The following is a 72,089-nucleotide window of genomic DNA, read 5'->3' as shown; positions in this document are numbered from 1 at the left end:
ATTAATCAGGGATAGTCAGCATGGCTTTGTCAGGGGGAGATCATGGGTGACAAATTTGATTGAATTTTTTGAGGAAATAGCTAGTTGTGTAGATGTGGGTAGTGTAGTTGATGTAGTCTACATAGACTTCAGTAACGTTTTGACAAGGTCCCGCATGGGAGAATGGTCAAGAGGTTAAGAGCCCATAATATCCAGGGCAATTTGGCAAATTGGATCGAAAATTGGCTTAGTGGCAGGAGGCGGGGGTGATGGTCGAAGGTTGTTTTTGCGATTGGAAGCCTGTGATGAATGGTGTACCGCAGGGATTGGTGTTGGGACCCTTGCTGTTTGTAGTGTACATTAATGATTTAGACGTGAACTTAGGAGATATGATCAGTCATTTCACAGATGACACAAGAATTTGTCGTGTCGTAAATAGTGAGGAGGAAAGCCTTAGATTACAGGACAACATAATTGGGCTGGTAAGATGGGTAGAGCAGTGGCAAATGGAATTTAATCCTGAGAAGTGTGAGTTGATGCATTTTGGGAGGACTAGCCTGACAAGGGAATACACAATGAATGGTAGGACCCTAGTTAAGTACAGGGGATCAGAGGGACCTTGGAGTACATGTCCATAGATCCCTGAAGGCAGCAGCACAGGTAGATAAGGTGGTTAAGTAGGTATATGGGATACTTGCCTTTATTAGCCAAGGCATAGGATATAAGAGCAGGGAGGTTATGTTGGAGTTGTATAAAACACTAGTTAGGCCACAGCTGGAGTACTGTGTGCAGTTCTGGTCACCACACTATAGGAAGGATGTGATTTCACTAGAGAGGGTGCAGAGGAGATTCACCAGGATGTTGCCTGGGCTGGAGCTTTCAACTATGAAGAGAGACTGGGTAGGCAGGGTTGTTTTCCTCAGAGCAGAGAAGGTTGAGTGTGGACTTAATAGAGGTATAAAAAATTATGAGGGGCATAGATAGGGAGATAGGAAGAAACTTTTCCGCTTGGCTGAGTTGTCAATAACTAGGGGGCATAGCTTTAAAATAAGGGGCATGAGGTTGAGAGAGGATTTGAAGAGAAATTTGTTCACCCAGAGGGTGGTTGGAATCTGGAACACGCTGCCTGAGGTGCCAGTAGAGGCAGGAACCCTCACAACATTTAAGAAGTATTTAGATGAGCACTTGAAACGCCATAGCATACAGGGCTATGGGCCAAGTGCTGGAAAATGGGATTAGAATAGATAGGTGCTTGATGGCCGGCATAGACACGATGGGCCAAAGGGCCTGCTTCTGTGTTGTATAACTCTATGATATGCTCTTTTCCCTTTCTTAGTTAGCTTCTGGATCCTTCTTAGCTGGGTTCTAATTTGCTCCCCATCCTCAGGCATACCACTATTACTGGCATCCTTATAAGCCTCTTCCTTTGATCTATTGCAATTTTTAGCTTCTTTCATTAACCACAGCTGATTTACCTTTCCCTTTGCATGTTTGTGCCTTACAGGGATATACATCTGTTGTATACTGTGTAGTATTTCTTTAATTACTAGCCATTGCCTGTCCACGGTCAAATTTTTCCAGTGTATTTTCCCAATCCACCATAGCCAACTTGCCCTTCACAGCTTCATAATTTCCTTTATTCATATTTAAGATCCTAGTTTCAGAATGAACTATATCGCATTCAAACTTAATGCAAAATTCTATCATATTATGGTCACTATTTCCTAAAAGCTGCTTTACAGCAAGGTTATTAATTAGCCCTTTCTCATTACACAACACTAAATCCAAAATAGCCAGATCCCTGTTGGCTCCTTAATGTACTGCTCCAGAAACCTAATTCTTACACACTCCAGGAGTTCCTCCTCCACAGCATTAATGCTGATTAGATTAACCCAGCCTATGCTTAAATTGAAGTTGCCGATTATTACTGTTAAGAAATGCAAATATTTACCTTTGGTTTGAATCAGGAGTCCAGCATTTGGGAAGTACGTTTCCCAGAGATCCTCGGGACTTCTGCGCATGCATCAGCCGGGAAAGGGCCACACATGCGCAGTTCATCCATTTTTATGTTTTGAGGCTGCGAATTGGGCCTGCACATATGCACAGAAAGAGAAAAGAAGAAAAGTGAAATGGCGTGAAACTGGAGATCAGGTGACCAGAAGCGGAGTGCAATTTGAGAGGCCTCCCAGGGATAAGGACATGGGGAGGGGGACAGGGAGAAGGTCCCAAATCAAGAAGAAAGTCCCAAACCAGGCAGTAGGGCAGAGATTCCAGAAGGCAGCCCCAGGTAAGGGACAAGGGCAGAAATTAGAAACAGATCCTATTAAGTAAAGTTGAGAGAGGAACAGAGAAAAAGGCTCCTAGTTAATGAAAGGGCTGCAGGGAGCAGACTTGAAGGGAAGTAGGCTTAAGTAAAGCCCTGAAGATCTGAGGAGCCAGCCAAAGGTTGGTGACTCTGTAATGCAGGCTGTAACGGCAACGGTACTCTTTGGAGCAGTGGTGTTCTGCTTGGCATGGCTGAAGATCTGAAAGCGCACTTGGAAGATGAAGATTGAGTGTATGTGGAGATCCAGAGGAAAGGAATCTCGGAAAGTGAGATTGAGACCCTGTATGAGGATCCTTGTTGAAACCATCCAAGAAGGAGTAACATTTGGAGAGAATTCCAAGGTGAATTCTTCAAATGTGGAGATCAGAAACCCTTGTGAGAAAGTCAGGGGGGTGGAATTTTCCACGCCCGCTGGCGTTCAGTGTGTTTGTCAGCATGAGCAGACAATACGACGAGAAGGCCAAAAATCGATTTCACAATGTCTTGAAACCAGTTTGCAATTGTCTGCTCTGCCTGTCAATGATGGGCCGCATTTCCCACAGATGGACATCGAGAACCTCATTGTAATATATCTGCATATCACTATAAGCCCAGCCCACTGGAATCAACCCCTAGTCTGGATCATCTGAGCACGTCAGCATGCAATCACGCCACCGTGTTTCACAACTGTACATAAATGGCGAGCTGCACTTTGCTCAGGACTTCAAGGTTTGTTTCCATACCTTGCTTTGGGCTGCACTCGCAGTCATCAGCGTCAGGCTTCGCAGACAGCACCACATCACTCTTGGGGGGCTCATGGCCAGGTCTGTACCTACCAGACCAGCCATAAGGTGGGGCTGCAGGGCTAGGACTTGCTCGAGGAAGGGGGAGAAGTGGCATCAGGCAAGGGAAGAAGCTGCTGGGTGAGGGCTGTGCTGGGGAAGAAGGGTATCCCATGATCTACGTAAGTGTCCTCAAGATGGTTAGGGCTGAGGTGGCAGTCTTCAGAGGAGATCAGGCCAGATGGAGATATGAAGGTGTGTGTGAGAGAGTGAGCAGTGATGTCCATTGAGCTGGCAGTGAGTGAGATGCCAGTGAATGTGTGATGGGCTTGAGTGTGTGAGTTTAGAGTTATGAGATGGTTGCCTTGCCCTGGCAGCATGGAGGAGACCATTCATCCTCTATCTGCATTTGATGGCCAATCTCTTCTGTGCAGCATTGGCACTGATCACCAACCAAGCCAGAGAGGTAATGTCGCTGCTCATCCTGCATCCAGAGCGGGGATAGAGGATATCATGGTGGGCCGCCCCAGAGTCCAAAAGGCCCCGAGCAACGCATCACTAAACCGGGAGCTGCAGTCTTCTTGCCTTTTGGGGCCATGTCTTCTTTGCAGCAGTCCTGGGCTGGAAGCACTGAGAGGTGTGCACACGGCTGCACTTTAAATGTGGCGCCCAGCATGAGGATGCGGCGAGATGACAATGTGGCGGGTGTATTGGAGCCCACCTGCCATCAAAATTGTGTGTTTCCCGGGAATGCATGATCAATGAGCTGGGATTGGGATCATACGGCATGAAAAGCCGTCATTGCGGCCAGTGGGTAAAACGTCTTTTTTCCTACCTGCTACCGCACTTAATGCAAATCTAGGACCATTCCGCCCAGAGTTTCAGTGAGACTTGTTGGCTCACAGCGTGACAAGCATCTGGGTGGATTGTTGAGAAATCCATAGACTCTGCTTTGGTCGCATCTGTCATTTACTTTGGAGTGTAGTGTGTCTGACCACAGCTCGCCAGTTGGTTCACATGGATCACATTCTTACCCTGAATATTAGCGTATAAGATAGATATGGTAAATTGTTTTATCTTTCCGAATTTGTACATGTCTGTAAAGATATTGCAGGGGCACTAGAATTGTGTGATTTGAATCATTTTCTTGCATTGGTATTGAGATCTTTCCAATCTTTTTGTCAGTTCCCAAACTTGGTCACCCTATAGAAACATCTCCGTGATAGCTATTAAATCATACCCAATTAGCTTAGTTTGTGCTTGCAAATCATCAGCATTTTTGCAAATGTTATGTGCATTCAGAAAGAGTGCCTTTAATTCTGCTCTTTGAACATTATTCTCTATTCTGATCCTATTTGATGCTTGCCTATGCTTCGTCTGTCCCCTATTTTTGCTTTCTACATTTCTACTTCCTTTTACCAGTTTTGTTTCACTCCAATCTGAGCTCTCTCTCAGGTGCTCATCCTCCTGCCAACCTAGCTTAAACCCTCCCCAACAGAACTAGTGAATCTCTCTGCGAGGATATTAGTCCCAGTCCTGCTAAGATGCAGCCCGCCTATCTTGTACATGTCCCACCTGCCCCAGATCTGGTCCCAATGCTTCATAAACCTGATAAACCAAAGTTAAATGAAGTTAATGTAAATGAAGTTAAGGCATGGCAGGGCAGCTTGGTCGCATGGAATGCATGTCCTGTAGTGTGTGGGAAGTAATGGATGCTGAAAATGCTATGTAGCATCCTGTGCATTCATACAGTAAAGAGGGATAGAGAAAGAAAGGTTTACAAGGCAAAGACCATAGAGAAAAGAATTACTGTTTCATGTGTATCCAGTGCCCAGAATCAAAAGTCCAATGGTGTATTCGTCCACAGAGATTGTCAGGTTGAAATCTGATGCTGTATAATTCACTTTTCCAGTAGAGATGACTTCCACACTGAGATAGGCATGCAGAGATGAATCTGTCTTGTGGACAATGGTACAAAAGGTCTAGTAGCTCCAGTAGAAACAATGTAGATGAGGTTTGGCATTCAAACCTGGACAGAGACCAATATCTGTGCTGCTCTTTGGTAGATGGAAAGATGGCAGACTGAGCTTTGCAGCTCCACAAGGCAATATTACAGGCTCCACCAACTAAATGGGTCATGTCACATCACTTGCCCCTCTCCACTCTGGTTTTGACAAAGGGAGTATATCCCTTGGTCTGGGTTCCTGAGATTGTTAATGTTCCACCATTAAATGTCAACAGATGGTTATGGGTTCCTTTGTCCTAGCAGACAAATTGACTCTGGTTGGCCAGTCCTAGCTTAAGAAATGTAGATGGCCTTTGTATAATTCCCTTTGAATTTGGTATCTGCAGCCCACAGAGGTCTTAGCATCTCTTCAGAGATAATGAGGTATAAGCCTCTGCAATACTGTCCTGGTAGCTCTTCTGGTAGCTTTACGGTCACAGACAGACATTGCTTCAACCATTTTAAAAGGTCATTGTCTAGTTTTCTTAGCTATGAGGATATATATATATATATATATATATAGGCTTTTAAAAAATGTTTTGGGGAATATTGTGGTATTCTGTAAAAAAAAATGGTTGGGTATCTGTGTGTGATTTAATTAAGCTGGGCAAGGGGTTGATCGGAGTCAGGTTGTCTGGGGGTTTGGAAACATGAAAAGGATAAGAGCTGTTAAGTTGAAGCACAAGTGAAAAGGTTTGATCTAACATTTGCATTTTTAGATAAGTTGAGGTTGTCTGAATTTCAAAGGGGAGTTAGGGGTAAGAAGGAAAATGTTTCCATCTTGCAGGCGTCCATAGGTAAATAATAGTGGGGATATTATAATTGCATTGACCCAAAAGCAAAGACGTGATGGAAACATGAAAGGTCTAATATTTGGAAGGGTTTGAGTTTCAAAGCGGTGTGAGAACAATGGGACTGAGATGAAAGGGAAAAAAGGTATATTAGAGTTACTGTGGATAGCTGGTTTAACTATTGAGCTGGAGGAATGGCTGGATAGCTGTTAAGCTGGAGATGGCTGGGGATAGCTGGAGCTGTTTGAGCTGTTGAGAAGTCTTGGGCTGCAGCAAGCAGTTTTATTCTGAAGTGAATTCCACAGCAAAGTGGAAGAGGTAAAGGTCATGTGGTACACCTTTATTTAAGCTACAGCAGTTTGCCTTGTGTAATATCGCTGGATTTCACATTTAAATATCTAAAAGGGAGTGTCGCCTGGAAAGTGCTTACTTCTGGGTTTGACAAAATAGAGAGTCTTGGGGAATGTTTTGTAAGACTAATCGTAATTGTGTAACCGTAATCTTGTGTGCTTAAGTTTTCTTTTTTTGTCAATAAAACATTTACTTTTAATTTTTAAAAATCCAAACGTATTACTGGACCTCTTAGTGCTGAGATTGGTACTTCGTCTTCTCGTTATCAGAAGGCAAAAAAAAAGATTGTGGCCCTTAGGCAAAGTTTCCGTCTGGGATTTGGTTTGTGAAGCAATTAACATCAGCTGTAGTCATAACTATATATATTATATATATACAATATATATTATATATTTACATTATATATATATATCTTATAAAAATATAGAGTGTGAGGTCTTAGTCCCATTATATTCCTCTGAGTGTAGCTCTCAGCAAGTCTAAGTGGGAATTTCTTTTCACAGTTGAGACCTGGCATATCCAGGACCCATTCTAAATTTTGATGCACTCCCACTGGAGATACAGTGGAAGTGCAATGGACAGGTTGCAGGTTTTCAGCCTTATACTTGGAACAGCATGCAGAAGACGTTGTTCTGCAGTGCTTAATGCTGAATGGAAGCTGTTCAACCTCCCAGTATTAACATGGTTCACAGGTTAAGTATTTTTCTCTTGACTAACGCTGGAGCAAAAGCCAATATGAGTATAAATTGTGTTTGCCGTTTTGTAGTCACATTGGCTTTTGCATTAATATTAATGAAAGTAGAGAACCAGCTATTGAGGAAAAATCTTCAAAAAAGGGAGATTTTCAGGTTAATCCCTCAAATAATACGCTTCTGCTTTGAGTATTGTATTTTTAACACTTTGCTCATTTGTTAACTGATACGAACCTGCTCAATATTAACAGATGGCAAATGAAAATGTATCTTTATTGTAAGTTTGTATAATTTGTGCAGATTGACATAAAATATCATGTATTGAGTATGTTTTTGGAAGTAATTAATATATATATATATATTTCACACCTGATGTGGTTTACATGGAACCAATTAATTCCGTTTGACTTGTCATGATCCTGGACCAGACCCTCAAACTTTTGGTATGATCCAGTTAGGGACCAGTAACTTTTTGTTTAAAGTAGACAAAGTTTGAAATCCTGGGTACTTACTAACAGACTAAAACCACAAAATTTCACAGTTTTGAACAAACAAAATAAATTTTAGTGTACAAAATTAGAAAAGTAAAACAAGTTATAACATCTATCTTATGCTCTAACATTCAGAATTAACATGAGGCACATGTGAATTACCACGAAAACTGTGGTCGAACACACAACACTACACAATACATGGTAGATGTGACCAAGACAGATCCCATAGATTTTTTAGCAAGCCATCCAAATGTCAGTATCCACTGTGAGTCACACAATCTTGTTATAATTCTGTCTTCCTTTTGGAGGACTGTAAGTCTTCACTCTTCCCTTTTGAAGATCTAGTCTCAACATTTCCTCCAAAAGTCACTCTGACTCAGACTGCCTCTACAGTTGCTCACCTCCTGAGTTTCAAATGAGTTTCAAACTCATTTCCTGAAATTACGTTCCCCTGGATTCCAGAGTTTGCACTCCAGCACCGACTTACAAGCACAACTCCAGCTCTTCAGCCATGCCAAGCAGAACATTACTGCTCCAAACGGTTACCTATTCCGCAATGGCCCACAGCACCGAGTCACAGACCTTCCACTGTGTTTTCAACTCTCCAGGGCTTATCCTGAGCCCTCACTACTTGGAGCCTATCCACTGCAGCATTTTTACTGCTTACAGCCTGTTTCTTTGCACCTCTCCCCAGTGGTTTCTCTCTTCAGTATTTCCTACTGGTAGTCTCCTCCTTCTGGTGGTTCCTTCTCTATTTCTCTCTAGCTCTTTGGGACCTCTCCCTGCCCCTTTCACTGAGTTCCCTCTCTGCGTTCCCTCTTTGAATCTCCCTGGACCAATCAAGATCAAGCTGCCTGGTTTAAATTTCAAACAATGCGTGGCAGTTAACTATCAATCACCATTAATTGTTGCATTCTCCATGGCAATGCCTCTACCAAATCAGAGTCCACTTGCCAACTAATCAGCACTCTCTTCTCATACAGTATAAATTGTTGTTTTCCCCTCATATTGGTATTCTTACGAAGTGTCCTGCTGAGTGCAAGACAAAAAGCTTTGACATGTCTCTTTTTTCAGCAATACTCAAATTCTGTACCACCAAATGATTATATATTGTATTATAAAGCCATAAAGGCTTAACCAAAATGAAAGCAAGCACATATGACAAGTAGGATTAGCAGGATTTAAACATCATAGAATTTTCATGACTTAGAACTTGCCTTTTCTCTTATACCCTTCCTGTAAAATCTGCACAGAACATCAACAATGACATGCTTTTTCTCCATAACCTTTGCATTGTCAACAAAGATAGTGAAGATACATGAAAATTTACTTTAGAAACACCTTGACCAGCTTGAATTTCTATTCTGTGCCATGGGTTTTCAAGCTTTCTGGTGTAACTGCAAACCAATACTCTGGCAGTTTTTCCCTCTTCACATATGGATACATATTAGTCATGCTATATGATACAAATGACTTTCGCATAGGTTTCTCAACTTTAATACAGAAGAGCTTAGGGTTTCTCTTATTCTCCTCCTCTGTTATTGGAAACATGCCTTCAATGGGACCTTTAAGTTTGCTACGGAAAGCGTGTATGTTTGATTGACAACCAACTTCAAAATGATCTTCCTCACTCTTTTCCTCAATAACAGATTTTTCTGTTTCATTGTTTTGATCAATACCAGACGAATGAATGTGCACAGAAGGAGTTTTTCTCCCTTTACTCAAGTCATTTTCTAGCTTATCCAAGAGATGTGCCATAGCCTTCTGCACATGTTCAAATTCTTCTCGCTGGCACTTGGAAAATGGTGTCTTTCTCTCCAATTCTCCTATAATTTCACCCAAATATTTATTTACTCTTATTTTCCAATCTTTTTCCAAGTTATTAATCTTTTCATTCAGCTCAACAACTGTTCTGGTGAGTTCAGTCCCTTTATTTCACAGTCATCTATAGAACCTTTATACAAACTGAACAACTTTACATGGGCATTCAGTTCATTTTGGAATCGTTCCTCCATGGTTGCTGACTGCTCCTTAGGCTTTTTCAATTCACTCGTTAGATCCTCAAGCTGTTTCTTAAAATTTTCCTCGTCTTATTTTAAAGTCTGGATCTACTCTTCCATACTGCACATCTCCTTTTTGTTCACCTGATTGCATTGGAGTTCAAGAATTTCATTGCACTTTTCACGATGAAGTTCCAGCAGTCCATTAGTCCTGGTTTTTAATTCTGTGTTTAACCAACTGTTCCAATTAATCAGCAATACCTTTCCCCGTTCAAGGAGTTTTTCATGATACTTAATGGAGACTTCTGATACTTGAAGTTTATCAAGTTTTAATAGAAGATCTATCTTTGTTGGATTTGATTCCACAAGTTCTCATTTAGACATTTCAAGTCCTCATTCAAGTGCTCTATTTCCTGTGATGGATGCTCAAAGGTTCTCACCAGTTCTCGTTTTTCATTAGCAAACTAATTTTTCATGCGTGAAAGTTGGCTCTTTACACTGGTCCATTTTTCCTTAGCAGAGCCTAGTTTCTCACGCAGCCTTTGATGTTCTTACATTTCTGATACCAACTTTTCTTGGTCCTGGTATAGTTGTTGGTCCACTTCATCATGTCTAGCCTTACTAGTTTGGGCAGTAGCTACCATGCTATTGCAGAACAATCCAGACTGTTCTTCCTGCAAAATCTCTGTTTCTCTCAACTTAATTGGCTCTCTTGAAACTCTTAGAGATGCTAAGAATTTCAAACTTGCCAAATCTGCTTAAATGCACATAATATTCGGAACAAAATAAATGAATTAAGTGCACAAATAGAGGTTAATGGGTATGATCTTACAGGCATTACGGAGACATGGTTACAAGGACATCAAAACTGAGAACTCAATATTCAGGGGTATGTAACTTTTCAAATGGACAGGCAGGGAGGAAAGGGTAGTGGGGTAGCTTTGTTAGCACGAGATGGAATAAGAACGATAGCAAGAAAGGATCTTGGATCGGAAGATGTAGAATCCATATGGGTGGAGGTAAGAAATGACAAGGAGAAGAAGACCCCCAAACAGTAGCTATACTGTAGGACAGAGAATAAATCAGGAGATAAAGAGGGCATGTAAAAAAGGCAGTACATTAATCATGGGTGACTTCAATACTTCATGTAGATTTGGAAAATCAAATTGGCAGAGGTAGCCACAAGCAAGAATTCATAGACTGTATTCAGGACAGTTTCCTAGAACAATGTGTTGTAGATCCAACCAGGGATCAGGCTATTTTGGATCTGGTAACGTGTAATGAGGAAGGTTCAATAAATGATCTCAGGGTAAAAGATCCCTGAGAAAACAGTGACCATAACATGGTAGAATTTAGCATTCAGTTTTTGAGAGTGAGAAACTTGGGTCGGAAACAACTGTGCTAAAGTTAAATAAGGGTAATTACAAAGGAATGAGGGCAGAGTTGGCTGGAGTGGACTGGGATAGAATTTTAGCAGAAAAAACAGTTGATGAACAATGGCAGATGTTTAAGAAAATAGTTCATGACTCACAAGAAAGATATATCTCAATGAGGAAGAAGGATTCAAGGAAGGGGATAAACCAACCTTAGTTAATCAAGGAAATTAAGGATAGTATCAAATTAAAATAAAAGGCATACAATGTGGCAAAGATTAGTGGTAAACCAGAGGTTTGGGAAAGTTTTAAAAACCAACAAAAGATGACTAAAAAAAAAATAAAGAGGGAGAAAATAAACTTTGAGGGTAAACTAGCAAGTAATATAATAATGGACAGTGAGAGCCTCTTTAAATATATAAAAAGAGAGAGATCAAAGTGAACACAGGCCACTTACAGGATGAGGCTGGAGAAATAATAATGGGGAGCCAGGAAATGGCAGAGGAGTTGAATAAATACTTTGCTTCAGTCTTCATGGTAGAGGACACTAAACGCATTCCAATACTAAATAATCAAGGAGCAAAAGAGGGGGGGAGGGGAAATAAGTACAATAACTAACACTAGAGAAAAAAGTACTAGGGAAACTAATGGGGCTAAAGGCCAATAAGTCCCCTGGACCTGATGGTTTGCATCCTAGGATATTAAATGAAGTAGCTACAGAGATAGTGGATGCACTGATAGTAACCTTCCAAGAATCCTTAAAATTCTGGAAAAATCCCAGAGGATTGGAAAACTGCCAATGTAACACCCTTATCAAAAAGGGAGGGAGACAAGAAACAGGTAACTATAGGCGAGTTAGCTTAACATCTGTCATTGGGAAAATGTTAGAGTTATTATAAAGAATGTAATAGCAGAGCATTTAGAATTACCTAATCTAATCAAGCAGAGTCAGCATGGCTTCATGAAGGGGAAATCATGCCTGACAAATTTATTAGAATTCTTTGAGGAGGTAACTATCAGGATAGATAAAGGGGAACCAGTAGATGTAGTATATTTGGATTTCCAAAAGGCGTTTCATAAGGTACCTCACATAAGGCTACTTAATAAGAGCCCATGGTGTTGGCGACAGTATATTGCATGGATAGAGGATTGGCTAACTAATAGAAGACAGAGAGTTGGGATAAGGGGGGCATTTTTAGGATGGCAACTTATAACTAGTACCACAGGGATCAGTGTTGGGGCCTCAATTATTTACAATATATATGAATGACTTAGATGAGGGACGTGAATGTACTATCACCAAAGTTGCAGATGATACAAAAATAAGTGGGAAGGCAGTAGGTGAGGATGACACAAGGAGTCTACAGAGGGATATAAACAGGTTAAGTGAGTGGGCAAAAAAGTGGCAGAAGGAATATAATGTGGGAAAATGTGAGGTTATGCACTTTGGCAGGAAGAATAGAGGAGCTGAATATTATTTAAATGAAGAAAGACTGCAGAAGACTGCAGCACAGAGGGATTTGGGAGTCCTATTGCATGAATCCCAAAAAGCTAACACACAAGTTCAGCAGGTAATAGGGAAGGCAAATGGAATGTTGGCCTTCATTTCAAAGGGAATAGGGTATAAAAATAGGGAAGTCTTGCTAAAACTATACAAAGCACTAATTAGACCACTCCTAGAATATGGTGAACAGTTTTGGTCCCCTTATCTAAGGAAAGATTTACTGGCATTGGAGGCAGCCCAGAGAAAGTTCACTAGGTTGATTCTGGGTATGGAGGGATTTTTTTATGAGGAGAGGTTGAGTCGTTTGAGCCTGTACTCATTGCAGCTTAGAAGAATGAGAGGCAACCTTATTAAAACATATAAGATTCTTAGGGGGCTTGACAGGGTAGATGCTGAGAGGTTGTTTCCCCTTGTGGGGGAGTCTAGGACCAGAGTACATAATCTCAGAGTAAGGGGTCACCCAGTTAAAACAGAGATGAGGAGGAATTTCTTCTCTTAGAGGGTAGTTAATCTGCGGAATTCTTTACCGCAGAGGGCTGTAGAGGCTGGGTCGTTAAGTACATTCAAGGCGCAGATAGACAGATTTTTAATCAGTGAGGGAACCAAGGATTATGGGGAAAAGGCAGGAAAATGGAGTTGATGATTATCAGAACAGCCATGATCTCATTGAGTGGCGCAGTAGACCCAATGGACGGAATGGTCTACTTCTGCTCCTATGTCTTATGGTCTTATAAATCATTATGCAGTCTAAAATCTATCCCTTTCAAAGGTAAACTAGGAATAATTTCCACCATAAAAATTCTGTTTGCTAAGTCACTTCATAAATTGACTTTACACAAGGGAACAGGTTCATAAGTCCCATAAAGACCCCCCTATTAATACCTTTCATCAAACCATCTGGAACACAAATCATATCATCAGCCAACATCAATGACTGTTCTGCCCCAGTTGCTCTTAAATTATTAATTTGTTTACTTGTTTTGTTGGCGGAATAAGGGAACACCTCTCCCTTAGAGTCAAAACCTCTATAACCTCCAACCTCACTCATTTAGCAGTTTCAAGGAAGAATCCCCTTGACTATCCTGAGCCATATCCCCCATACTAGTAGGTTCTGAGGGAACACATTTCAATTGTAACCCCACCACTGTTTTAACACCCATTTCCTTTTCTGGCACTGTCTTTCCTGAAGACTCTTTAAGCATCCCTATTACTGCCACCAATTTACCGTTCAACTTCCCACAAGTTCCTTTTATATGTCCTATCTTATGGCAATAAAAGCATACTGGTTTCTTTCCATCACTTTTATTCTCTACGCTACCATTTCTATTGACTGTAACTGCTTCTCCTAAACCATGTAACCTAAACTTTTCTTTAGCCATTTAACAATGTTGACTTTCTTCCTCTCTTTTAAGCTCAATCTCAAGCTTTCACATTTCCATTTCTTTTGCTCTTTCTTTTCCTCTTTTTCCGTTCGAGCATATTCATTGCTTTTTCTTTTCTAAGTTCAAGTTTCTGCTTTTCTCTATCTCTTGTTATCTCAATGTGCTTCATCTGCAACTGAATTCTAGCTAATTCAGCTGTGTTATACCTGTGCCTGGTTTATCTTCTTCTAATTCCAAATGCCGTTCTATCACCTCAATTATATTTGCATTCTTAGCTCAACTCTTCTGCTAATGCGATTAATCTAATCTTGATTAATCGTTGCAAATCGCTCAGCGATAAATCTTCCCTCTCCAGAAAAATCATAGCAATTGACAAAACCATTCTGCTTTTCAATAAGTGTAGCAAAAGTAACCGTGAAAATCTTATTAGTCTTAACCCCAGCAAGTCCCGGCACTCGCATCTGTCTACGGACTCAAATCCCGCAAGAGCCGCTGATTTATGTTGTGATCCTGGACCATACCCTCAAATTTTTGGTAGGATCTGGTTAAGGAGCAGTAACTATTTGTTTAAAGTAGACAAAATTTGAAATCCCAGATACTTACTAAGAGAATAAAGCCACAAGACTACACAGTTTTTGAACAAACAAAATAAACGTTACTATATAAAGTCAGAAAAGTAAAACAATTTATAATATCTATCTTATACTCTAACACTCAGAATTAACATGAGGTACATGTGAACTAACAGGAAGACTGTGGTCGAACACACAACACTGCACAAGACATGGCAGATGCGACAAATGCAGATGCCATGGATTTTTCAGCAACCCATCCAGGTGTCAGTGCCCACTGTGAGTTACACAATCTCTTCCCCTTATGAGGGACTGAAAGTCTTCACTCTTGCCTTTCGAAGATCTAGGCTTGGAATTCCCTCCAAAAGTCACTCCGATTCAGATTGGCTCAACAACTGCTCACCACCCTTGGTTTCAGCCTCATCTCTTTAGACTATGTTCCCCTATATCCCCAAATCTGTACTCCAGCACCGCCCCACAAGCACAGCACCAGCTCTTCAGCCACACTGAGCAGGACACCACTGCTCTAAAGGGTTACATTTACCTGAATGGCCTGCATGGAGTCACCGACTTTCCACTGCATGTTCAGCTCTTCAGGGCTTCTCCCAAGTCCTCACTGCTCATTGCCTATCAATTTCAGCACTTTTACTGCTTTGACCTCTTTCTTTCCTCCTCTCCTCAGTGGTTTCCCTTCCCGGTGGTTCCTCCTAGTGACCTCCTCCTCCTGGCTCCTTCCCTGGTTCTCTCTCTTTCTCTGTGTGACCTCTCCCTGTCTCCTCTCCTTGGGTTCCATCTCTGGGTTCACTCTTTTGGACCTCTACCTGCTCTACCTGTCCCCTCTTCCGGGACTCATCTGTGCTATGGCGCCATACCTTGGGTCTCATGATCGGGTTTACACACCATTTTTTCCCACGCAGGCACACTGGGCACTTGTCTCTGACCCAAAGATCTCACAATGCTGAACTGTGCATGTGCAGCCCGCTCTCCCAATTTGCACATGTGCGGAAACTCACAAGGCATGCTGGGACTTGTAGTTCCAGACCTCACATTGGATATCAAGTAAATTCCTATTTTTTGACAAACGTAACAATAAGAAACTGCTCAAATTTCCTTCAGCATTTTGAAATCTCCCTTTGAAGTTCAGAAGAATGAGAGGTGATCTTATTGAAACATAGCCAGCAATGCCCATGAATGAATTTTAAAAAAATAAGGTCTTGAGGGGACTGGGTAGGATGGATACAGAGGATGTTTCTTTCTTGGGGGAAACTAGAACTCAGGGACATAGTTTAAGCATAGGAGGTCTCCCTTTTAAGACAGGGACGAGGAGGGTCATTATTGTGTGGAATTCTCTTCCCCAGCGGAGGCTGGCTCTTTAAATTTATTGAAGGCTGAGTTAGATAGCTTTTTGTTTGATAAGGGAGTCGAGGGATATAGGGTGCAGACAGGAAAGTTGAGCTGAGATCACAACCAGATCAGCCATGATATTATTGAATGGTGGAGCAGGTTCAAAGGGCTGAATGGTTTACTCTTTCTCCTAAGTCCTATGTTCCTAGGTTCCTAGGATCTTTCATTTGACAAATACTTTGGTGAATCAAACACAGTGAGGCGGAAGGACCTTTAACAAGGACTTATCTACATGCGCGTCAGTATGTATGTTACTTTTAGACTAAGGCAAAACCTATTCTACTCTATAATATATAAAAGTTTTTTTTTTAACCCTGATGACCCCCCACCCCGACATCCTTTAAAGAAAAAGGTTTTTTTGAGGTTGATTCTTTCTGGTCAATCATCAGGGTGGTCTGAGAAGAGAGAGGTGCAAAATAGTGTTATTTAATGTGAAAATTATTGTGCTGGTTTCTTTGTTAATGAGTTTGAAACTTATTATCAAAATAGTGTGCTACTTTGGGCTGTTTACATGATCCTGATATTTTTTCAGATAGTTTTGTTGCTTTGAGATTTTACTGCCATCCGTTAACTGCTGTAGATATAATGAAAATTCGCAACATCTAATGTTTCCTATCAACAAAGTCTGTGCTTATCCACTTCTTCCCATGAATTGTTTGAATTGTTTAGACTCAATAAGCACAAGTAGCTACCTTCTTTTTTTTAAAACCAGTTTTCCCCTTTCCTAAACCAATGCTTCATGTTAGGTGCCTTACCATAGGCATCTTGTTCAAGTGAGGATCCTTCATGTGTGAGTCTAGGTCATCATACCAATTGCTATTGACTGTGCTGAATCCTGTTCTCTCCCAATGTTTACACAGTTCCGTTAGGGAGGAGCAGCAACTCTGGTTGATTGCTTTCTCCTTCTTCAGTCCAACAGCATTACATTTCACTGTTAGACTAATATTGCTGCCCAACTAAGATTTCAAAAACGATCCTTCTAATGTATACAATGCAGTACCACAGCAGCCAATTCCTATTCGCTCACTGAGCTATAGAACTGCTCAAAAAGCACTTTTGACAAGTTGAATAATCAGCTTATTAACTAATTTGTTAGCAAGTTTCTCAAACTTGTTAGCTAATAATGAAGAGATCACTTGCCTCAGCTGTGTTGTAAAATCCAATTAAGTATTTAAAATATCCAACACTAATAAAACTAATTCCCAACAAATTTATGTACAAATGAGCATCATGTATTTCAAGTTATAATAAATTCAGAAAGGAAATGTGCATCATTAAATGTTATGACTAAACATAGACAAATATTATTTCAAGGAAAGCACATAGCTACCAGAAAGCAGAATAATTTTCTCCACATATGTTTTCAATAGATTTTCTCTGGTGTAAGTGACAGATGACTCCCACATGTTCCAAATTTAAAATGTCTTTAAGCAATTTATCCAGAAAAAAAATTGACAGTCTGTCAAGAAATAACTTTAGATGGTGAATTAAAAATATCAGTAATGGTTGCAATTATAGCTTAAATTACAAATAATAAATTTCTTCACTGTAGAGAATTAATAGTCACATATTTGAATATATATGTACTTAGCATGCATTTGTATGTGATGAATTACTCCGAACAGTGTCACATTTCTTTTCAAATCCTTGAAGGATGACATTAGGAGAAAAAGCATGAGATTTTAAATCTTTCCAGTTCAATGGAAATCATCAGATCAGCTGCTTCAGGGCCTCCATACAATATAACATCTATTCTGAGCATTCGACCTAAATGCAAATAAGTTAATGCCTGACTTATCCCATCTGCTTGTGACATCTCACACACCTATCCTGTATGATTTGTGGAGACCCTTGATTTCCTACCTGATGCCTTTTAACATGCTTGCTGCCAAATGAATGTACTCTGGTGGAAGATCAAGTCTTAGATGTTAACTCATCATAACTATTGAAATTGCTTCTCTAACCTCATTTACACTTACATTGAGAGTGATGGATGGCAGAGAATCTGTTACACAGCGTTAATTTGATCAAGAGTTTAGATTTTTGCCATGTGGCTAACACTCCAGCATTTTATCAATGCTATCTAAATCCTTTTAGTAAATTCACTCCATTCAATTGATTACATTTTATTTGATATATATTTGTGTAATGCAGTTTTGCAAAAGATAAAATGAAATTCACATTTATAATCATTTTTTGACCTAAGATGCTGTTTTCTTAATGTATTCTATGTTTAAGAAGTAATCTAAGATGAGCAGTAAGCTGACAGCTGATGGTAGTATGAGGGTAATTTAATTGAGAGTTCAGTTTAAATTGTATGCTATGTGACTGACAATTAAGCACCCTATGAATGTCATCTGAACCACTAGAGTATGTATCATGTGCATGTTTATTCTGTATATTCCTCAGCTATTCTGTAGATGTCATTGATAGATAATCTATATTTCACTTATACATATGTGACACCGACAGGTGAGAGTTTCATCAGCAACATGTTATGAAGTGGCTAAGTCACATAACAAAGTACCCAGGTCAAAAATTAGAATAAGCTAAGACAGTACTTCCTATCGATAAGAAATCTCTTATTCTGCAGGAACCTTGTGTCAAATGGAACGGACTTCATGTAAATGTTTGTTCTGCATAGATTCTGTCACTGTGCAAGCTGGTATCAAGTATTTGTGGCAGTGTATGTGTTGCACATTATCCTGGGTCGACTCTGATCTTGAGAGCTGTGAAAAGAAATGGAAATTGGAGAGAAGCAAAGGAAACATAAAAAAAGCAAGAAAAACAAAACAAGAAAAAATAGCAATCCAAGAAAGAAAACAGAGTCAAAGTTGAGCAGAAAGCCAATACAGAAGTTATCAGTATTATAATAACTGTATATATGTATCTGAGATCATATCAAGTTTATTATTTCTGTGCAAGGAGAAATAGCTACACATTAAACACAAAGACCTGGTCATGATATGGGAGCATGGCTACAAGGAAAATCCAGCAGCAAAGAATATTTCAATCAATCTCTCAGGAATTAAATTAATTGTAGATGGGATTGTTACTAGATTAGCAGTCAAATTTACAGAGTTAACACAAAATTCTACTTTTGTGATATCATATCATGGTGGTCAATATTCTTCACTGGTATTTAGGGGAAGTTCAACGTAAAATATATTTTTCTTTGACCGGAAATGAGGAAGTATAAAACAAGAGGACAGGGATAAATAATTGCAGCACTAAAGCATAGCTCCCTTTATATGAGGCGTATGATTTATGTGCCAATTCATGACTACATTTCAAGACATGATTCAAACTTGCATTTACAGTGTTCAAACCTGCGAATAGTGACAAGAAGCTATGCTGTAAATGGTGGCATTGATTTTAATGCTGGACATTTATTGGATTCACATTTTATGTTTAATGTTGGAGTTGTACATCGTTCTTTCTCTAGTGAAAATTGGACGTCGTAAATGTTGGTGCTGAGAGTGAAATTTTGCTGTAATGTAACCTAACGTTTACTACAACCATATTTCAGAAGTCAAACCAATGTTGCATTAGATCTTAGATTTTGAATACAGTGAGAAGAGAGGGAATTCTGTGCTTTTCCCCTTTTATCGTCATTAATATGAACAATTTTCAGAAGCCTTGGTAAAACAACAATGTTCTTCCCCTCTCAGAACCAAACATTAACAAATTTAACACACTATGGGATTAGCAGGTACAGTATATTAACACAGTGTACATTTAACTCTAGGGCTTGAGTCTAAATCCAACCCAGATTGATGGGGTGAAAGTGATCACTCATTGTTTGCTACAAGAATTCTATGAAACATATGTTTCAACTTGGTTTCCATTGGACAACAGGCCACAGCACAGAACAGCCAATGATCAAGCACAAATTGAGATCCAATTGTTGACCTCACTTAAGAAAATGAGAAAAATGGAAGAAGTTCACATCTGAGCACTGGATTTTCTTTTTGGTTATGACACATTGTGGTAAGTCTGCTCCCTGGAGATAAAACTGATGTGGATTTACAGACTGCAATTGGGCAACCATTATAAAAACCACCAAAATTTCATATGTATTGATTTCACTGGAAATGTAAACTAGTTGTTTCAATTGAGGCTGCCTAATCCAAAATGTCAATTTTACACTTGGCAAGTTGAACCTTATTGCTGGGCAGTGTAGACCTGGACTGGAACAACAGTTTGGTGTAAAAAGTGTGCAGATGAGTTGGAAAATTTGAAATTTATTTTGGTTAAATTTTACATAAAATGTATAAAACGGAGTGGGAAAATTCTAGAAAGGTTAGCTGGAAAATGTGTGTAATGTTCTTACTGGCAAGCTTTGACTATTTTAATTCTTATGTAATTGAATATTAAAGTAATGAATTAAAACATTTTTAATTAACAGTGAAAACTTATTAATTTTTCCTCATTATCGGTCTAATGAACTGATCTGTCTGAATCTTTGTAGTAAGAGATTAAATGCAAAATTTATTGTGGTGCAATATGACTGGAAATCAAAGAATCTCCAGACTAGTACCTGTTACTTTACTGGACTGACAGAAACTCTGAGAGATTTGGCAAATGAGATTGTGATGAATTTCCATGAAGTCGATCAAATCTCCATGAAGTCGACTGTTGAAAGCTTCGGATTGTGAATTGTCCCAGAGGTGACAACATGTGGCCCCATGGCTCAGCGATGCCTCCCTGCAGATTCTTCTCCAGGCCACTCAGGAAAGGCGCAAAGTCCTGTTTCCCAGGGATGGCACCAGGACGCCCTCCCATCTGACCATGGCAGCCTGGGTGGAGATGGCAACGGGGGGTTAGCATCTATGGGGCCCACAAGAGAACTGCCCAGTAGTGTAGAAAAAAGGATGAATGATCTGCTGCACTCCACCAGGGTAAGTGGCACAATCTACTTTGAAGTGCCACTCATAAGGGCATCAGGCATTGTAACTGTGTGAGTGCAGACGGATGTCAGGCTGGAGTTTGGGTTGCAGGTCTAAGCAGCAGATGGGACGTGTGCACTGAATGTGTGGCAACCAATTCATGCTCTCAATGTTCTATCAATTGCAGGACATCCTTCTTGTTAATCACTTGCTGGGGAGGGCTCAGGAGCTGGTAGACTTATGCATGCTCCTAAATTCCTCATGCACCCAATGGAATGACACTCAATTCCCCTGTCTGTCTGCAGGACAAGAATGTGCACAAAAGGGAGTGGGCCAAGACTGGTGGTGGCATTCGGATATTCAAGTCCTAACCACCTTTGAGGAAGAGGCTGCAGGAATAGCAGGGAAGAGCGGGACTGTGCCTGCACTGAAGGCGAGACAGGACTCTCCCTGCAAACCAGTGAGGATGTCTCCAGTCTTCAGTTGTCAGCTGTGCTGACAGAGTGATTGTTTAGATAATGGAACCTGCTTAGGCATCTACTAAATCTTTCTCTTCTCATTTCCAGGTACCTGCAAAAAAAGGGGGAGGAAAAAAGGCAGATCACCCACAGCTCCATCTCCAACCCACCTCTGAGGATGTTGGGCCTCAAATCTCAGAGGATGCACCATGATGGTTTTTCCCTGCACCTGCCACTAGTGCAGAGACATTCACCTCAGTGGGTGTGCGTTGTAGAGTCGGCTTGGGTCACAATCTGGTGACCACATCTCAGACGTGGGGTCTACAGCTGACGGACGAAGTAACAGCCGAGGTCTCTGACACTCGGAGGACTGCTGGAGGCCAGGGTCCTGCTGAGTCTCATGCAGATGATAAGCCTCTGACTTGACCGTAAGAGACCTGTTGTGGATGCATAGACAGGCAGGGGAACATCAGGCAGAGATGCCAGAGGCCATACTCAGACTAAACTGAAGGCTGGAGGAGTCTGTTCATGTTCTGTCTGCTGTTGTGGCTCCAGCATGCAAGTACTTGGCTGCCAGCATGGAAGGGTGCCTTGGAGACCCAGGTCTAGCTTCCTTAGTTCTGATGAAGAGTCATAAGGACTTGAAACATCAACTGTATTCCTCTCCGCAGATGCTGTCAGACCTGCTGAGTTTTTCCAGGTATTTTTGTTTTTGTTCCAGCAGAACACACAATGGCTGTCAGATATCTACTCGGACCTGCACTCTGTTGTTCTAGCCATTGGTGCAGTGCAGCAGTGGCTAGGTGAGAAGGGGATGGGGCACCTCGACCTCCCTGCAGATGCCCATCTCCTCAAGGAGTCAGGGAGGTGCCATTGCACACCCACAGGGAAGAGGAGTGCCAGCAAGACATCCCGGGAACTTCAACACAGGACACTTCAAGGGTGCCCTGCCGCTCAATCTCCCCTCTGCCAGTGGCCCTATTGCCTCTAGCATATCAAGCTGTGCAGGAGATCCTTAGCAGACTGGGGCCCTCTAAGCCTTGGGCCACTGAAAGACACATGCCAAAGTCATCACAGTCAACAGGCCATAGCAGGTTGTCTCCACCTCAGCCGTAGATGCTGGGGCTACACCTAGGCATAAAGGTAGGGAAAGAAAGTTAAAGAAGTTTTGAAGACACAAGGGTGGCATGGGGGTACAGCCATTGTATGTAACTCAGGCATTTATAAATGTATGTTCACTTGCACTGTTTGGAGGTGTCCTGGATTCTCATCTTACTGCTAGTTGCTTCAATGGTCATGGGCATCTAAGGGCTTTGAGCTTGGTCCCCCATCAGAGTCCGATAATGTCCACCTATTGAATAATTTCTCTCCCATTATCAGGATTGGGATCACTCAATACTCTGACATGGGGATGCTTAAACACTGACCATCACTTGTGAGTGCGTGGTCTGGGCACGCATCATGCAATCCATTACTTGCAGCTCACCAGGTTCAGAGCTCTGGAAATGATGTCTGCGCAGAGTGTTCAGCGAAGTAATTTATCTCCTGCTGGTGTGGGTGGATTCAAAGAGTCCTCATGGGGAATTAAACAGGTTATGTGGGTGACAAGAAACACTGTTGCTGCAGTTTGAAGGTTAAAAGAGTGAAGCTCTCCACTGTGTTGTTGAAGCTCTCCACTGTGTTCTGAACAATAGAAAACCTGAGGCTTTCCTCGATGTTAGCAGAATGATGTGTAGGAGGTGGTGGTGTGTGTGTCAGCTTCATCTCTGACTTCTGAACAAAGAACAAAGAACAAAGAAAAGTACAGCACAGGAACAGGCCCTTCAGCCCTCCAGGCCTGCGCTGATCATATTGCCCATCAACTAAAACATTTTGCACTTCTGGGGTCCGTATCCCTCTATTCCTATCCTATTCATGTATTTGTCAAGCTGCCTCTTAAACACCACTATCGTACCTGCTTCCACCACCTCCTCTGGCAGTGAATTCCAGACACTCACTACCCTCTGCGTAAAAAACTTGCCCCGCACATCTTCTCTATAGTTTTCTCCTCTCACCTTAAATCTATGTCCCCTAGTAATTGACTCTTCCACCCTGGGAAAAAGCTTCTGACTATCTACTCTGTCCATGCCACTCATAACTTTGTAAACTTCTATCAAGTCGCCCCTCAATCTCCGTCGCTCTAGTGAGAACAATCCAAGTTTCTCCAACCTCTCCTCATAGCTAATAACCTCCAGACCAGGCAGCATCCTGGTAAACCTCCACTGCACCCTCTTCAATGCCTCCATATCCTTCTGGTAATGTGGTGACCAGAATTGCACGCAATATTCCAAGTGTGGCCTAACCAAGGTTCTATACAGCTGCAGCATGACTTCCCAGCTTTTGTACTCAATATCCCTGCCAATGAAGGCAAGCATGCCATATGCCTTCCTGACTACCTTATCCACCTGCGTTGCCACTTCCAGTGACCTGTGGACCTGTACACCCAGATCCCTCTGCCCGTCGATGCACTTAAGGGTCCTGCCATTTACTGTATAATTCCTGCCTGTATTAGACCTCCCAAAATGCATTACCTCACATTTGTCCGGATTAAACTCCATCTGCCATTTTTCCGCCCAAGTCTCCAATCAATCTATATCCCGTTGTATCCTTTGACAATCCTCTTCATTGAGCGGTCTGAATCGCTCCCACTCCCTGGGTTCTAGACCTTGGACTTATTTGGGGGTTATAGTAAAGTGCAGCAGACAACTGGTTTTGGTGCAAGAAAAACTGGGTTTATTGAAGTCACAAATGAACTTATAACATTAGGATTACACTAAGATTATACAGACCTACAAAGTACACTTAGTTAAGAACGGGGAACACACAGCATAACGAGGAAAAATCATGCTACTAATCCCCTTACCCTTGTCCCACCCCTGAAACCTAACTAAATTGAACTAGGAGAGGTCAGGTATCATGCTCACCAACCAGGGTTCCTTGACAGTTCAAAATCTAGCCAGGTAAGCCAGTTGCAGTTTTGGGGTACGCTCTTTGTGTCCTCTGGGGCCTACCGTCTCCGCGTTGTCTTGGTCTGTGGAATCTGCGAAGGTTCTTCAGTTGGGTGGAGAGCATGTTTGTGGGTGGTCGATCTTCTTGGAGGGCTGCGATTGCGGCCTTGTTGTCTTCGGTTGAGCCTGCCACCTCGTGCCCCTCGCCGTGATGTTGCCTGTGGGCCTGCAAACCTGCAGATCTCCTTCCTCTGCTTGGCTCAGCTGCCTCTCCCTGTTTAAAACCCTGCTTCAACCACTCCAAAAACTGCTCACCCTTTAAAACTGCTCACCCTTGGTAACCGGTGGCCCAGTTATGTTGTTTTTTCAAATTTCTTATCTGAAACCAAATCAAGATTAGTTCTTTGTTTGATTTGGGCTTCTTCAGGTGATTGTTGTCTCATTGTTTTTAATGGGCTCGCATGATGTTTATCGTTGTCTTCCTGTCCCCGTAACTAGTCTTGAACTGAAAGCCATTGTATATGTGGGATATTGATGGGTTCACATAATTGTATTGATTATGGCTTCCTGCCTTAGTAGTTAGTAGCGATTATTTATGCAAGATTTTGATGGGCTTTAGTTTCGTGTAAGATGAAGTCTTTCTCTGGGTTGATTGTTTTAAAGGGAAGAATGCGTATTCTGTCTCCTCTCGTCTGGTTACAGGCAACAATCCACACTGCACTCAACAAGCCCGGGCATGTCCAGTCCCAGGCCTTCATGGGCCTAGCCTTCTGCCTGCAGGGTTCTATACTTAACCCAGCAGTTGGGTCCTCTGCCATAAAAGTCCAAAAGTCATATCCTTGTTGATGATATGAAAAATGTGGGAATTTTGAGAACCCTTCAGATGGGGTGTGCACTTTTAATCGTTCCTGGCTGTCCTTGTTCAATTGTAATGTTGAACTAACATGCTGGTGAAGGCTGCATGTAAGGAGGCAATGGGTAAATTGGTCTTGACTGCAAGAGGGATTGAGTGTAGGATTAAAGATGCAGTTGACTACAGCCTTTGTGAGACCTCACATGGAGAATTGCTTGACCTGCTTGTCTCTTTCTCAAGGGTAGGATTAGAACTCACATAAAGGGATTGCAACCAAAGTGCACCGGACGTCATTGAAGGACCAGGTATTATCCCATGAGATGAAAGTGAGTAGAATGGGCCTCTGTGTAGGACCATATGGAGGACAGAGAGGCTATCCATGAGAAGCACCAAGAGCTCCTACAGGGCTCTGCAGGCTCCTTGCAGGAAAGATGTTTAACCTGGCTGGGGTGCACAGAATGACAGGTCAATCTTGCAATAATACTAAGGCCAACTAGGACTGAGATTTGTAGGACTCTCTGCAATTGGAGAGTCATGAGCAATTTGTCCTCAACACCCCATAATGCATTTGAGGTGCTGTCATTGAGTGAAGTCCAAAGCTACTTTGAAACTTTTCATGATGATAAAGATGTCAAGTGGTGTGGGGTTATTGAGGGTCAGTGGCAATCAGGGATCAGTTACAAGATCTGCCCTGATCAAGGTGCATGGAGGTGCAACCTTGAGGGGCCAAATGGTCTACTCATGTTGTTCCTCCCTGTGCACCCATGGGCAGAACTTTCCCCCCGTCGGTGGGGAAGTTCAGGAGCGGGAGTGGGCAGGTGCACCTCCGATCGGCGCCCCCAGTCGGGGCTGCGCCACCATTTTACATGGGCGGGCCAATTAAGGCCCGCCCAGTGTGACGTCCGCCAGGAAGCACTATGTGCTCCTTGTGTGGTCGGGGGTGGGGTGGGATTCCCTAAGCTGAGAGTGCACTCATCTCTCTGAGACTATCTGAGACTAAGTGCTGCCTCAGAGAGATTGGCACCAAATTTAAAAATGTTAAAAAATAAAATTTTCCTGACATGCCCCCTCATGTGACACTGTCACATGAGTTGGGACATGTCCATAACTTTTAGTTAAACTTTTATTAAAAATTTTTAAAAACCTACATGAAACCTCATCCTGCCCGTGGATGAGGTTCCATGCTTTCTCTGAAGCCCGCCAGGGCTCCCGGCCTGCCTGCCAACCTTAAGGTTGGATGGGCAGGTCCATTAACTACTGCAATTAGTTTTTAAACGGCCTCAAAAGGCCGTTGACAGTTCGGCGGGCGCACAGCTGATTTGGCTGCACCGCCGCTGACCTGAAAATTGAAATGATGCGGGGTGATGTTGGGAATTCTGCCCGACGTCATCCCACGTCATTTTACATGTCGGCGTGCGGGTCCCGCGGGTCCCGCACCCCCCTCCCCACACGCCGACTGGAAAATCCTGCCGCATGTTTCTGGTTCCACCTGAAAGAGCTCTCTGCAAAGTCTGCTCCCCATTGGGCGCTGATGTGAAGGTGACAATAATGCATCCGTGCGTAGGTAAGATTTCATATTGTTTTCAATGTACCATGAACATAGACTTTGTGAGGGCATAGGAAACATTTCATTTCTACTTACAGATGCCCCAGATCTCAGGAGAACAGCGTTCAGGTTCTGATGAATTTGAGGGGTCTGTAAATCAGCATAGTTTGGCGCATGCAAAGGATAACACCATCAGCAGGGCAGATGTTAAGTAGTGCAATTTAATTCAGCTATCATAAATCAAGGGACATGAGAGCAAAGTATAACGTGGGCGACAAAAAAGGAGCTGTGACTGGCCAGCCAGCAGAGGATAGAAAATAAAATATTAAAAATAGGTATTATAAATTAACTCTGCCTGGAATCTGTCAGCTATTAGATTGTCACGGGCCTGTATGCTGCGTTATACCCTTGCAAGGGCCTCTGCATGTGCCTGCGCGACATCCTGACCCTCGTCAGCACCATCCCCTTCCCCTTCTTCATTATCGGAGGAGACATCTCGGTCCTCCATGTCTCCCTCAGACAACACATCCCCGCTTTGTAGTGTGAGGTTGTGCAGGGTGCAGCAGACAACGATGATCTGGGACACGCTCTGTGAGGAATATTGTAGTGCCCTGCCTGAATGGTCCAAACATCTAAACCTCATCTTTAGGAGGCCTATTGTCTGCCGATGGTGGATCTTGTGAAGGCAAGTGTGACATTGTAGCTCTCCTCGGTGGCACTCTGCAGATGGTAAACTGGTGTCATCAGCCAGGTCTTCTGGGGATATCCCTTGTCCCCAAGGGATATCCCCTGCAATCGCTGAGCTCCTTCAAAAACCTGTGGCACCTGGGATTGGTTCAGAATGCAGCCAAAATGAGAGCTCCCTGGGAATTGAGCACAAGTATGCAGGATTCATCTTGTGTGATCACATTTCAGTTGCACATTGAAAGAGTGGAAACCTTTGCGGTTGATGAATGTGATTGGTTGATGCCAGGGAGCTCTCAGCCCCACATGAGTGCAATCAATAGTCATTTGCACTTGCGGGAATCCTGTGATTGTTGCAAAACCCAAAGCTCTGGTTGCCTGGCTCTTGGGAGCCAAGCAAAATTTGACAAATTGGTATGTTCTCCTGAAGAGGGCATCTGTCACCTCCTGGGTGCACTTGTGCATCGCTGACTGGGAAATGCCACACAAGTTCCCAGCGGAGCCCCGGAAGGAGTCACTGGCAAAGAAGTTTATGGTGGCGGTGAACTTTAATGACACCGGGATTGCTTCCAAGTCCTTGCAGATGCAGGTCTTCATGGAGAAGCTGGTATATGTGAGCACCTACATTCTGCGACATCCTAAGGTACCTCTGGCATTTTCTCTCATTTATCTGTAGGTAGCTGCACCTCCTGCGACGTACCTGAGTTTGTTCCAGTGCTTGTCATCGCACTGGCCCCTGGTTGCCAGCATCCTGACTTCCTTGAGGCCCCACTGCCTTCTCTTGGCCTGGCTGTTGCTACTCCTGGCCCTGGGCCAACTTGAGCCAGTTCCTCCTCATTTGGATAAGAGCCAGTAGAAAGGCAGGGTTGCCTGGAGCCTGCATCTGCTAGGCCTCAGTGGATCTGTTAACGCGTTGCTGTGATCTATCTGGTGAGCATATTCTTTGCAAATAAGCCTCCATCTCTGTGCCTCTAAGCCAATGCTAAGCCCTGTGCCTGGCTTCCGTATTGACATGGCATCCCCACCCCATCCAGTGAAGTACATCCTCGAGGACCACAACTAAGTGTTCTTCCCATTCATATACGATGTGCATGGGGACATTGTGCATTAACCAAGGTAACGACAGCCATGTGCAAGAACCCTCCCTCAGATGCTATTCAGCTTGCCTCCATTACCCTTGAGACTCTATAAAGAGATCATTGCCACGGCATCATAGAAATACTTACAACAGAAGCTCTTGTCAGCCATTTCCATTTACCCAGGAGAATGGAGGTTTGGAGTTGGGAGTTTGCTGCCATCCGCAATCCGTGCCCCTTGGAGGTAACCGCCTCCCTCCCTCCCTTCATCCCTGCCTCTGACAGCAGCAGATACCAATCAGCACGCAATGTATGGCAATTCCAGACTTTGATGGGTCCTTGCTGGTCATGGAGCAATGCTGGTTTATTGGCGGTTGGAACCTCAAGAGCAGAACTCAGCTCCCTGCTTCTCCATGGAGTGGATTAATAATTCAAATGGTGCCCCTTTGCTCGGCCCAAAAAAATGAGGCATTAACACCTCCCAGTTAGAAAGAGACCCCTTCCATATCGAATGCTTGACAGGTTTACACAAACTACGCAACAACCTTGAAAGCTTTAGCACCTTCTACCCTCCCTCTGTTACCCACCAAGTTCCTCTTATCCTCCTACACAATCACCGCTTTGTCATTCATCTTCCTCCTTTAACCATTCAACTTCCCCCCTTACCCTGGACCCAATAATCATTTATGTGGATGTTCCTGCTCTCCACCCATTCTCATAACTGTCAGTGTGCCCATGCTCCTCATGGCCCTCATCTCTCTCGTTCTCAAGGCCAGCTGTACCCTGGCTTTCTGTGACCTCACCCCCCATGAAACCATCCACTACCCGCTCATGAGCTGAGCACTTCCACCTTAATTGATCCAACTCCCTCTGCTTCCCAGTACCCTCATTCAAACACTTAGGACCAAATTCTTGAGCTCACGGACCATGCCCTTTTGACCCATCTTTCTACGATGCTCACCACAGGGAGTCCACCCGCTGCTCTACAATGGGACTGAGGCAAATGGGACATGGTTACCCTCCCAAACAAGCCCCAGGCAGTCTGACTTCCTTCCCTGGGCAACCTCCTAATATGTCCAGGCAATCTGGCTTTCCTCCGGAGACAACTGTCCCACATTGCCCCGCTGATCCTGCCTTCCCTGTCCACCACCCTTCCCCTGTTCAGCCTTTGCTCCACCCTTCCCTGCTTAGCCTGCCTCCCCTGTCCAGCCTTCAATCTACCCTCCTCAGTTTAGTCTACCACCCCTGTCCAGCTTCCGCGCAGTTTGGACTACCGGCACCCGAATGCAAAATCAGTAATTACTCACTTCAAAATCCTGGAAGAAGTCTACCTCACCAGGTGCACATCACTTATATGCAGTCATAAATGTGAATGTTCTAATTTCTTGCTGGTGGAGAATTTAGTTTGGAGAGGGCACTTAATCCTGGTGAACTGTCCTTTTAATGAGCATGCATGATATGCAAATACATGCAAAAAGACTTCCTGACCCAGATTGTCAGGAAGCTCAACCTGTCTTTAAAGTCCCAAGAACTTAATTGCAAAAGCTCATCCTGCCACCAAGAAACTGATTTTTGGCCTCCCGGCAAATTAAATTCCCTCTTCCACCAAGCTTCCTGCTACAGGCTGGCTCAGAAGATTTGGCCCGTGTGTATAGAAAATTCTGTAAGTTCAGAGATGTTTTAAAGTATTGTAAATAACCCTATTGCAGTTTTGGAACTAATGTCATCTCTGCAGTGCTCTGAGATAACTCAGATACATAAGATATACAGCAACCCAGCGAATGCATAACACTGATGGCATGTGGTGGGAAGGTAATTTTTATAGCTTTGCATGTAATGAATACTTATTAAACCACAACCTTTAGCGATTCAATGCTACCGTTGCAATTAATTTTGAGGCACAGTGGAATAATGGGCCTTCACTTTCATGACTGGTGAATGCTGGTGGTGTGAAGGCGAGTCCGTCCTTGTGGTGGAGGGTGAGCCAGTTGGAGCTGCCTGTCATCACTTGGAGATTTTGTTGGAAGAGGAAAGAAGGCTGGGAAGCATAATGGGGGATGTTGGGGGTCGCTGAGGGGAAGGTGAGGGTTACTGAGAGCAAGACCAAGGTGAACCCAGGCAAGATCAGGGTGAGCTCAGGCAGGACAAGGGTTTGTGACATTTGTTCACAGGTGTAAGGTTTTTGTTGAAGGCCAGGTCACCATTGGAAGACATACCCTTCTCTGCTGAACTTTTGAAGCCAACATGGGTCTCATCCACCCAATGTTCCTGGAACCTCAGGTACAGGAATAATGGCAGAGAGGAAGGATGGAACTGGGTGTAGTCGAACAGTGGCCAGAAGGCCAACAATGGGTATAACCTGTGGCGGGACCAGATGCTGATGGTGGTTAGGAGGGAGCCAACTAGGGGCTAGTCTGACACAGGTCTATGGCATGTCCCAGAGTTTATTGTTCACCCCTCAACTACTTGCAGATGTTAGAAGGCAATGCTAAGAATGGCTGAGGAGGTCTAAGGAGGCAGTCACTGACCTGTGTATTGTCCTGCAGAATGGCCTGTGGCCCCTTGTATTGGAAGGCAACCCAATGCCAGAGGCTTTAAAAATCACTGTAGCATTAAACTTCTATGCCAGCGGCTCACTCCAGGTGTCCATGGTGTACAGGTGTAGCATCCCACAGGCAGCTGTACATCACTGCATCATAGACATGGGGCACAATTTTTAGCTTGGTGGGTGGGCAGGCGCCCGACCCGCTGGAGTGTATATGGCGCAAGTTGACGTCGGGCGAGCATCTCGACATGAACACGCAGTTGCGCGATATTTCAGTTGATGGGCATGCACCGGAGTTAGCAGCGGCCCGTCGACAATAGAAAGGCCTGTTAAGGCCATTAACAAGGCTATTAAAAGAAATTTTTTGCTGCCCATCCAACCTTATGATTGGCGGGCAGGTGAAAAGGGCAAACGGGCCTGTACACTTCTTAGGAAACCACATCCACATGCTCATTCATAAAAGTTTCAAAATTTAATTAATAACATATCCCTGCTCATTTAACAGAGTCACATGAGGGGATATGTTTTATTACATTTTTCAATTCTTTATTTTTTTTTCCACAACGCTTTGTCTCCCTGAGGCAGCTCTGTGCCTCAGGGAGATTCTGAAACGCGCACTTGCGTGCATGCGCAATGTTCGCGCTTGCCCCGCTTGCCCTCCTCCTCCTGCCCACACAGGCAGTGCTGAGCACTGCCGCTCGTCTTTCATGCTGGGTGGGCCTTAATTGGCACCAGCATGAAATCGCCTTCCAGCCTCGATCACGGGCAGCGGTCGGCTTCCCAACCGTCCCCGTCTGCCCCCACTGAACCCACCCGACAAGGGCTACATTCTGCCCATGATGAATGCCCTCTCTAAAAGTGTTGGAGAGCTTATGCGGTTCAGAAGGGATCTCGAGATCCAGGCTGAAAGATCTGTGTGCTTCGGGGCCATCACGGGCTTCCCACAAGTGCAGGTTAATGACTGTGTGTATGCGGCAATCAGAGCTCCCTGGAACCAGCCTGCATCCTTTCTCAACAGGTAAGGGTTCCACTCCATTAATGTTCAATTGGCATGTGAACACACAGGAGATGTATCCTCCAGGTGTGTGGTCAGTTCCCAGGGAGCTTACATTCTTCACAACTCCAGGGTGCCACAGCTCTGTACTCCTGCAGTGATGGATTCTGGATGGCAGAGGCTATCCCCTGAAAACCTGGCTGATGGCACTAGTCCGAAACCCCAGAGCTCCGGGAGAGGGGTGCTACAATTAATCCCATAGTTCCACAAGGGCCACTATAGAGCAGACTGTTGGAATGATGAAAATGAAGCTCCGCTGCCTGGAACACTCCAGCAAAGCTGTCCAACATGTACCTCAAAGAGCCCAATCATCTTCAGCTGCTTCATCAATGACCTTCCCTCCACCATAAGGTCAGAAGCACTCGCTGATGATTGCAGTGTTCAGTTCTATTCATGACTCTTCTGATAATGAAACAATCTGTGCCTGCGTGCCAGGCAATGACCATCACCAACAAGAGAAAGTCTAACCAACTCCCTGACATTCAATGGCATTACCATCATCAAATGCCCCACCATCAATAAGGGGTCATGATATGACATACAGAAGTGAGGGTAATGTAATGCGTCCATTATTTTCATGTTATCAGCTGTTCAATCAGTTGAATTAAGTGAATCTGTTAATAATTACTGCTTTGTGCATTCACCCTTCTGTGGAATAAATGAGTTTCATGATTTGAATCATGCTTCATCCAGTACCTCATCCAGTACCTCATCCAGTACTGACTTGGTCTGCTTTTGGAAAGATGTAAGGAATAAACATAAAGACACAGATGTATGATAGAGGTGATTAGGAGGTTCATTGTTATCCACTGTTGTCCAAGTAGATAAAGGTCAGCACGAGTCAATTTCCATCAAATTTTTGGAGTAACTAGTGCCACTGATATTGAGAAGTTCTGAACTCAGAACACAGAGGAAAGAGTGCAGTTTCTATCTTCACTTTGTGCTCACATCGACCATTTGACTAAAGTTAGCAAAGAAATTGAGCTTTACCTTTTGGCCAGCAGTATTTTAACATTAGAGCTCACCATTCATTTTAAATTACATCATTTACACCAACTAGAAAACCCAAGCTGGATTTTTATAAAGCAAAAACATGTTATTTTTGAAGCAAGTTATAATGTAGTACTCAATGGTTTGACATAGGCCAGTCAAGGAGAAAACCTACCTGACTGCATTTGTAGTTAGTTAATCAATAGGAGGTTGTTAATGAGAATGTTCATTTAAAGGGAACATCTGCTCAGGCAACGACTCATTTCACACTCATGCATAAGGATATGATAAACAGAAAACAATTGGGTAAAACGAACATTTAGCTCACTGCAGGGAGTCACCAACATGACAAGGCTTAGTAACATAGGAACGGGAGTAGGCTATTCAGCCCCTCAAATCTTCAGACTTCAGTTAGATCATGGCTGATTTGTATCTTAACTGCGTCTACAAATCTTGGTTCTTCCAACTCTTAATACTCTTACCTCCCCTTCTGTAGGGAAGGCTGAAATTTTAGTGCAACAGCGCTGTAGGTTAGGCAGGTTTTCAGCCTGCCACCAGGGTGTAAAACTGCTTTTGCAGATTGGCTGCACGTCATATCAACCAATGGAAATGAAAATAAGGTTTTTCCAATAAAAGTTGTCAATCTGTAACATTAGCTTTATGCCCAGGCAGCAAACTGAAAAACGACACCAAGGTTTACCAGCAGAACAGTACAGGTTTCTATTACCAAGAACCCTTAGCTTCTCAGTGTCTGTCTATGCAGGAGGTAGGCAGCTCAGACTACAGCACGAATCTGCACTGAAAAGTGGCTATTGGAGTAACAGCATCTAATTTGAGGTATTAAATGTTTATATTACTATGAAAATGTATAATATGGACTCTGAATAAGCAAATTACTCCATAGTTAGTGTCAATTTATTGAGAGAAATACAGGACACAAGGCTATATTTTTCAGATAAGGACGGAGAGATTCAGAAAAAGATGTTGTAACTAATTGTGTATTTTACCAATTCACACATCTGGAGGGTGAAACTCTGAGTCAATGACCCAAATTTGCATATATACCTCTAAATGTCTGACAATCAATGTACTTTTATGAAAACAAGTTGTAAATGTTTACATTTTGAGTTTTTCCTTCTCAGTTTAAGAACCTGGATTGAAACCTATTGGTTTAGAAATTAGATTGCACCTAATTGGGGAATAATCCCGGTGCAACACATGCTGCACAAACCTATAATGAGGCCACTGGCAGGATCACAGCAAATTGGTCCTCTGACCTCATTAATATAGCATGGGCTGCATCTTTTGTGGCCCTAGAGATAGCTTGCTGGTCGACAGATTGGGGTGGGCGGGATATTAATTGGCTAGCTGGTTTGCCAGTGAAGATGCCCAGCTGAGCCCAGGCAGGAGGCAATCAGGAAGAGGTGTGTGGGGGCCCAGCATTGGTCTGCTCCACCTGGTTCCACATTCAGGCAAGTAAAACTTACCTTTTGGGTAGCAGACTCCAGCCCGGAACTTCTCATCCACAAGTGGAAATTACAAAGGGGCCTGAAAGTGGCACTAGGCACTTGGTTTGCATAAACTATGCTTTATGCTAAGCATGTTAAACACCTGACCCACTCGTGTATCAAATTCATAAATAAAAATCATCAAAACAAGTGAAAAACAGCGCTGTGGTCAGTAAACCTATCAGAGGACAAATGGAGTGTGCAGTCCTTGGCATCCAGCTGCTTTCAGAAATGGCTGTTCACATGCCTGGCAACGGGGATGTCTCACTTTTGCTGCTGAAAGTCATTGACAGCACTCATTTTCTGCCTGCAGTTCAAAAACCACCCAGTATTTTGTGGGCGATTGGAATGGTATTAGTTAGCATTCTGCTTGGCTTACCATCATTAAGCACTATCTTGTCTGACAAATTAAATAATGGCCAAGACTACCAGATGTCCACTTTAAATTAATCACCAGCGACAAGTGAATGGAATGTGTGCCGGATTACTAAATAAGCGTGGGAATACTAAAATATTAATTCATTAAATAATACTTTTATTCACTGTAAATGAATAAGCTTTTTGTGCTGAGCTATTAGTCACAGGTCAATTTTGTTTACTGTAATTCTTTCATGACGGCAGTATTGGTTTCCATCTTGTTTAAAAGTAGATTATATGTTCTGAAGAGCATTAGAACAAAATATACCCTTCAGCACTAAACTGCTATCAAATTAGTGATGTGCTTGTACTCACTTGTGCTTCAGTTTCTTCATTTACTCTTGATATAATTGAAAAAAGATAAAGGTAAAGTCAGTGGAATTAGACAATTATCAAGAGTGTTCCTGCAACAATACAGCAGTGCATCTCTAACACCGTGCAGCTCCCCGTAAGTCACTTTTGTATTACACGTTTTTTGCCATCTTTCCATTCTTGCTGGAAGGCAAAAGAAAAACAATAGTCTATTTTGATCAAAAACTACTAGCATAACTGTGCAAATGAAAACAAATGCATTTGAAAATCCCACCTAGTACAAAACACTTCATTTTATTTATATGTCTCTCTGTATTATAAATAAGTCCTCAGGCTACATTGTTAAAAATGAACAAATGGCAAAGTCCCTAATGCACAGTGTGCTATTTACATGTATTGTTTCTTTTCAGCTAATAACAACATAAATTTTTAAGCACTTAAAGGCATTTTCTCTATTTTAAATCAAACAGGGCAAGCGTCATTTCATCGCAACTTTCTGTTTGATTTCTAAAGTGTAGAGAACACACAGAGGCAGCCCTATTCTCAGAAGTGCAAACATTAATGGAATTTCCACCTGATTCATGTGGGTGCCTGGGCTGCTTAGTGGAGGGCCTCAGCAAACATGGCAGTAGGACAGTAAATTCACTACAGTGATTTGAGCTCCACTATTACCCGTTTCTGCTGGTCAGGCCACGTTAAAATCAGCCCCAAAGACACCCTCCCTTGCCAACACACCACCACCCCCCACCCTCAAAAAAAGCATAGCAATAAGAATGAATAATTGCTGGACAGCCAGCCTGCAGGGAGATGGAAGACACTTTAAACTTCATATTTCATGAATAATGTTGAGAATCTTCAGGGCTGAATTAGGAGTCTGTGCAATCAGTGCTTATTGAGTCAGAAATTTTACATTAGTGTACTCATCAGAGTGAATCCAGTATGGTAAAGGCAGTCATCCTGAGGTAAACACACCTGCTCCATCACTGCAATACACAGCACCCAGCCTCCAATTTGTCATGTGGATCTCTGTGACTCTGTCTCTGCTCATTTGGTGCAAGGTTGCACATAGCAGAGTGGTTAGACGGGAGCTTTTCTGACAGATACGACAGCCCTTGCTGAATTATTCATTAGCGTGTTAATGGCAGGTGATGAGATCTTTTCACGCTACATCCCACTCAGTAGGTGTTTATTACCCTGTTCAACAGCAGCCTGCTATTACTGCAGGGGAAAATAACTGTCTACACAGGCTTGACAGGTAATGGGGATGGTGCTTTAAAGACTCCCGTTGTCTGCGAGGTCGCCTGAAGGTTATTGTGAACAAATTATTTTTTCATTTCTTGCTGATTGAGTAGATGGCCTTAATGAACTGCCAACGACCAGCCACAAGGCTGCTTTAGATGTAAAACAAAAATGATATACTGATTGGTTCTTAGTGGGAGCCTGTTTATCAACAGGCCTATTCTTACATTGTATACTTATAAGGTACAGCTAACAAGGATTCAAGTAAACAGTTACGAATTGTGATAATGAATTGGTGGTGGCTCTGATGAGTGAATTTCAGTCATCCTAAAAGTACTGTCTCAAGAAATTAAATATTGCCTTGTATAAACCTAAATGTTTGAACTGATTATGCTGCAAAGTTGTTTGTAAGTTCACATTTTACCTGTCACCTAGGGGGTGCTTCCTGACATCTTCACTTTGTTGGATATTAGATATAGTTTACCAGGTAACTAAAGGGTAATATTCTTGCATTAAAATATTTTACAAGTCACTTTTGAACCACATGGTAATCCACTATGTTGTTATCATTAACATGTCATCTCCTATTGAGAGCATTTTATTATTGCAGATTGAAATTAGGCTGTTATATGGAAAACTGCTTGGGACGAAGTTCCCACTGCATATGCTGCAAGATAAACTAATCACTAACAGTCTTTCCTTACGACAGCTTTTATGTGGCACAGACCGTCCCCATTTGCTGCTACAAAATTCCCAAATCAGGTGACCCAGGCAGTTCATTAACTCTCAGATTGCAAACTGGTCCAGGGAAACTCCTGTATAGCTGTGGGCTAGGTGATTTTCCAATTTTTCAGCTCACAGATTGTGAGTTTATCTATAATAATATATGCAGCTTTTGTCTGTACTGTTTTGATTGGTTTGTTTAAGGGGCATGCCTGTTGGTGGATTTATTTGGTAATTTATTTGCTGTGCAGTGCCTGGGTACACTCTGTACCCGAATGTTGCAATAATGTTTTAAAATATCTAATTAAACAATGGTCGTCCCACAGGTGCAGGACGACAGAGTTTTGCAGAACAACCTCGCCAAACATAAAGTACTCAGCAAGAAATGGGGGTAGGTAAGCGAGAACAACATGTGGGGGGGGAAGAGAAACAGCACGGAAGGGGGTAAGACATTGGGGGGCAACTGCATGAGTGGAGGTGTAAGGAAGGGGTTTAGTATGGACGGGAGGTACATGGGATGGGAGGGTGTTGGCATGGGATGAGTGGTGGATTTTGGGGGAATGAACTGGCAGGAAACAACATTGGAGGGAATGGCATAGGAGAATGGTATGGGGGGAAGTATGGGAGGGGAGGAGTGCATGGTAAGTATGAATGGCAGAAGTGAGTGGCATAAGAAGAAGTGGTGGGATGGGGCATGGAATGGGGGTGATATGAGAGGGATGAAAGGAATGGGTATGTCATGAGCGGGATGGCATATGAAGAATGGAATGCATGGCATGGGGAGATAAAGAAGTACTGTGACAATAAAGATAGTAATTTCACAATAAACGTCAAATGTTTTGCAGGTTGGAAAGAAAGAGAAGCCCAATAACAGAGTACCTTGGTTGGAGAGATGGAGGGTAGAGAGATGGCGGGGGAAGATAAGGGTTGTTGGTATGGGGGTTAGAAATGGCCTCGGGGATGGCATGCGGGAGATGGGAAGGAGGTAGAAGATGGCATGGAAGGGGGCTATATCACGGGTCTGGGGAATGTCAGGGGGTGGAGTGGATGGCATGGAGGCAATACCATGGGGTGGTGAAATGGGAGGGGGGATAGCATTGGGGGGTACAGTATGGGCAGAGGATGGCATGGGAGGGCGGGATGGCATGGGGGAAATGACAGGGAGGAATACAGCCTGGAGATAGGGTACAACGTGGGATGGTGAGGACAGCACAGTGTAGGGGCGGGGGGGAGGGGGTGCGGGAGCAGAAAGCTAGTCATAGGATTGCTGCTCCCATTTTCACAACCATTACGATTTACCTGAGGCCCTTGACTGACATCGCAGATAACCAATTCTATTCTACCCTGTGAGCAGCCTGTGACTGTGACTGAGGGCTTGACTGGCAACTACAGCTAACCAGTATTATCCCAATTAGGTCAGCAAACCAATTTGCCACATGCAGTGTGTCTTGCACCAGGAACCTGTCCACTGCAGGAGCTCTGCAATTTCCAGGCCCAATTACTAATCGGAACAAGGCAGTGTAGGTAGAACGTTGTTTGCAGACAGAAAATGGAGAATAATATATCTTCTCAATACATGCAAATGATTTAGATTTAAATATAGGGCGCAAAATTGAACTTTGCGGATGACACAAAAATACAGAGCATGGTCAATTGTATTGGGAACTGTTATTGACTTCAGGAAGATAGAGACAGCAGATTGGGCAGACAGATAACAGATGACATTTAATGTAGCTGTACACTCACTCACCCTCACCCACTGTGAGTGGGTATATGTGTGATACAATTTAGGAGGAAGCATATGAAGAGAATATATACATTAAATGGTAAAACTTTAAAAGAATTTATGAGCTGGAGATAGGCATTCAGATGCAGTTATCTTTAAAATAGGAACACAAGGAAATCCTACAATAGAGAATAAAAACAATGGAGTCCTATATTTCACGATCAGGAGCATAGAGTCCGTCTGTAAATTCCTTCAGCTCTACACTTGAACGTAGGGCTGAAAGAGGTTGCAGATGGTGTGAGGGATGAGCCTATGCCAGGCTTGTCCAGCCTTTTCACTTGGGGAGCTACATTTCTATTTTTTTCTCTCTCAAGGGGCCGATGAGCAGATTTCGGAAAGATAAGGTTTGGCACAACATTAAACTGAAGTTCAAAAAAAAAATTGAGGTATGAAGAAAAGAAACAATGGCTGAGCAAAAATAAAGCAATGTCATAGCAATAATTTGTTAAGTTAAAAAAAGAATAATTAATAAAAGTGACCAGAGTGTGAGGGGGTCAGATTATGTGTGCCAGGCTCTATCCCAGTCTTAGGGTGCTCACTCACTCACCTTCACCCACTGTGGGTGGGTGTATGTATATGTTGGTGTGCGGTGGTGAGAGTGAGTGAGAAACATAAAACTGGGGGCAGGATCTTTAGGCCGGTGAGCGAGGGGGGTGCAGGGCCCGCTCGCCGACGCATAAAATGATGCGGGATGACGTTGGGCGGAATTCCCGATGTCATCCTGCGTCATTTCAATTTTCAGGTCGACGGGGGCGCAGCTGAATCAGCTGTGCGCCCGCCGACCTGTCAATGGCCAATTGAGGCCATTGACAAAGCCATTAACCTCATTAATGGACCTGCCCATCTAACCTTAGGGTTGGTGGGCAGGCCGGGAGACCTGGCGGGCCTCAGAAAAAGAATGAAACTTCATCCACGGGCGGGATGAAGTTTCATGAGGGTTTAAACAATTTAATAAATGTTTGATTTAAAGTGATTGACGTGTCCCAACTCATGTGACAGTCACATGAGGGGACATGTTAGGGAAATTTTGTTTTCGTACCTTTACCAATTTTAAATTTGGAGCCAATCTCCCTGAGGCAGCACTTAGCCTCAGGGAGATGAGTGCGCTTTTTCGTGAGCATGCGGCTGAGGGAAACCCCCCCCCGCCCGCACAGGGAGCGCATAGCTGTCACGCTGTGCAGGCCTTAATTGGCCCGCCCACGTAAAATGGCAGCGCCCCACGATCGGGGGCGCTGATCAGAGGCGCGCCTCTCCGTGCCCGCGCCTGCAGTTCCACCCCGATGGGGGGATAATTCTTCCCTGGGAGTAAGGCAAACGCACACTCATTCTTTCACTCTCCTACACATGCACACACTCACTTCCACACACTAACCCACTCTCTCACACACACACGCACACACTCTGACTCACACACACTCACTCCCACACATACACATTCACTCAATCTCCAACATATGCACCCAGCCTCTTCTACACCCCCATACCCAACACCGGGCTCTGCAGAATCTCACTCCCAGGCCTGGCAGCCGGCCTCTCCTTCCCTGGTGCCTCCAGCAGCCTCGTCTACCGCCGGCACTTTGGTCTGCCCCACCAAAAGATAACCTCTTTTTCCCCAGCAAACTCACCTCCACTGGTGTTCACTGCTCCTCCTGTCACACACTGTTTATCTCCCAAATTTGCTGCTGACAGGCTCATTAGTGCTCTGCTTACCTGTCTGACTGATACTTTGAAAACTGGCTCTGGAGCCACATAGAATCACTTCAGGGGCCACAATCTGGCCCTCGGGCTGCTGGTTGGACAAGCCTGCCCTATGCAATGAATAAGGATTTTGAAAATGGTAGAAATTAGAGATGGATTTCCAAAGGAGGTTGGCAAGGAAGGAAATGATATACGAGTGGGGTACGGAAAGAACAGTTCACCAAGTTTTGGACGTGCATCATGATTATCTGTTAATATTTTGCTGTTGCTAATGAAATCACAGCCTCAGAAGTCCTACCAATTACTAATTAAAAAGAAAGACAACTAGTTGTCTTTTTTTGATGAAAAGTGAAATGCTGGGCTCTCTGTCTCTGATATTTTGTTTGCTGCTAAGACAGATTTCATTCACTCATGATTAGTTTTTTTATACCTCCATTGCTTCTAAGATTAATTTATCCTCCTTTTATATGTTAGTGGATTCTGATGCCTGATACCTTCATATTGTTAGTTGTTTTTTTCAACGTGATGAAATGCTGAAACCATAGTGGCAAAGAGTTGGTATTATATCCAAATTAATATCTATTTATTTATCGTACTTTAAAAAAGTACCAAAGCAAGGCTGGATGGATGCTGTTGGTGAAGCCTTCAATCATTGTAATGGTGAATGAATGGGCAATTACTTGGAGCAGGTAATGAGCTCATATGACCGCAAGCAGGGTTTTATTACTGTGTTGTATAAATGACTGCTATGCTAGCAAATGGCCCAATGTGTGGTCCTGTAAAAATTAATGGTCTTTCACAGGTAATATTATTATTTGTTTACTTGACCATAAATTCACTCTTCTTTTGAAGATTCTCATCAGTTTCCTTTAAATCTCAAATCCTCAGTGCTCACAATTTCTGGTCCTCTCACAGTTCAATGGCTGAATAATTACATCGTGATCACTCCCATGATATGTCATGGGACGACAAAAATATTAGTTTTTTCAATTCATTGAGATAACAGTCTCTTTATATTTATCCATCTTGTACCTTTCATGGCTCCATTCTGTACCTATCGACCTTCTTGGTTTCACTACCTTCTCTGACTTTGAATAAAATGCCCGCATAACCTCCGTCACTAATTCTGGTTTGAAGGGAAATGATGATCAGAAAGTGGTAGGAAGGGGCAGAGTTCACAAGCCTAAGTGTGCAGCAGTAGATGAGGCTAGAAATTACAAAAATAGTAACAAGGCAGAACTAAAGACCTTGGGTGGAATCGTCGCAGATTTTCACTGAGTGTGGTAGTGGGCGGGTAAAACGACCTTTTACCCACCGACCGCAATGGTGGCTTCTCGCGCTGTATCCTCCCAAACCCGCCGCATTAATTATGCATTCCTGGGAAACGCCGTTTCCATGGCTGGCGGGCTCTCATTCGCCTGCCCACCATCACCTCATCGCTTCGTCACGCCTGTGCCATATTTAAAATGCAGCCACACGCACATCTCTCAGTGCTTCTAGCCCAGATCTGCTGAATGGAAGACAGGATGGTTCCCAAAGGCAAAAAAACTGAAGACCCCAGTTTCAAAGGCCTTGAGGGCCTTTTGGACGCAGTAGAGACCCGCCATGATGTCCTGTACCCCAGCTCTGGCTGCAGGATGGGCAAAAACATCACCAATCTGGCTCGGGAGGTGGTGGTCAGCGCCAATGCCCTGCAAGAGAGGACAGCCTCTCAGTGCTGAAAGAGGACAAATGATCTCCTCCATTCCGCAGGGGTAAGTCACTCTTCTCTTCACTCTCAACTCACACACTCACAAACCCATCACACATCCACAGGGACCTCACTCACTGCCAGCTCAAGGGACATCACTATTCACCCTCTCACACACACCTTCATTGTCCTCATCCTGTCCATGGGACCACTCTCCACCCATCCATGCCAGGTATACCTATCACCTGGCCTGGCAGGCATCCTGCTTACACTCTCTCCATCTCTATTCATGCAGGACAAGCTGGCAAACAACAAGAGGGAGAAGTCACAGATTGGTGAAGAAATGCCTGAAATCAAGGTCCTCACAGACTTTGAAAACAGAGCCGTCCAGCTGGCTGGTGAGGACCTAGACCGGTCCTGTGCTGACGGTGAGGTCAGCTCTGCTCTACCAAGTGAGGATCCAGCAGTGCAACATCCATCAGAGAAACATGCTGAGTGATGTGTCCTGTTTCACAGGCCACTGCCATGCACTATATACCTCTCCTCACTTTCGCAGCCACACCTGCCAAAACAGCCAGGAGAGTCCATGACCCAGAGCCTTCAAGCAAGCCCTGAAGGAAGCTCAGAAGAGGAATCTGCTGAAACCCTCCCTGAAGACCCATCATAGCCTCACCCACACCCTGCAGAAGCACAGAGACACACACCTCGGTGGGACCTAGCTTTGAGATCACAATCTGGTGAGCACATTGCACTGTCTGATCCACAGCAGGTGGCAGCAGGGACTTACCAGGTTTCCGGCACTCGGAGGACTGCTGGAGGCCAGAAATTTGCTGAGTCTGAGTCAGATGAAAAGCCTCTGGACTCAGCCATTTCACAGTTGCTGTAGCTGCAAAGGCAAGCTCAGGAACATCAGGAAGCGATGTCTGCTGCACTCCTCAGATTGCAAGAGGAGTCCATCCGCTTTCAGGCTGAAGTGATAGTGCCGGCATACCAATGCACTGAGGTCAACACTGGTAGGATGACAGCCACAATGGAGACCTTTGTCCAGGATGTCACTCCTGCACTGCTGTGTGGGCTTAACTCCATTGCCGACGCCATAGTTGGCCTCCAACAGTGTGTATGTGAGAGGGGTGTGGGGCAGCCAATCTCACTCCAGCTACCCTTTCTCCTCAAGGAGCACCCATGGGGAGGAGGGTCGGCAGGTGCACACCCAGGGCCATCCAGCCAGGTGACTCCGGGAGTGTCCGGCCCATCTGAATCCCCTCTTCCTGTTACCTCAACAGCTCCAGAGGACGCCCACCAAGGTTATCACAGACAGTGCACAGCAGTCAGCAGGCTGCCTCCACCTCTGTTGTGGATGCCCGGGGAGCACCAAGATGTAGCGGCAGGGTTAGGAAAGTTAAGAAGACGTAGTTGCACATCCTGGGCACAGGTGTTAATCACTTTTACATAATGTTCACTATTGTAAATAAACTCCCAAGAATGTTTCCCTGCCTATGGCTCCTTGTTCTGATGTGTCACTCAGATGTAGAACCTTTCTGCACAAGATAAAGATAGGTGTCTCAGTCCAGGGCCTCTTCCCTGTGCTTTGTGCAGCCTTCAGGCATGTTTTAGCACTAACCAGAGAACAGTTTATACGAAATCTGGTATTGTGCAACAAGACAGGATTAATAATGACCTCATAATGTAGGTGCCCCTGGGTAACAGTCATCATAATATGACTGAATTTCACATTTGGTTTGAGGGAGAGAGGATTGGATCTAAGACTAGTTTTAAACTTAAATATTTCACTTATGAGGGCATGAAGACAGAGCTGGCTAAAGTGAACTGGGAAATTAAGTTAATGGATAGGTCAGTAGAGATGCAGCAACAGATATTTAAGGAGATATTTCAGAATACCCAGAAAAGATATATTCCAGTGAGAAAGAAAGACTCTAAGGGAAGGACACACCATCCGTGGCTAATTAAGGATGTTAAAGGTAGTGCCAAATTGAAAGAAAAGGTTTATAATTTCACAAAGATGAGTATCAGATCAAAAGATTGGATAGAATATAAAGAACAGCAAAAAATGACTAAAAGATTAATAAAGAGGGAAAAATTAGAGTACGAGAGAAAGCTAGTTAAAAATATAAAAACAGATAGTAAGCTTTTCTGCCCGTATTTATAAAGGAAAATAATAAGTTGTGAACATTGGTCCACTAGTGAGTCTGAGGAATTAATAATGGAAAATAAGAAAATGGCAGATGAATTGGATACATATTTTGTCTCAATTTTCACTGTAGAGGAGACAGATGGCATCCCAGAAATAATTGTGAATCAGGAGATAGAAGGGGGGAAAGAACTTAAAACAATTACAATCACCAGGGAAATGGTACTGAGAAAATTATTAGAGCTAGAAGCTTACAAGTCCACAGGTCCTGATGGACTTCATCCTAGGGCCTTAAAAGAAGTGGCTGCTAAAATAGTAGATGCATTGGTTTTAATTTGATGGCACAAAGATAGGTTGGAGAGTAAGTTGTGAAGAGGATAAGGAGTCTGCAAAGGGATATAGAGGGGTTAAATGAGGGGGGGAAATTTGGCAGATGGGAGTATAGTGTGGGAAAATATGAACATGTCCACTTTGGCAGGAAGAATAGGAAAGCAGCATATTATTTAAATTGAGAGAGATTGCAGAAATCTGGAGTTCAGAGGGATCTGGGTGTCCTGGTACATGAATTACAGAAAGCTAGTATGCAGGTACAGCAAGTAATTAGAAAGGCATATGGAATGTTATTATAGCAAGGGGAATGGAATGTAAAAGTTCAACTAAGGTTCATTAGACTGTTACCTGGGATGTTGGGGGTGGTTAGCTTATGAGGAAAGTTTGGACAGGTAGAGCCTGTATCCATTGGAGTTTAGGAGATTGAGAGGTGATCTGCTAAATTTGAAGAAGTCCTAAAATCACCCAATGTTTATTTTAACCAAAGAAATAACACAATCCTTGAAAGGGCTAAATTTAAAAAGCATGTCCAGCAGCCCGGAGAACCTGTCAACTCATTCAATGATAATCTGTACAGGATGGCTGGAGGCTGCAAATACCAAGGCCAGAATTTTCCCATTGGTGTGCAGGGGTGGGCCCCGCATGCCCGCGCGTAAAATGACGCGCGGTGACGTCGGACAAGCATCCCGACATCACCATGCGCCATCGCTATATTTCATTGGGCAGGCGCGCATTGATCTCCGATGTGCACCCGCCATTAATTAATGGGCCACTTAAGGCCCTTGAGGCGCCAATCAATGGCGATTTTTCGGCGCCCGTGCCATCTTCAGGTCGGCGCAACGGGCAGGCAGGTAGGACACATTTGTATCAACCTCATCCATGGGGAGGATAAGAGAGCTTACTGGGGTTGCGAGTGTGCTCTGTCAAATATTGATGTCTCAAAGTTGCTGATACTTGTCTGTGTGATCTGCAATATTTCAAAACACATACCAGCTGCTTGGTCTGGACTCACAACCTTCAGGTCAGCACTCTGCAGTGAGGAATCTTTTTTGGGCCTGAAGGTTTCAGGAAGCCTTCCCTTAGCCCAGGAATGGGAGCTGAACTCTCCACTGGAGGTACCTCCTCTGAGGAGGAAGGGAGGGCTAGAAGGGGGAGGAGGCCTGGAATTCACATTCAGCCTCCAGGGGAACCATCTTTGGGAGGACAGGCACAGGCACAAGGGGTGCAGGGCCAAGAGGTAGTGCAAGGTGGAAGGGGCCGCAGAAGATGCCACTATCCTGCTGCCAGGGTATACAGGCGGCGAAGCAGCTACCTCAATATGACTGAGGTGCAATGCCGAAGGAGGCTCCGTCTCTCAAGGGAGACAGTCAACTATATCTGTCAGATGATAGGCCCTGAGATCTCTCCTAACTGTGTAGGTGGACACCCCATGCTAGTGGCTCTAAAGGTCATAGCTGCCCTCAACTTCTATGCCTCTGGCTCCTTCCAGGGGTTGGTGGGTGATCTTTGCGGTGTCTCCCAATCAGCTGTCCACACTTGTGCCAAGCAGGTTACAGACGTTCTGTTCAGGTGTGCATTGACCTTCACCCACTTCCGCTGCGACCAGGCCAGCCAGGCACAGCGAGCCAGAGGCTTCACGGCCATTGCTGGCTTCCCCCGCGTCCAGGGTGCAATAGACTGTACACATGTGGCCATCAAGGTGCCAGCAGGTGAGCCCGGTGCCTTCGTCAACAGGAAAGGCTTCCACTCCATGAATGTGCAGATAGTGTGTGATCACAGGATGCTGATTCTACAAGTCCATGCAAGGTACCCAGACAGCTCCCACGACGCATACATCCTCAGACCCTCCCAGGTGCTGGGGCTCTTCAGTGCTCCAGCCCGGCTTGATGGATGGCTGCTGGGTGACAAGGGCTATCCCCTCAGAAGGTGGCTCATGACGCCTCTCCTCCATCCAAGAACAGAAGCTGAGCAGCGGTACAACAGGAGCCACGCCCCCACAAGGGCTGTGGTGGAGAAAACCATTGGTCTTCTCAAGATGCGCTTCCGGTGACTGGGCCACTCATGGGGTGCACTCTAATACCTCCCAGATCGTGTCTCGGTGATAGTGGTGCATGCTGTGCTTTCCCCAATCTTGCGCTGGAAAGGGGGGACGCAGTGGACGATGAAGCTGTTGACGCAGTGGTTATGGCTGCACACGATGAGTCCAGCAGTGAGTCCGAGGATGAGCATGCACAGGGAAATGCTGAGGGGGTAGACGCTGACCCAGGCATACTCCAGGGAGGCAGGGACACCCAGAAGGCTTTAATCCAATGAACCTTCAGCTTGCACACCACATATGGGCCCCCAGGACAAGCCTGGGCTGTAGGCTCCATACTCAATACCTAAGTGCAAAATCTGTCTGGTTACGAACATTAACTAAGGGCCTTGTTAATAATGCTAAATGTTCCACAAAGCACTCCTAACATTTTTGGAAACCACCCACCTGCAGAAGAAAAGAGGCAACCTCAGCCATGGTGACATGTCTGAATTTAATATTACAACCAAAGAAACTTTAGGAAACAAAGTGACAAAGATGTTCAAAATCACACCAACTCATAAAGACCTCATTGTGGGCCAACACAAAAGCACCAGTGATGAACCCATGGTGTGCCTAAGGTGCCTTATGTTTACGTTTTCGGGTGCTACAACTTGATGCTGCCCCCTTGTTGGGACTGGCATGTGAGACAGCCTGCTGACTCTGCTGTCCTTTTGGCCTTGATGACCTTGGCGGTCGTCCACTTGCCCGTGGAGCCTGTGCTGGCACCACCTGGGAGAGAGCTGCCAGTTCCACAGCTGGTATCTCCTCAGTCGTCACAGCCTCACCGGATGCAATGGTCACTGGGAGAGGGGCGGAGGGGCTGCTCCCTGAGAGGAGCCCACATAGACGAGAGGCAGCTGCTGCACCGACGTGAGGTCGTTTCGGACCTCACTGCTCACCGTGGATGGATGGGCGCTGAGCTGGGAAATTTGGTGCCCAGACCATCTCCCACACTGGCACTGACCAGCTGAGGTCAATGCCGATGTGAGGGCTTGCTGGTCCGTGCACATCCCCAGGAAGCCCTGATGGGTCTCCTGGAGGAGCCTCTTCACGAGAGTCGCCGCTCTCTCCATGGAGGACGCATGACGCTCAGACATGAGGCTCATTGCTTCGGCAATAGTCTGGCTAGACTCCTCCGCCACTGACACCAAGCCAAGCATAGCCTCATGTATCACTTCCAGATGCTCCTGACACCTGGCCACATTTCCTGCGTTTGCTGCGTTGCGGACGACTCCAGAGGCACATCATCAGGCACTGACTGAGCATGTGCCTGGTCCCCTGCAGCCTTCCAGCTGCTGGCGCCATGGGCACTCCCCGTCTCTGCCAGCTCCTCCAGCAACTGTGAAATGCCCTGACCGCTGTGCCCCGGAACACTAGCCAATGTTTGAATTCCCACCGAAGTGCTAGTATCTGCACTGGTGCCTGCCTGGCAGTGATGGTGTGACGCTGGTGAGACTTCAGGGCCCTCAGGTGTGAGTGGGGGCCTCTGCTGCACCCCCTCCCCGCCCTGCTCCTCTGATGCTGAAAGGAAGAACAAGGACATTGGATCAGTTAACATGGAGACAATGTCAATGTGCATCACTATCCCCCGGATCATTATGCGCTCACCCTTCCATAAGCAATGGTCAAGCCATGTTGCCAACTTCAATCACTGAACATTCAGCACTGCCATGACTGTTGGGAGATCAATGGTGACCTCACTGCTGGGCATACATACCTGCCCGTGGCACCCCACCCTCACTGACATCGGTGGTCTTGGACGCAAGGCGCCTCTCCAAATCTAGGGCCTCCTGCCCGAAGTGGCTGATGATCGTGAACTGTGCTGGCCTGCTGCCAGTCCTCATCTGTTCGGCTGCTTATATACATTATTCCCCTGAAAAGGAGAGAAGAGCATTGGATTAGTGCAAATTTCACCTGGACTCTCTTTGCGGACGGCCCACCCCAACCAGAATGGGACATTGCAGGGCTCCAGTGTCTTCTTCGCGCCCGCCCACGCCCACTCCTGCTCCGCTCCCCCTGCCAGCCAGAACATTCTGCCCCAAGGCCTAAAATCAGAACTTATCAGGGATAGAATAGTTGTAGAATTAGTCGATGATGCACTCTCAGACATGCTGCAAGCAAAGGAGGATCTAACCCTCGAGAAAGCTATCCAGATTGCTAGGCAGTCTGAACTCCATGAGCAGCAAATGTCCATTTTAAGAGGAGAAAGTATACCGTGGTCCAGTTAGTTAGATATACAGTCCAGTTAGTTAAACAGCACAGGAACAGGGACGCTCCAGGCCAAGAGAAGCAATACCCTAACCAACCAGTAGAGCGACCATGCCAGAGCTGTGGAGCAAACTGTCCCCACAGGCAAGATCAATGTCCTGCAAATTCAGCCCAATGCTTTCAATGTAACAGAATTGGACATTTCGGCAAACTGTGCAAGTCCAAAACATCTAAATGCACAGAAAACCCAAAGATGATTCATGTGGTCGAGGCTGCACATCAAGAGGAGTCACATCCATGCTTCTTAGGTGAGATCAAAGATCCTGGATTTTCGTATTGGAGTGTGGACATTTTGGTTAACAACCATCTCACAAACCTTAGGTTAGACACGGGAGCCAGTGTTACAGTCCTACTGGGCAAAGAACCGTGGCTGAGGGTTCTCTGGCTTCAAACAACAGCCACGCCACTCTATGGACCCGGAGGAATCTGACTTCCAGTCATAGGCATGATTCTGGAACCACTAAGGTTTGGCAGCAAACAAATCTTCGAGTTGATGTATGTCATCCATGGCCAGTTTTTTTTTCTCTCTTGAGCAGAGATGCCTGTGTAGCGCTGAATCTCCTCAAAACAGCAGAAAAGGGCCAAGACAACCACTGTAGCAAATTATACAGAACCGCAAGTTCCAGAGAACTCAAACAAGAAAGAGTACCCTGACTGGGACTTCAGTTCTGAACTGTCCTCTCTCTTTGCAGAGCAGGTTTGTTCATTTTCCTTACAGGTGCCAGAAAGCCCTCATTGATCAGATCAGCCAACCACTTAGATGGTTACCATGACACCTCCAGTGGAGGATAAACAACAGAGCAACTAACAATCAGAAAAGCCTCAACCTCAGGCTCCGATGACTGTTGATGAGGTCAACACTGCGACCACAGAACAAATGCTGCAACTCACAGCCTGCATGACAGTGCTACAGATGATGCTGGAATCAAGTAGCAGCCATCAATTGCCGACAGCACACCATACAGCCAAACATAAAGGTGAGCTGACTAAAAAACCACATCCTCATAACAGGAATGGCCATCTTCCATCACAGAGGTCATCATGATGACCCACACTATAAAGGAAGAAGAGGGAAAAAATGACATGGAGACAAGCATAATATTTGTCCACCCTGAAAGAAACGGGATGGAACAAAAGCCACCTATCACCACAACTGCTGAATCAACAAAGAGTGGTTCAATACCAAGGAATGGAAAAAAGATGATAAAAAGATACTTAGATGCCAGAACAACCTCCAAATCAACAGAGTTTACCTGCTATGACAGAGCCCAAAACTCCTCCAACAGTTGAGCGAATGAGAAATGGAAGTGGGAGCAGGTTGCCAAGGAGTTCAACTCCACTGTTGAAATTTTCTCAAAGGGCAGAATGTCTTGCCACGGGTACTGAAAGTGAAACCAAACCTCCGCAGGCTGATGGGAAGCCCTGGGTGACATTTTATCAACAATGGCCAATTAAGAGGCCACAACCAGGATTGCCATCTGAGTGAGGATGGCAGTCTGCCAACCCGAGCTGCTGGCCCAAACAGCTTGGCAGCCTCGGTAGCATCATCGATTGAAATGGCCGCTGCTGAGGCTGCAGGAAGATGGAGAGCGCCTTCAAGCTGCAGTACCCAAGAGGGCATAGTAAATTTTTTTATTTGCTGTGCCGTGATCAAAGAAACAGGCCCCAGCAATTGGGAGGGGGGAGGGGGGGTTGGTGGGGGGGTTGCAACCCTAGAATGGTGGCACTACAGCTGTTGGGAGAGTCTCTGCTATCCAATGTCTCTGAGTGTCAGTGGAAGTTCGGACAGAGGTGGTGAGATCCATTCTTGCTGCCATGCAGGCTCAGACTGCTGCCATTAGGGCTACGGATCTCAGTGTTCAAAGGGGCTTGTAGGCTCTTGCAGCAGTCTAACAACCTCTGCTCCAACAGATTACTCGGATTTCCGTGGTGCCACCCCACGGGAATGCCAGCCCTCTCTCAGGATGACGGCATCGTGCTCCTACAATTGCCACTTCACCAATGCCGTTGCTGTTACATACCAGCCAGTCAGCCCAGACTGTTGCCCCCCAAGCCTTGGGCCAGTTGAGGCCCTTAAGTGGCTAATTAATAATCACTTAAGGACTTCCTCCTGCCATCACTGATAACTTTAACAGGAGTTGGTAGAGGGTGGAGGACTCACCCCACGTGGTGAAACTGCAAAGCGAAACCTGTTGGCCTTGTTGTGGGCTGGGGGTCCCTCTTGTTTTGGCATCCTGTGCCCAATGGAGGCCTGCCCCCATTGTTCTCCCTGCCCGCACTTGTTTCCCCAACCCTGCCCTCCCAATGGTGATCCCCCATTCACCTCGCTTGGGCCAGTCTGTCAATCCCTCATTCGCCGTCTTATACACATGCTGCCCATGTGTGTGTAGGCTGGGTACTGGAGTCATGAGCCAGGCGGTCAGCAGACAGACTTTGTTGCCAACATCTGAGGCTGAATTTTGCATTCTGTTGTGGCGGGCAGGAGTCGACCTGGAAGTGTGTGGATTGCCGACTCCAGCCCCTGCTTTTGAGCGACGCTGGATAATATGGGAATGGCTGATTAACGGCTGACGGCCAGGTTGCAGACTAACAGCATTCGTGGAAGGTAGGCCACTCACCCAATGAGCAATTAAGGGCGGGACACCCAGGCACCAAGGTGACAGGCTGTGAAGCCAAAGGAGACCATGGCCACTCATTTAAAGGGATCCCTGGCACAGGACTGCGTCAGGTGCACCAAGGATCAATGTTGGCAGAGAGTAAGAATATTTTTTTGCTGATCATAAGTTTTTGAAAATATTGCCAGAGGTGAGTGGAAACTGTTATTCATTTTTGACTGTTTTTACTGATGGGAAGCTTTCAGGAGCATTAGCAGGGAAGACAGGAATCTAGTAAAACCATAAACTTTATAAATATCAAGGGGGGGACCGAAGGCATAGGATGACCCCAAGGTTCGATGGTGACTCCCTGTGAGCTCTCCTCTAGGCTGTCAGTAACCTGTCCTCGTACCAGCTGACAGAAAGAGGAGACCTCCCAGTCTGACCAAAGCAGCCTGGATGGAGGTCACAGCAGAGGTCTGCAGCTTTGGTGTCATCCAAAGAACCTGGTTTCAGTGCAGAAAATGCCTCAATGATCTTTTAAGATCTGCAAAGGTGAGTGAGGCTCCATTATAGGGAGGAGCTTGTTGCAAATGCATGGAGCCGGTCCACCAGTGGAGGCAAGGTTGGAGGAAAGCTTCTGGGTGGTGAGATTGCAAGGGGAATGATTTACAATTGAAAGATGCATTAAGAGGGCTAAGGGAACTGTTATGCTGTAATAAAACGAGGCATTGATGGTTCGTGATTTTGAAGCTTCTCATGCATTGGAGTTGAAAGAGAGACTACATTTTGGAAGTTTTGAGATGCAAACAAAGAGCAACATCTCACAATGTTTGCAGTGCTGCCAGTGCAGAAGTTTGTCTCTGCATACTCACCTCAAAGGTAGAAGATGGCATTAACCTTCCCCATGTTTGTCTCCTGCATAGGTGCACCATTGACTGCTGCAGGCTCCCAAGGGTCCCACACTAACTTCTGAGGAGAAAGAGGAAGTCTCAGAGGGTGCAACATCATATCGTTGCTCTGCACCCGGCTCCAGCGCAGATACTACCACCTTGGTGGGTGTTGGCGCCTTGGAACTAAGGGAACCACGAATTGGTGAGGGCACATCACCGTCACATGTGCAGCTGGCAGAGACTGAGATGGAGCAGGTCTCCAGCAATCAGAGGAGTGCTGGAGGAGAATCAGACACTGAATCCCAATTAGAAGACGAGCCTGTGGAGTTGTCCATAAGGAGGAAGAGGCTAAATGTCCAGTGTGAGGTTTGAGGAGGTGTGGCAGTGATATCAGAGGGGTTACATGTTCTGGCATGGACTTTGGAGGTGTCCATCCAGGCCAGGAGCACTGCAGTAACCCACTCTACAGAACGCTCCATTGACAGACTGCTGACTGTCTTGGAGAGCTAAACCCAGCAGGTTACTGAAGCAATGTACATATGTGTTCTGAACTGCTCAGGGCCCAGAGCCAGGGCAAGGGGGAGTTGAGGAGCCTGGAGTGAACATCCAGCTCCTGGGTCAGAATATTGCGCTCATCAGGTGGGCGTATGCCTGGCCCGAACGAGCGTAAAATGATGTGCGATGACGTTGGGCAAGCGTCCCGACATCAGGGCGCACTCGCGTGATATTTCGGTCGGCGGACAGTGCGGGAATTGGCAGTGTGCCCGACGACAATTAAGGCCCTTAATGAACTCATTGGGCGAAATTTTTCGCTGCCCATCCAATCGTTTGGTTGGCAGACAGGCAAAAAGGCCAATTGGCCTTTGCATTTTTGGTGAAACATCATCCATGGGCGGGATGAGGTTCTGTCAAGTGATGTCAAGTGATGAAAGGAAATAAAAAGAACTTCTGCACTCATCTCTAACATGTCTCTGTGAGAGAGTCACATGAGGGGACATGTTTTTTCAACATTTTAAAATTCTTTAATGTCGATTTGGAAAATCTTCAACTCCCTGTGAGCACAGCAGCTCTGTGCCTCAGAGAGCTTTTACTGTGTGCACCTGCGTGCATGCTCGAACTTCTGTGCTCGCCCTCCTCCTCTCCGCACAGGCAGCACTGAACGCTGTAGCGTGCGATACATGCTGGCTGGTCATTGATTGGCCAGCCAATGTGAAATCACAGTTGGGGCCCGATCGCGGGTGACGGTCCACTTCATGGCCGTTCCCACTCGACCCCGCCGATCTCGGCTGACGACTGGAAAATCCTGACCCTGGTCCTTCTCAGGAAAGCAGAGAGGGCCAAATGAACCTCATGCGGAGGGGAAGCAGCAGCTGATGCTATCAGGACATCCCCAGGGCACGTCTGATGGGGACAGCCTCTCCTTTGCCCCACCATTGGCATTGATACCTTCACTTGCCATGTAGACAGATGTGCCTTCCACCACTGTGCAGGGGACACCCATCACACTAGGACCCTCACAGCCTCAGGCCGCCAAAATCATCGCAGACAAGGGGGCATAAGGGTCAGCTGCCCTGTCTCCATTGCAGCTGGCAGCGAGGAGGGAACACCATGCTGCAGCACCCAGAAAAGAATCAAAGAAATCCGCAATAGTCACACTTGGGTGCACATGGGTGGCTTTATAATTTGTATTATTTACAAAAGTTACTGAGGTTCTGTGTACATAAATGATGTCTTCCTTGAGCAGCCTTGAAAAGATCACTGTATATCCACTGTGCCTAATAATGCATTGAGATAGATTCCATATATGGTCTTATTTGATTGTGTAATCACATGGATTCAAATGAGTGACTTGGTTTGGATATTTATGATTGTCAGAGATGATGAACTGGTTTTCTTGTGATGAAGGAGGGAGAAGTAGGAAACATTGGCCAAGTTACTGAGATGTTCGGATGAACTGAACTAGTGGAATCTTTGCAGGATTAATGTCTCCGTTGTCTTACGCCCATCCAGACACTCCCTAGTAGGGCATTCCACATCAGGCTGTGGCGGCTCCCTTTCTCCTCTATCTCATCAGAGGAATAGATTGTCTCCTGTGACTCATCCTCCGAAAGGGGGTCTCCTCTCTGCAATGCCAGGTTGTGGAGCGTATAACAAACAACCACCTTGAGGGACACTGAAAGACGTGTAGTGCATGATCCGCCAGATTGGCCATGGCGTCCAAATCTCATTTTGAGTAGATCAGTGGTCTGCTCAATTAAGGCCCTGGTTGTGCTGTGGTTCTTATTGTATCGGGGCTCAGCTTCAGTCCTAGGACCATGAACTGGTGTCATGAGCCACTTCTTCAAAAGGTACCCTTTGTCACCCAGCAGCTATCCTTCCAATGCATCAGGTCCACTCAACATGCCTGGCCTCTGGGAGAGCCTGAGGATATACGAATCATGGCTGCTCCTCAGGTACCTTGCACATACCTGCATTACACACTGCTGGTGGTCAAAGACTATCTGGACATTGATTGTGTGGTAGACCTTTTGGTTAATGACTGCCCTGGCTGTCCTGCTGGTGCCTTGATGGTGACATGGGTGTAATCAATGATGCCTTGCACGCTCGAAAAACCTGCCAGGGCTGCAAAGCATCTGGCTCTTTCCATCTGACTATTGTCAGTGGTGAAGGCAATGAATTGCCCTGCATGGCAAAACATGGCATTTGTAAAGACCTTAATGCAGCGATGTGCTACAAACTGCATTATGCCATTCAGGACTCCACAGGCAGCCTGCCATGACCCTAATGTGAAAAAGTTTAGTTTCACTGTGACTTTCAAAGCCACAGGCATTGGATGCCCCCCCAGACAGTTAGTTGTGATCTATGGGGCCAGCATGTCACACAGAGATGTTGCTTTGGTTTGCAAAAAGCAAAATCTCCACAGGCACTGTCTCTTAGTCATTTGCAGGTATGTCATGTAAACCCTGTATACATCAAATGACAGAGTATGGCCTTTGTCTGCGCCAGTCTGTCTGCTGCAGCCTGCCCTCATCAGCCCCTTGCTCCTCTGTAGGTTGCTTTCGTTCATCCACTTCCTGTGGCTCCTGCCCCTGTTCTGCTGGTCTCCTCCCTCTCCTTCTTCTTCTCCTCCTCCTCACTGGAGGAGGTATCTGTAAGAGAATAAGCTTTTCCCATATTGGACTCAGCAACAATGCTGCAGTGGTGTTAGTGTACAGTGCATGCCACGTATAAGACACTATAATGATCAATAAACCTGATACTGTCCAGGGACTCATACTTAAAAGCTGGCAAGTGAAAAGCCATTCAGAAGCCTTGTAGCCTCGCCTGCTAAAGTTAAGCACAGGCCCATCTCTAGCCTTTATACGCACTCTTTCCACCATTGGTGAAAAAAGACGAAGTTCCCACCTGACGTGTTTCACATGCAGGAAACAAACTATGACTTTGGGAATGTATTATTGCAGTCCACTGGATTGCTAATAGGCTAAAACGATCATTAAATGCTCATATCAAAATGGCAGGCAGGATCCCGATTTCACAGCCCACCCGCCCACCATATTATTGCTGACTGGCATGATGATGTTGGGTTCGGGACCTGACATCTGCGGGACTAAAACAGTTCAGTTTTTGGGACATAAAGTTCAGTCCCTGGCCCCTTGTGGTGGTTCTTGCATTGCATCAGTCATCTCTCTTATACAACAGTGAATGGCGAACCACGAGATGTTGGTCATGCCCCCTGCTCTAACCTGAAAGGATCCTGATGCTAAGAAGTGCATGGACATTGTCAACTTCACTAGCAGAGCTGTTCTCACCCTGCTCTGATGCTCCAATTCTGACTACAACAGGTATCAGATTTCAGTGTGGATCTCCTAAGCGAAATGGTTGCTTGCTGAGGTTGCAGGAGAATTACTCCCTGAAGATCTGGTGGATATGGCCTACTGCTGAAAGCCCTTCTCCACCTCCATCTCTTCCTCCCTCTTTGAGCAATTTTTACTCCTCTGCGTCACCTCTGCATATTCCCCCTGTCATACTGCAAGCCAAGGGGGATGGAAATTATAGCATCCATGAATGGGAGCAAGTGGTCTAATGGGAAACGTTGAAGTGAAAACCAATCCCTTCCCCAGGTGGCAGTCCACTCGCTGCAGACTTCACCAACATTAATAACAGTACAAAGCATCAAGAACTTCTATTAACTCAGCAGCAGCCGACTGAAATCAATCAGCAACCAAACTAACAGTATTGCTGAAAAAAGAGACATGCTGTCAATGCTTTTTGCTGTGCACTCATCAGGACAATTCGCAAGAATACTAATTGTAAAGAGAACAACAATTTATACTTCATGAGAAGAGAGTGCTGTGGACTCTGGTAGAGGTGTTGTCATGGAGAATGCACCAGTTGACTTATGACCGACTTAACTGCCAAGCTTTGTTTAAATTCAAATGAGGCAGGTTGACTCTGGTTAAGGCATTGCCCTAGGGATTGAACCAGAGAATGACCGTTGCCCTATTTGTTTAGTTGAAACAGGCACAATGTGTGTACATGTTCTTTCTGCCTGCAAAGAACAGGGTCCTGTGCATTCATATATGTAGCTTCCAGTACACGCAAAAGCGACACACTGCGAGCCCGACTGACAATCTTAAATTCATTGTCAGCGTAATTCTTAGTACACTGAGGATTATTTAGCAAATGTCCAATCGCAGAATCTCATCTGAAGATGGACACTGTGTTTTGAATTTTGCAAACATGAGCTGGTTAGTTACAGCTTGTACCTTGCCTGTTGTGAACAGTGGAAGGGATATGCTGTTTGATACAATCCGTCAGTCTTTGGGACATACAGCCTACATACCTAGCATCACACTAGCTCTGAAATTCATATACTACATTACTCATTTGTGTGATAGGCAGAACGCCTTTTTAGCTTGATTGCAGCAGCCTTTAGTGTATTTAAATCCGCAGCTGCATGTAATAATTTCCTTACATGGCTTAATGAGCTCCATGCTGTGCTCAAATTCAACTCTGAAATGGAGCTGTCAAATGAACTCTCTTTCCTTGATGTACTAGTTGAGAAATCTGCCAGGGATTCTCTACCATGGTCTACCGCCAGCCTACCTTCAATATGCGTGTTGGGACTCTGACAGTTCCACCCGCTATAAAATTGGTCTTATTGGCAAGCTTGTAAACAGGCCTCCAGTCATTTGCTCACTGTGCAAGCTTAATGCTGAAATAGGGTGCATCAAAGACATCCTGTGGGATAGTGGCTACCCTGATCAGATCATTCACGCTGTACATCATACAAACTCATGAACGGGCCTAAGGCCGTCACTTTTGGCCCTAAAAAGTACCAGTCTATCTCAGATTACCCTGGAAGGGCAAGGTATCTCAAATATTTAAGCAACAGATGAATCTAGCTGTTTCACGCTGCTCCTGTCCAGTAGAAACACGAGTGGTACTCACCACTAACAGGATGCTGCCATCACCTAACAGTGTTTGATAATCCCTTTAAATAGCATGAATGCGGGGATTGGGGGAAGAGAGTCCTTCCTGCTATTGAACATATGTTCAGCTGTGCAAGGTTAAGAGAAGATGTTAGCTGGAACATTGAGGTTGAAAATGGCAGCACTTGAGTCAAATCAGGGTTATACCCTGGATCCAGCCATGATCTTCTACTCTGCACACTTCTGGTACATGCTCCTAACCCCATGCTACTGACCCACCCAAAATGACAACCAGTATGTTCACATCAGAAGTGTGCATGTCTTGCTCAGACATCATTGTGAACATTAGCATTAAAAATACAGGTGCTGTGGAGCTGAATGCTGCAGTCTTGTTTTCTTCTCAACACTTTCCTATTGGGTTGAAGCCACCTTTACATAACAAGAATGGAATTTAAAAAAACAAATGATCAAATTTCTTCACCAGTTTACTCATTGCACTTTTTTCATTTATTCTAACAGAAAAAAACACCATTTAAATGACTAATATACCATCACTCCCAAGGACCTTTCTAAATCTCCCACTGCCAATTCAATTCCATTTGTTAAATGGCACACCTTTGCGCACATGTGCAAAGTTGACATTTGTGAGTGTAGAGATTTATTTGCTATATATTGGCGAATTACAAAGTTGATTTAAATCCTTCTGGAACTCTTTTATTCCGTCCTCTTTATATTTTAGTGACATCAACATTTTTAATAAACTTACTTTATTTAAATATCCAGGTCATTAATGGAGGTTAGAAATGACAGAGGCTCAAACACTGACCCCTGCAGAACTCTACTCATGAGCTATCTCTGTCCTAGTTTTTAATTAACATCTTGTTTAATTATACCCTGGATCCCTACAGCTTTTAAGTTAATTAGAAGTTCTTCACATAAAACAGTCAAAAACTTTCTGAAAGTCCAAATAAAGTATAAAGAGGAAGTTTTAGTATTTACTTCCTTGAATACCCTTAAAGAAGTCAAAGGAGTTTTGCCTGGTAGGATCTTCTTTTAGACCTGAGTTGGCTGTTAAAATTGCTAAAACAAAATTTCTCCTCCAACTTCTAAAACAACTTTTATTAATTTATTTGCTAGTGGAATTGGATTAATGGGTCTAGTTTGCTGCTTTAGAAACAAATTTTTGGTCTGTTGATAATATTTAGAGGATTCATTATATAATGCAATCTACGTGATATGGGTGAGTTAGCTTTATAAATATCAGATTTGTGATTCATTTCTGCTACAATCAAGAACACCGACAGATCCCAGAGCGATCCTTGACCCTTTTCATTAGGGATGGGTGAACTTTTCCAACCAGACCTGCTCTTTTTTTTAACGAATGGCCTTTGATCTGATCCCTTTGATGATTTTCTCTATTTTAAGTGAGAGATATGGTACTTTAACGAAAATAGAGATCACTGCCTCTGTTCCTAGCTTGATATTACATCAAAACAAACTTGAAGAAGAGATTTGTTGTACTCCAAAAATAGACCAAAGAAAAGGAAGTATCAACTACTTGATGAAAGAAGGTTTGAATTAAATGCTGGGCACCATGCTTGCTTCACAACAGCTCAGGTTAAGATGATGTCATTCTCATATTGAAGCAATGCCTTGTTATTGTTGCTTCAAGATGCATCTATAGTCTCAGGACAAAAGAACTTGGATCTATTCACAACGCATGTGAAACCTTGCAATAAAAATGATTGCAAGTATTTCTTTTGCTCAGTATTACTAATTTCCGTTTATTTACAAATGGTCTAACTACATAAATAGGTACAAACATATATATTTCAAGACATTAGCCTAGTGAGATATATGTTCTCAAAGGAAGGGGATGTAAGAGCTTGAATTGTTGGAACAAATCCAAGAAGATAGACCAGCCAAAATGAAAGGGAGGCTGATCAGAGACGCCAGTTATCAAATATTGAATATATTGTCTGCGCTAAGCAAAACAGTTGGAGGGGATCACAGCTTAAAACTGACAACATTAAATGGATTCAACTTTTAACCAAAGATGCTCTTCATCAGGCTAATAAACAGGAGGTTAATAAACAATCATCAAATCAATGGGAATGAAAAATCATGTGATTTCTATAATCAGTTTTCTGCCAGGTCGCAAGTTGAAATTCTACATCAATATTCCTAAAGGCATGAACGAGAGTTTTAGCTGCCGATGGACTGAGCTATGGACAGAGATGGGTAAAATTATAAAGTAGAAATAAGCAGTCTTTGTGATGAGTGCTTGAAATTTCCACTTGAGATCAAATAAGTTGTCAAGGTCGCAAACAGTCAGCTAAAAGCTACTGCAGATGCTGGAAATCCAAAACAAAAACAGAATTACCTGGAAAAACTCAGCAGGTCTGGCAGCATCGGCGGAGAAGAAATCAGTTAACGTTTCGAGCCTTCGTGGCCCTTCGGCAGAACTTAAGCATAGTTAGAAGAAGGGAGAAATATAAATTGGTTTAAGGTGGGTGTGGGGGCGGTGGAGGTGTGGTGGGGGGAGAGAGAGACATTGAGGGTGTGGTGATTGTGGAGATGAGCAGAGTCTACTGCATTCGTTGCTCCCAATGCGGTCTCCTCTACATTGGAGAGACCAAACGCAAACTGGGCGACCGTTTTGCGGAACACCTGTGGTCTGTCCGCAAGAAAGACCCAAACCTCCCTGTCGCTTGCCATTTTAACACTCCACCCTGTTCTCTTGCCCACATGTCTGTCCTTGGCTTGCTGCATTGTTCCAGTGAAGCCCAACGCAAACTGGAGGAACAGCACCTCATCTTCCGACTAGGCACTTTACAGCCTTCCGGGCTGAATATTGAATTCAACAACTTTAGATCTTAAACTCCCCCTCCCCCCATCCCCACCCCGTTTCTTCCCCCCCCCTCCCTCCCCCCACCGCTTTTTTTTCAATAATTTATATAGATTCTTCTTTCCCCACCTATTTCCATTATTTTTAAATCTAAAACTAAAACCTTGTTAGTCTTTCCACCCCACCCCCACTAGAGCTGTACTTTGAATATCCTGTCTTCCATTCTTAATTAGCACTTTTCTCAGACAAATATCACCACCTTCAACACCTCTTTGACCCTTTTGTCTGTGACATCTGTTGATTATCTGCTCATCTCCACAATCACCACACCCTCAATGTCTCTCTCCCCCCCCACCAGCACCCCCCGCCCCCACCCCCACACCCACCTTAAACCAATTTATATTTCTCCCTTCTTCTAACTATGCTTCAGTTCTGCCGAAGGGCCATGAAGGCTCGAAACGTTAACTGATTTCTTCTCCGCCGATGCTGCTAGACCTGCTGAGTTTTTCCAGGTAATTCTGTTTTTGTTTCGTAAACAGTCTGGTTCAGTTTGAGATAATGGTTGGGGAGAGGGATGAAGTTGGTGGCATGGATACAGGGTAAGATGTTTAGCCTGTTTCAAGTTTAACTTGTAACCTATGAACTTAACCTTCTATGCCCCATCCTCTTCCCTATCCCCAGTGCACAAGCACACTTTTAGAAAGCCACAATGGAGCATAATCATACTGAGGCTTGAGTAACAATAACAGAACTTGTGGATGTGGGACTTAAAGTGGAAGACAAAAATATTCAGCCATTGAATACAATATCCTGTTCCTATTCATTGTCTGAAAAAAGAGGTAACATGCAAAGTAAAGTTGGACACAAATCCTTTGCTTTTGTCTGGTGCGTTGAACAACCTGCCCTGAATGTTCTGTATAACTTTTCTGATGACTGTGCTTGAAGAATATGCAGCATTTTAAATTACAGAAAATGAATGTCATGGGGAACCAGAAGACTTTGTGTGGAAAGATTTTGGCATAGGTCAGGGCTGGACCTACCCCATGAAACCTTGTGGCCTGGATTTTGTTCCGAAGCCACTGAGCAGAGCCAGGAAATATTCTGGCCCGCCACACCTAGCTTGAGAAAAAAATGCCCCAAATGGTGGGATCTTCATTCTGGAGTGGAGTGGGTGGGGTGCTTTGCGGGGGGGAGGTGCAGCAGGTGTGGGCTGAAGTTGGGCCCACTGGCCCCAGACATAGATCGGCAGTGGCCACAGGGGCTGGTGAGTGCTGACGTTGTTTTCTTAAACATTAGGCCCTCTCTCGCTGACCCCTCACATGCTCATATCCCCACCCACTCACCATGCTCATACATGCTAACTCATACAACCCATGCCCCTACCAACCACCATGGCCCCTTGTAGCCTCTATGACAACTTAATGTCACTCATGCCCCCTAGCCATCACCCCTTGCGCTTACAGCCTCTATGCCAACTCATCCAGTATCCACCATGGACCTCAGGAGCCATGCTGAACTAAACTAGAATCAAGTTCTAAATATCTATTACAGACCCCACTATATCAAAAAATGCTCATTCATGAAAGCTCATTCAATACATTTAATTTCCCACAAGTACCTTATCCTTTATAAAACAAACATTTATATTCATAGCCCCACATCAAAACAGCTAATTCTTTAATAACCCATTTGCGCTGTCAATCAAACTGAACTTACAACACCCTGTGATAATAATAGGTTGTCACTGTAATAATAATAGGTTGTTTAAAGCAGTCAAGTATTAATTATTTTATAATGATAGCATTTATAGAACTTACAGTTATGTCAACGAGCAGCTATTGAAACTGCTGGAACAGATTTTTTTTCAAACGTCAGACAAGGCAGGCATTTTTTTCAATTGTTAAGGGGCAGGTGATTTAAATACTGTCACGAGGCTATGCTCTTTTCTTTTTGAAAATATGATTTTTCAACTTTCAACTGATTGGAAATTTTGCAATTTGAAATGAGACGGAACAAGCTACTTAAATATGTAAGGCCATCTTTGAAGGTGAAGGTGAAAGACAAACAAACCCTCAAAGACCCATTGAAATTCATCACTGTCTAAGGAAGAGATATTAAAGTGCAAAGTGCTGGATATTGAAACAATGGCTGCCACAGGCAGACCCATGCAAAATCCCTTGGAAATACACAATGGGTGAAGCATAACAGGCTGGGCTACAGGCTCTGCAGAGAGATTGCAAGTGACACAAGGAGTATCAAGAAAGTTTTCAGTATGTGAAACAGGCTGAAAAACTGCACTCACTGGGCAGAGTTTTACATTCAGCGTGTGGGTGTGCGCCCGATGCACTGGAACATAAAATGATGTTCGATGACATTGGGTGTGCGTCCCGACGTCATCATGAAGTCGCGCTATATTTCATCCAGCGGGCACACACCGGAGTCGGCTGTACGCCTGCTGATAATTGAAAGGCCTATTAAGGCCTTTAACCAGGTAATTAACCTGAATTTTACACTGCCCGTCCAACCTGACAGTTGGCGGGCAGGCAAAATAGCCAAGCGGTTTTTTTTAGGAAACCTCAACCACGAACAGGATGAGGTTTCCCGAAGCTATTACAAATTAAATAAAAAGTTTCATTTGAACTTAAAAACATGTCCCATCTCATGTGACACAGTCGCATGAGGGGACATGTTTCATTGAATTTTTCTGCTCTTTATTAATTTTTTAAAAAAGCGCTTCAATCTCTCAGAGGCACGGAGCTGCCTCAGGGAGACTGAAACGCTCTTTTGCGCGCATGTGCAAACTGCGTGTTAGGCCTGGCGCTCTCTCCTCCCCCCCGTCGGCACAGGTAGCACTCAGTGCTACTGCTTACGATCCACGCAGGTTTGGGCCTTAATTGGCCTGCCCCCATGAAATCGTGGTGCGGAACCGATTGCAGGCTGCGGTCGGCTCCCCAACCACCCCCACCTGCTCCCGCCGAGCCCGCCTGACAAATGGAAAATCCTGGCCACTTTCTCTTTGGAAAATGTGTGTCATGTGGTTCAAGAAGTCAACTATTAGAAACCTACCAGTGAATTGAGGTCTCATAATAATTATAACATCTTCTACATTTGACTGCATCCACAAAACCGGCTAATCTAAATCAGCCTCAACATTTAAAATCTGCTCCTCAAGGAAAATCAAAGGGCACTTAACTGTATATTCTTTTAACTTATTTATTGGAATCTAACTTCCCTTATTTCTGATACCTGAGTGTGTATGATGTCACGTTGTTAATATTTTTTTTTCTCGGGTTTAGTGATTAATAAATTTGCTCTTTCTTTAACTCAAAAAAACCTTGTTTGATTGGTTCCTTATGGCTTACAGCATAAATAGTTAAATACATTTTGATTTGGAAAAGGCATATCTTTATGAAAAAGAAACTTAAACCTTCATGGTGACCAACTGAATAGGCTGAATACAGGGGAGCCAGTTCACTGAAATTAGCGGCAGAGAAATTAAGATTGGAGCAGCGGAAATTGGAACTGGAATTTGAGGAAAGGGAAAAAGAGAGAGAGGCAGGGACAGAAGGAGAGACAATTCAAGGAAAGAGAAAATGAAAGGGAGTTCAAATTAAAATAGCTGGAGCTGAGAAGGGAGATCCCACTGTGTCCACTGAAGACACCCCTAGCTCAGGCTTAGGGGCTGCGATATTCAAGTTTTCCCATTCAATTCCGAAGTTCGATGAGGAAGACCGTGGAGTGTAACCTTGTATCAGGACCGATGATCGTGGAAGTCATCCCCAGGTTGCCTGTGGTCAAGGTCGACCTGCTACTTGGCAATGACCTGACAGGATCAAAAGTGACAGCATCCCCAGTAGTCTCAAAGAAGCCGACCGAGATCAGGGAGACAAAACATCTGGAGGCGAAAGTGCCTGGCATTTTCCCTGACTGTGTGGTAACCCAGTCTATGACAAAACAAATCCATCAGATTAGGCTGAAGTGATACTGCAGACAGATGATTCTACTGTCTGGTTAGCTGAGACGGCCAAGGAAGGCTGGAGAATAGTACCCCCGAAAGGTAACGGACAATTTAGAGAAGCTGAATAGGCTGGAGAAAGCCAGCAGGAATCTGGAAGAGTACAGGGAACTGAGAGATGTTAGGATATCTTGCAGGGGGGTGATAGAACACGTGATAGTTGTAGTAACTAGGGAGGAGTTACTTGGACTTAAAAAGGCTGAGGCTAGGCCAATAGAAGGAAAACTAGTCAAGATAGGCACCATGAGGGTTGATGTGGTTAAAGAAAAGCCACTAATGTTTGAAAAGGCTGAAGCCAGGTCAATAGGAGTAAAAGAGGTCCATGAAGGGCCTGTAAAGGTTAAAAAGGATGAAGGAAGGGAGCCTGTGATCGGTTTAGGAGACACCTTCATAGCAGGTCCAAATGGAGGCAAGGTAAGTTCCCAAGTAGACCCACAAAGATTGCGGGTGATGCCCCACTCAGTTGGTGAGCCAGAGGGAAGTACAGCAGGAGCTGAACATCCACTTTGGGACAGTAGTGACCCAAGAGACATGGAACAGGTTAGGGGAATGCACATTCCCGAAACAAAAGAGGAAGAGAGGAGAACCTAGCCCAAAGCAGGCAACACTTGTGGAGATCACAAGGGGAATTGAAGTGAAACTCATTCAGGGTTAACCATTGATAAGCAAGACAAAACTGATCAAGTTTTAAAATTCACTGTAAGTGAAGTGCTGGATGCAACACCAGAACTCCTACAGGAGGCAAAAATCCAATTACAGCCCACTAACTTCCTAGAAATCAGATCTGTAAGAGTGCCTGGATTGGAGCTAATATAGAGGTGGACAGCAAGGGGTTAAAACTGATCCAAACAAACCAGGCTAGAAATCCAAAAAATTTGTATGTCACAAGCCTCTGTGCTAAACAGCATGAAGGCAGGGCCAGTGAGAAGCACAGGATACCCCTACAGGTAACCAAGAGCAACTTGGCTGTTACCAGCAATCTGGGAGCTAACAGCCAAGCAAACCAACCAAACCCCTTAGACGATACCTAATCTGGAGTTACAGCAAGGAACAGTCACAGGGTTACTGACAAAATTATCTGTCATGCCTACCACCAAAAACAAGCAACTTCAGAACCCTGATGCCAGCCTAATCTTTTCACATGGGGACAGGTTTTCTTTGTAACCAACCATGTGGAAAGGAAAAACCAATGTAAGAACATGTTATCCAGGGCCTAACACAGTTTAGGGTCACCTAGGTATCAAGACCGCAGTAGAGCAGAACGGATGCAATTAGGTTAAGAGTGTGAATGGGTGTGCATGTGTTATTTTTGTTTTGTAATTGTTTTAAACCTTGTAATGAAATGATGGTGTATCCCATTTCATCTCTTGTGATGCAGAGGTGTCATGAGGCTATGCACCTTTATTTTTGGAAATGTAACTTTCAACTTTCAAATGACTGGAAATCTTGCAATTTGAAATGAGATGGAACAAACTGCAGGCCACCTTCCAAGGTGAAGATGAAAAATAAACTTTCAGAGACCCACCGAAACTCATCACTGTCTAAGGAAGAGACATTAAAATGCAAAGTACTGGATATTGAAACAATGGCTGCCACACAGACCCACCCAAAATCCCTTGGAAATACACAATGGGTGAAGTATAAAAGGCCAGGCCACAGCCACTGCAGAGAGATTGAAAGTGACACAGGGATTGTCAAGAAAGTTTTCAGCAGAGGAAACAGACTGAAAAGCTGCACTCTCCCCTCTCTCCATTTTAGAAAAAATATGTGTCACCTGGTTCGAACTATCAGAAACCTACCAACAAATTGAGATCCCGTAATAATTGCAACATCTTCTACGTCTGATCGCATCCAAGAAACCAACTGATCTAAATCGGCCACAATGTTTAAAATATACGCCTCAAGAAAAATCAAAGGGCACTTAACCGTATATTCTTTTAACATTTTTATTGGACTCTAACTTCCCTTATTTCTGATACCTGTGTGTGTGTGTGATGCCACATATGCATTATTTTTTACTCTCGGGTTTAGTAAATTTGCCCTTTCTTTAACTCAAGAAAACCTTGTTTGACTGGCTCCTATAAATAGTTAAATACATTTTGATTTGGAAAAGGCATATCCTCATGTAAAACCTTTGTTGTGACCAACCGAGTAGGCTGAATGGAGGGGAGCCAGTTCATCCCTTCTCACCCGGTCATAGCTTGGTAGCTTGACAATTCTACATACCTTATCTGCTCTTCAAGAGCATTTACGTGTACTCTAAAAATTTATTACTCACATGTGGGATAAGGCACTTACTGCGGTGAAATTGGGGTCTGTTGGAACTCTGCACTGAGTTTGAATGGCCCTGCTCAGTTTGGGTTTCCCACGTGTGTGACTGATGTCCTGCCCCACTCAGGGCAAAAATAAGATTTGTCAGAAATAGGGGCTGGACTTCTCTACCCAGGACCCGCCCACCGTTTTGGTTGTTTCATGACACTGCAAAAATCTAGGCCTGTGTTTTTACTTCCAGAACTTCCATTTAACTACAATGGACCAAATTTCGGTTCCATCATTAGTCACAGATGTGGTGATATGTGATGCATAGGCAGTTGAGTATACCAGTAAAATAATTATCATTTTTGAAATTTTTGCATACAGAGAGTTTTCCGATAATTGTTGGTGACATTGCAATTCCAATTGACATGAATATCAATATTGGGCAGATGCGTTCTTTTTTGAGAGTTGAGGGACTGGGACAGAAATTCAACATAACTCTTAATGCAAGGAAACTCAGATTATACAACTGAAAGAAATAAAAGAGAGAAAGATTTGCAACTGATTTGTACATGGCAAGGTCCCACGCAGTAGTGTGATAATGATCAGCAATATCCCATAAGTAGCAATGAAATTGATGACCTGATAATCTGTTTTAGTGATGTTGGTTGAAGGATCAATATTGACTGGAAGACTAGGAGAATTCCCCTGCTCTTCATTGAATAGTGGCATGGGAACTTCTATTCCCACCTGAGGGAAAGGCTTTGTTTAAAGTCTCATCTCATAAATAGCAGTTGCAGTAGTGCAGCAGTCCTTGGCTGAAATTTCAGCCTGGATATGCGTTCAGATCTCTGGAGTGGAGCTTAAACTCATGGTCTTCTGTGTCAGACAGGAGACTGTTGCCACTGAGCCAAGGGAGGGTATTTCTGAGGTTGGAAGAGAGCTGCTGACAGCTCTATATTCAGACAGGTATATCCCTGTCTCTCAGTGTCTTGTAGCTTTTTAGGACAACAAGCGTAAAGTGGCACATCAAAATTCTTCATTTGTTTTTCGTTGTCATCTTCTTCCCAGAATGCCATGGAACTCCGCCTCTGCGCTGCCCTTACACGTTCCGCTTAAGTCAACTTCATCCAGTCCGTTATATCAATCATTCATTTTCTCCTCTGCTTCCTTCTCCTATGTTTTCTATCAATATTCCCCTCCAATAACTGTCTCTGAATACCATCTGCTCTAATGATGTGACTGCATGGCTTCATGAAAGGGAAATCATGTCTGACAAATTTATTGGAATTCTTAACAAGCAGGATAGATAAAGGGGAACCAGTAGACGTATTTTTGGATTTCCAAAAGGCGTTCAATATGGTACTGCACATAAGGCTACTTACTAAGATAAGAGTCCATGGTGTTGGGGGACAGTATATTAGCGTGGATAGAGGATTGGCTAACTAATAGAAGACAGAGAGTTGAGATAAGGGGGGCATTTTCGGGATGGCAACCTGTAACTAGTGAAGTGCCACAGGGATCAGTGCTGGGGCCTCAATTATTTACAATATATATTAATGACTTAGATGAGGGAAGTGAATGTACTATTGCCAAGTTTGTGGATGACACAAAAATAGGTGGGAAGGCAAGTGGTGAGGATGACACAAGGAGTCTACAGAGGGATATAGACAAGTTAAGTGAGTGGGAAAAAACTTGGCAGATGGAATAAAATGTGGGAAAATGTGAGGTTATGCACTTTAGCAGGAAGAATAGAGGAGCTGAATATTATTTAAATGGAGAAAGACTGCAGAAGGCTGCAGCACAGAGGGATTTGGGAGTCCTTGTGCATGAATCCCAAAAAGCTAACAAACAAGTTCAGCAGGCAATAGGGAAGGCAAATGGAATGTTGGCCTTTAATTCAAAGGCACTAGTTAGACCACACCTAGAATACTGTGAACAATTTTGGTCCCCTTATCTAAGGAAAGATATACTGGCATTGGAGGCAGTCCAGAGAAGGTTCACCAGGTTGATCCCGGGTATGGAGGGATTTTCTTTTGAGGAGAGGTTGAGTAGGTTGGGCCTGTACTCATTTGGAATTTAGAAGAATGAGAGGTGACCTTATTGAAAGATTCTTAGGGGGCTTGACAGGGTAGGTGCTGAGAGGCTGTTTCCCCTTGTGGGAGATACTAGGACCAGAGGGCATAATCTCAGAGTAAGGGGGCACCATTTAAAACAGGGATGAGGAGGAATTTCTTCTCTCAGAGGGTAGTCAATCTGTGGAATTCTTTACTGCAGAGGGCTGTAGAGGCTGGCTCGTTAAGTATACTCAAGGCTGAGATAGACAGATTTTTAATTAGTAAGGGAATCAAGGGTTATGGGGACAAGGCAGGAAAGTGGAGTTGATGATTATCAGATCAGCCATGATCTCATTGAATGGCAGAGAAGACTCGATGGGCCGAATGGCCTACTTCTGCTCCTACGTCTTATGGTCTTATGAAGTATTGTCTTTTTCTCTCTTTGATGTTATGCACTAATTTTCTCTTTTCTCCAACCATTTCTTGCACTTCCACATTAGTCTTTCGGTCTGTGTAGGATATGTGGAACATTCTCCTTTATATCCACATCTCGAATGTATTCAGCTTATCAATAGTCTCTTTGTTTGCTGTCCATGTCTCCAAGGTATACAACATGGATGACAAATATAGCAATTCAGCATTCTTTTCCTAACAGATTCAAGTTCAGTTTTTTTGATGTTAAAATGTCCTTCATTCTGACAAAGCTGGTATTGGCTATCTCAATTCTCCTCGATCTCACAATCATATTGTAATGATTGTAAGTTAAACCATTTCTTACTGTTATGGGGATCATGTGACTGTATAGACCAATCAGCCCTAAGCATGGGGAATTTTAAGGGTGGAGCTTTTTAGCCTTGGTATTGGAACACGCATGTAGTCTCCTCTGAAGTTTGTTAATAAAGTTTACTGTTTCTTACAAGAAACTTGTCCTGCACTCTCCAAGTTTATTACAACTGGTGACGAGGGTAATAAGTAGTGATGCAGCCCCCCGCCTCGCGACTGTGAGTATTCCTATATTTTAAGGAAAGAAATGAAGTATACTCAACAGCAATGCCTCGCTTTGGTAGAATTGACCCCTACGACTCATCTGTACTCATTGAGCGATCAGGGTTTGGAGAAAACCGCTGCTCAGTAAAAACATGCAGGAGAAATAATACAGGTGAAAAATCACCTCTGTACCTGCATCATACAGACAACAACTGCCAATAATTGTAACTGGAAAAGGACCTAGCCTTCTGGACTGTGACTGGTTGAAGGAAATCAAACTAAATTGATCAGGAATTTTTCAGGTCAGGACAGGAGGAATTCCAGAGTTGCTGATAAAGTATGACAGAGTATTCCGAGATGAGTTGGGGAAAATCGAAGGTTTGCAAGCTAAGTTGTATGTGGACCCTGAAGCAACACTTGGGTTTTTTAAGGCAAGACTGTGCCTTACGCTCTGAGAGAAAAGGGTGATGCGGAATTATGTCATTGAGAAAAATTAGGAGCGATACAGCCAGTCCAATTTTCAGAATGAGCAGCACGCATTTGGACCTGCGGGGATTATAAATTAACGGTGAACAAGGCTGCGAAATTAGACAAATAGCCAATCCCAAAGATTGAAGACCTGTATGCTAAACTCACAGGAGGACAATCCTATATTAAGCTGCATATGAGCCATGTGTATCAGCAGCTCGAGCTTGATACTACATCAAAAAGTTATGTCACATTAAACACGTGCAAGGACCTGTACCAGTATACATGCCTACCCTTCGATGTGTCCTCTGCCTGTGAGATTTTTCAGAGAACTATGGAAAGCTTACTACAAGAACTCCCCCCGAGTTATAGTGTACCTGGACGATGTCCTAATCACAGGACCCACAGAAGCAGAACATGTGACAAACCTGGAAGGCGCACTGAAGAGATTTTTAGATGCTGGCGTTTATTAAAAAAGGAAAAGTGCACCTTTCAAGCAAAGGAAGTTGCATACCTGGGTCATCGAATGGATGCCCAAGGGTTGCATCCATTAGAGGAGAAAGTCAGGGCAATCAAGGAAGCGACCTTTCCTACCAATGTCATGGAGCTCAAGTCTTTTTTGGGCATCTAAACTATTACGGTCGATTCTTGCCTAAGCTATTTACAGTGTTAGCCCATTTACACTTATTATTGAAGAAGAACCACAGATGGCCATGGAAGGTACAGAAGAGGCTTCACTAGAGTTAGGGAGCTTTTACACTCGTGTCTGCTAGTGCACTATGACCTGCCTAAGGAATTGATACTCACTTGTGATGCATTTCTCTGTGGAGTAGGAGCAGTATTGTCACACAAGATGGAGGATGGATCTGAAAGACCGATAGGATATGTATTCAGAACCCTTTCTGCAGCCAAGAAAGGATACTCACAAATTGAAAAAGAGGGCTTATCTACTGTATATGGAGTAAAGAAGTTCTATCAATATTTACAAGGTTGACACTTCACCATCGTGTCAGGTCACAAACCACTGTTAGGATTGTTTAGTGAAGATAAGGCAAACCCACCGATAGCTTTTGCTAGAATTTAAAGATGGATTTTAATTTTGTCAGCATTCAAGTCCACTTGTATGCACCATCTGGGTGTGTATATAGCAAACACAGACACCCTCATTCACCTCCCTTTTCCCGATAGTATTACACATGTACCAGTACCTCAAGAGGTAGTACTTGCATTAAATTTCCTGGACTCCTCACCAGTCTGTGTGAGACAGATAAGGAATTGGATGAATTGGGATCCAATTTTAGCAAGAGTCTGCAAACAAGTCTTACAAGGATGGTCAAATGCACAAGTCCCTGAAGAATTAAAACCATTCTTTGTACGTAGATCTGAACTGAGTTGTCAAGATGGTATCTTGTTATGGAGAGCAATAGTCGTTATCCCTGTAGAAGGAAGAGAACCCTTATTGGAAGAACTTTATACTGCGCATGCTGGTATTTCAAAAATGAAGATGCTCCCACGAAGTTATATCTGGTGGCCAGGTATAGACAGTGATATAGAAAAGATGGTGAAACACTGTTTCCAGTGCCAGCAACAGCAGAAGTTGCCCGTTTCAGATCCACTGCATCCATG

This window comes from Cetorhinus maximus, chromosome 2, assembly GCF_964194155.1.
Source record: "Cetorhinus maximus chromosome 2, sCetMax3.hap1.1, whole genome shotgun sequence".
Lineage (NCBI taxonomy): Eukaryota > Metazoa > Chordata > Chondrichthyes > Lamniformes > Cetorhinidae > Cetorhinus > Cetorhinus maximus.
This window is presented reverse-complemented; position numbering follows the sequence as displayed.